At 40.7% G+C, this 65,169-nt stretch overlaps 2 protein-coding genes and 1 long non-coding RNA gene across 3 annotated transcripts in view; 2 read left to right on the top strand and 1 right to left on the bottom strand.

The window, feature by feature from the left end:
• The first annotated feature begins 20,192 nt into the window (after positions 1-20,192).
• On the top strand, positions 20,193-42,453 carry LOC132105376 (scavenger receptor cysteine-rich type 1 protein M130-like). Its single transcript, XM_059510461.1, has 12 exons — positions 20,193-20,502; positions 26,801-27,115; positions 27,220-27,534; positions 27,664-27,987; positions 28,063-28,380; positions 35,985-36,287; positions 36,402-36,473; positions 36,654-36,968; positions 37,074-37,256; positions 37,374-37,445; positions 40,611-40,780; positions 42,343-42,453. The coding sequence occupies exons 1-12, from the start codon at positions 20,193-20,195 to the stop codon at positions 42,451-42,453; spliced, it is 2,808 nt and encodes a 935-aa protein (XP_059366444.1).
• Positions 42,454-44,878: 2,425 nt separating this feature from the next.
• On the top strand, positions 44,879-45,357 carry LOC132106259 (uncharacterized). Its single transcript, XR_009424090.1, has 3 exons — positions 44,879-44,962; positions 45,063-45,113; positions 45,230-45,357. It is a non-coding gene; the product is annotated as an uncharacterized LOC132106259 (long non-coding RNA).
• Positions 45,358-60,832: 15,475 nt separating this feature from the next.
• LOC132105638 (synaptotagmin-10-like) overlaps positions 60,833-65,169 on the bottom strand; it is a 14,704-nt gene continuing 10,367 nt past the window's right edge. Inside the window, exons 4-7 of the mRNA XM_059510915.1 lie at positions 63,897-64,017; positions 62,918-63,089; positions 62,321-62,450; positions 60,833-61,809 (exon numbers count right to left, since the gene is read on the bottom strand). Coding sequence (XP_059366898.1) covers positions 61,738-61,809; positions 62,321-62,450; positions 62,918-63,089; positions 63,897-64,017 — 495 coding nt within the window. The 3' untranslated portion in view covers positions 60,833-61,737. The remainder of the gene's footprint in view (positions 61,810-62,320; positions 62,451-62,917; positions 63,090-63,896; positions 64,018-65,169) is intronic.

The following is a 65,169-nucleotide window of genomic DNA, read 5'->3' as shown; positions in this document are numbered from 1 at the left end:
TTCAGTGGGGGAGAGGGAGGCCCTGGCCTGCCTGTGGGCATGCGAACGCTGGCATGTTTACCTATATGGGAGGCCTTTTACCATCCGCACAGACCACCAAGCGCTGACGGCACTGCTGGCGACTCAAGGCTCGGGGCACAGGCCCATGAGACTGCTAAGGTGGGCTGACAGGCTGAACCAGTATAACTTCAGTCTGGAGTTTATGCCTGGGCGGGCCAACACGGTGGCCGACCTCCTGTCTAGAGCCGTGTCGGTGACGAAAGATGCAGGCGGGGTGACATCAGACACAGAGAGCGATGAAGACTGGGTCCACATCCTGCATGGGCCTCTCAGTTCAGTAGTCACTCTGGCGGAGCTGCAGCAGGCCTCAGCTGCTGACGAGGCCCTCACAACTCTCCGTACCTACGTCCAGGACGGCTGGCCTGCCAAAGTAGATGACAGACTGCTCCCCTATTACCGCTTCCGCAACGAGCTCTCCTGCTGGGGAGCGGTGTGCCTGGCCCGTGGCCACCGTGCGGTCGTTCCTGAAATTCTCAGGCCCAGAGTGCTACACATGGCGCATGAGGGGCACCTGGGGGTGGTTAAGGTGAAGCAGCGCTGCCGTGACACAGTGTGGTGGCCCCACATAGACTCGGATGTTGAGGAGCTGGTACGTAACTGCGCTTGCTGCCTCCTGAGTGGGAAAACTGGTCAGCCTGCCACAGCCCCTCTCACCCCGACCTCTTGGCCGTCCTCACCCTGGGAACATATTCAGATCGACCTCTGTGGAGAACTCCACGGGGCACCGGCTCACGCTCGCTACCTGCTGGTTGTGCACGACCTTCATTCGAAGTGGCCAGAGGTTTTTCAGCTGAGCTCCATCACTGCTCACTCCATCATCGACCGCCTGGACAAACTGTTTGGGCGCTGGGGCCTCCCCAGGGTCATCACAACGGATAACGGGCCCCAATTTGTGTCTGGAGAGTTTATGGAGTTCCTCACGGTACGGTCCATCAAGCACATCAGGACGGCAGTGTATCACCCGGAGAGTAATGGGGGGGTGGAAAGACTGAACAAAACTCTCAAAAATGGAATCAGAGCCTGTCTGGAGGAAGGGAAAACCTTCAGCGATGCACTCAACCAAACTCTCCTGACCATCCGGGCATCCAAGCATTCCACCACGGGAGTGTCACCTGCATTGCTCATGATTGGGCGTGAACTAAAGCAACCACTGGACTGCTTGAGAGCTGAGCCAGCTCCTGCTCGTGGGAGCCCAGGGCTCCAGGAAGCCAGAGCTCGGGTAAAAGGTTCACAGGCTCGGATGAAAGAGAGGTTTGATGCCACGCACAGAGTGCAGATCCCCTCACTTTCTCCAGGGGTTTGGGTCAGGATCAAACACCTCCACCGCCAAAATAAGCTACAGTCATACTGGTCAGAACCCCTGAGGGTGACTAAGAAGTTGGGGCCGGCCACTTATAGACTGGAGAATGGGACTCGTTGGCACTCGAACCGCCTGCACAGAGTCGCAGCTCCCTCAGCACCTGCATCACCTCTGTCCACAGCAGCGGCTCTGGGTTGGCAGCCTAGGCCAAGAGCTAACCGGTTGGGGGGTAATCCACCAGCATTGCCTGACGCCTTTTCACGGCCAGCACGCCCTCAGAGAATGAGGGTCCCGCCTGTCTGGCATGGGGACTATGTGACAGGGTGATAGTGAGTGACACTGGGGAATGTGGGTTAAAAGTTATGTTACAGTTTCCAGGGGGGTGGGGGGAAAATGTTATGTCTGAAAATGTTCAGTATTGGGTCCCGTTGGACTATGTTTGGTTATGCACTGCGAGTGACAGGTTACTGTGCCTTTAAAGGTTATGGCATTGATTTACGGCAAAGGTCGTAGAATGTAAGTTTCACGTCAGTTGATAAACGGCAACATAAACAAAGCTACACGGTGTGATTATTGAGTCCTTCGCAAACACAACAATACATTTTTATTTATTTACATTAATAAGATACAGGACGTCTTTCAAAACATGACCTGCGCGAAAGAGAAAAAAAAAATGCATCATTGTACCCACCACTTCTGAAAATGCACTTCTGAATGCGTCTCTGTCCCCACCACATTTCAAACCAAACTGACGCCCATGCTCCTGCTGTCAGAAACGTATGATTATTAGTAATTATCTTCATTAAATGTACATACGTATGCATAATAATATTCATTGTAACTTGAGAGTTTATTGTAATGTGTGTGTTTGACAGGCCAGTAAAAAAACAAAACAATGAGGCACTACTGTTAATTTACCTAAAGTCATCGTTGCTTATTAGTTTGGTTTAACTGGGTCATCAAAGATCAGCAACAAGACATTAGTTAATAAAATGGGATTAGATACATTTGTGTTATTTATAACCCAATTATTGCAGGTTTACATTTTTCTGAGCTTGCATTTCACTGTTTTAATTCATTTTGATGAATACTAAACCTTTTTATTTTTTTATTTTATTGTATTTATTTATTTTTCTGGTGAGTGGGATGAATTAATGCACATTCACATTTAGTCTAGGACTACATCATGAACACACAGAGCACATAACGCCTCTGTACTTCCGATTTCTCCCAATATGGGGACAGGAGACTTGTCAGTCAATTAATGGGAAAACAAAGTACTGGCATCACTTTTTAAAAAAAAAACTAAATTAAATTAAGTAATGCGTTACTTTAAAAGTTACCTGAAAAAAGTAATCTGATTACATAACTGGCATTACTTGTAATGTGTTACCCCCGACACTTGTTATGGGATGGCAGTTCACCCAAAACTGGAAATTCTGTCATTATTTACTCACCCTCATGCCGTTCCAAACTGTAAGACATTCACCGTATAAGAAATTCATTACAAATTAAGATGTTTTTGATGAAACCCAAGATGAATAAATAAAATAAAATAAAAAACTTATAAGAATGTATTTTTCAATTTAGTGTAATGCATATAATGTTCATACTTATCATATTCACAAGTTTTGTTCAAATGTCATAATTCCATAGGGCTACTGAGTTTTACACAATTCTTTTTGATAGCTCATTTATCTGGAATTCCAGTATTATAATAAGCCAGAACAACTGTTACGATACTGAGATGGCCAATATCACTTGCTCTGGTAAGAATTAATTTAAGGATTAATAATGATTTTCTTCATTTTTTGTATTTTTTTTTGTAAATCAAAATAATACATTCATTCGGGGTTTTTTTTTTTTTTTTTTCCATAAATGTTTATTTGCCAATTTGAAATTGAGTTAAAAGTTTTAATTTCACATGTTCTAAATGAAAGAAAATCACGAGTCTTCACAGAGTCATCTAATATACTCAGCATCTCCTTACCAAAGACGGTGTTCAAGTTTTAATAGTAAGATCAATATAAAATTATTAATTGGTTTTTCTTCACCATAATTTAAATTGTCGGTTACATGATAACTGATGAGTCTCTTGATGTATGCTGTGTATATTTTAGATAATGTTAGTCTCAGACTGAGTGGAGGCGAGGGCTGATGCTCAGGTGGTCTGCAGGCAGCTGGGTTGTGGAGCAGCACTGAGGGCTGATGGGAATTCAGTGTTTGGTGCTGGTGAAGGTGTTGTGTGGATGAACAAAGTGGAGTGCAGAGGGAATGAGATTCACCTGTGGGACTGTCCTCTCTCCCTGAAAAACCACTCTGTGCTCCCACAAAGCATGCTGGACTCATGTATGCAGGTCACAGGAAAACACAAACAAATTTAATTAATTTTAGGCAATTTTATAATATTCATAATTTTGAATGTGTTTGTGTGTTTGACAGATTTTCCCGATTTGTCTGTCTCCTCTACTCCTGCCACAACAACATCAGCTTCTCCTCCAGTTTCTCCTCCAGTGCGCTCAACATCAGTCTCTCCTCCACAAACTCTCTCCGTCCCCCCAGTGCTTGTGATTGTTCTGGGAGTTGTGCTCTTACTGCTCTTAGTGCCACTGCTTATACTAATTCAGCAGAACAGAGTGATGAGGAGAGGTAGGAGAGATCCAGAGAGTGTCATATTGTGTCTTATTCAGTGTGTGATCAGTCATGTGTTGTGAACTGACAGCAGGTTTGTCTGTCTACACTCATAGCTCTCTCTAAGAGGAGACACAGGATGATGACTGAGGCCGTTTATGAGGAGATTCAGCAAAGACCCACTAACAGACACAGTCTCTTCACTTAGAGGGGTGAGTCTATTGAAGTGATCACCTTTATTATTAATATAAAAACATTTTATACTGTTGTTGTGAATAGTAAAAATGATGAATTTATAGTTGTACGTATTTTTATTTTATTTTGTTTTACTGTGCTGACAAGTCTAATGATTCTACATGTCTTCTTTTGACTGTTAGAGTCAAAGATATGTTAATCCTGTTAGGCTTCCTGCTTTTAACTACAGAATTCAACAGTGAAAACCGCATTGCTGTGTTTGTGCAAGCGTCAGTCAGGGTAAGAGGAGAGCACACAGGTGTTAGTCTGTGGGGGAGGTTTCAACAAGTGTAGATATCCAAGTCAGTAGTAAAGTCTTAGTAAAGGAAACATTCACCCAAAACAAAAATACACATCCTCAGGCTATCCAACATGTAGATCAGTTTGTTTCTTCATTGGAAAAGATTTGATGAATTTAGTGTTACTTCACTTGCTCACCAATGGATCCTTTGCAGTTAATGTGTGCCTTCAAAATGAGAGTCTATCCCTCGTTGTCCTCTTACATCAAAATCCACCACTATGTTTGTTGCAATGGACATTTCTTAGAGTCAATGATTTATTGGTTTTCATTTACAGACAAAATGGACCAACAGGCTCCAGAAGATTGTAAACAATGATAGACTGAATTGTGAGAATTCATACTGGCGATTATTCCAAAATAAATATGAAGTAGGACAGCAAATGGAACTTAGTCCTAGTTTAGAGTGAGTGGTGTATGTTTTCACATATTGTATGAATGAGACCTATGATGAGGCCACAACCACGAGAGAAGGAGATTTTAACAGCATATTTTTTTTCTGTTTGTTTTGGCATGACACATATGCATCTGATTAATATGCATCTGCTGTACAATTTTAGAAGAAACATTTAAAAATTAATATGGTTTGTAACAACATTTTGGAGCTGAAAGAACTGAGTCTCATGGTGTTTCAATCAGACATATTTTATTTTCATTTTGTATTAATATGCTTTCACTATTGCTAAATGGTAGCAGTCTCTGTCCACAATGCTGGTTGAGTGTTGTCAAGGTTGGTAAACCGTGATCTCTGGGTTTTGCAATTTGTGGGTGAAGTCTGTGTGTTACGCGTCAGCACTGATTAGTTTATGGGCGTCTCCGTTAATTGTCATCAGCAACAGCTGTCACTCATTACTCATCCCTATATATTGGCTTGTCTAGCGTCTTGTGTTCGTGAGAGCGTTGTTTCATGTTTGTAACCTATGCCTTGCTTTCTTGTGTGTTTCTGCGTTGGATGTCTGTGTCTCCCCGGAACCCCGTCCACTCTACGCAACCCACCACCAAGCAATACCACTTACCTTCGGCTCGCTTCCCTGCAGTTCCTGTGTCACCCTCTCAGGCTGCCAACTCACCTCCGCCTTCCGGATTTGTCATTCCTCGCCACCATCTTGGACTGTGCATTCCTCCCAGCGTTATTTGTGTCTCAGTTTTGTATTTGTCTTCATTAAATCTAATTAATCTCGCACTTGCTTCCTGCTACTCCTTCACCCAGTCGTTACAGAACGCTCTCACTGACATGGAAGCAGCGAGAACCACTGCGCCGCCTGCCCCCCGGGAGACCTCCCAGGCCCACTTCTGGCCAGAGCCGCGACTTCCTGCGCCAGAGAGTTACTCCGGTGAGCCAAACTTTTGCAAGACTTTCCTTAACAAATGTTCCATACATTTTGCATTGCAGCCCCGCACCTTCGCGACAGAGGAGTCCAAGGTTGGGTTTGCTCTTACCCTACTCTCTGGCAGAGCCGCCTTATGGGGGATGGCGGTGTGGGAGAATCAACATCCATGTTGAGCCTCGTTCCACTCCCTCTCCGAAGAGATGAAACGAATCTTCGATCGAGCCGCGGCCGGCAGGGAGGCCGCTAACCAGCTCTCGGACCTTAAACAAGGAAAATCCTCAGTGGCAGACTATTCCATTCAGTTCCGCACCCTGGCGGCCTCGTGCCAGTGGAACGAGGCGGCACAGTGGGATCGATTCCTGCATGGGCTGGCCGACCGCGTTCAGAAGGAAATCTACCTCCTCGAGCTGCCCCCAACGCTCAACGGCCTAATCGACCTGGCACTCCGGGTGGACGCTCGGATTAACCGCCTGGGTAGACAAGTCAGTCCTACACGCCATTATGTCTCAGGAAAGGGGCCGCTCAAGTCGAGAGAACATGGTCGGTCCCGTCTATGATCATGAACCCAATGCAGGTGGGTAGAGCTCGGCTTTCCCGGAGGGAGAGAGAGCGGCGGGGGTCCCAAGGACTATGCTTATATTGCAGTGGCTCGGAGCATTCCATCCATTCCTGCCTGGTAAAAAGAGCAAGCACGGTAGTAAGTTTGAGGCTACTATCGGGTGGGATCTCTGCCGGGAAGTCCTCAACCACATCATCGACTCTCCTTCCGGTGAAACTGCGGTGGGAGAACCACACTCACGACTGTCACGGCCTTCTGGACTCTGGGGCCGAAGGTTATTTCATTGACTCTCTCCTTGCACGTCACCTGAACCTTCCAGTCCTTCCTGTGTCTCATCCCATCCATGTCACCGTACTCAATGGCCAGGAACTGCCACACGTCACCCACTTCACTGAACCAATAATTCTGCTCACCTCAGTCAACCACAGTGAAACCATATCCTTTTACCTCATAGACTCCCCTGTAGCTCCCATTGTTTTAGGTCACCCCTGGTTAATCAAACATAATCCACTAGTGGATTAGGGTTCCAGCACAGTCACCTTGTGGAGTGAAAGTTGTCATGAGTCTTGTCTGGTTTCTGCTTGTCCTGTTGTGCCTGTTTCTGTCTTTCAGAAAGAGACCATGGTGTTATCAAACGTGCCCGCAGAGTACTTGGACCTGAAGGAGGTGTTCAGTAAGTCCCGTGCTGCTTCTCTTCCTCTGCATCGTCCCTACGACTGTGCTATAGATTTAGTGCCAGGTAAGTCTCCGCCTAAAGGCAAGCTTTACTCTCTTTCTATTCCGGAGAGGGAGTCCATGGAGAAATACATTTCTGATTCCTTGGCATTGAGGTTCATCCGCCCTTCCTCTTCTCCATTGGGGGCGGGAATCTTTTTGTGGGTAAGAAGGATGGTTCTTTGCGACCTTGTATTGACTACCGAGAGCTGATCAACATCACGATAAAGAACACCTATCCGTTACCATGGATGTCTTCAGCTTTCGAGAGGTTACAGGGAGCATCCGTATTCACAAAACTGGATTTACATAACGCTTATCATTTGGTCCGCATCAGGAAGGGGGATGAATGGAAAACCGCTTTTAACACCCCTAGAGGGCACTTTGAATATTTGGTGATGCCGTTCGGGCTCTCCAACTCGCCAGGGGTTTTCCAAGCACTCGTTAATGACGTGTTGAGAGACATGGTAGATCATTTTATATATGTTTACCTGGATGACATAATGATTTTTTCTTCATCTCTCCAGGAACATGTTCAACACGTCATACGAGTGCTCCAGAGATTACTCGAGAATGGGCTTTTTGTCAAGGCGGAGAAATGCGAAATTCCATGCACTGTCTGTTCCCTTCCTAGGGTATATCATCTCGTCCGAGGGACTACGTATGGATCCTGACAAGATTAAGGCTGTGAAAGATTGGCCATCTCCAGATTCCCGTAAGGCCCTACAGCGGATTCTGGGGTTTGCCAATTTTTATCGACGTTTCAATCGTAATTTCAGCCAACTAGTCTCACCTCTGACGGCCTGGACCTCCCCCAGTACTCCTTTCAGGTGGTCGGATGCAGCCGAGACTGCACTTACCAGCCTCAAGAGCCGCTTCATTTCGGCTCCCATCCTTTTTGCCCCTGATCCCACACGGCAGTTCGTGGTGGAGGTCGACGCATCAGAGGTGGGGGTAGGAGCAGTTCTTTCCCATCGTGCTGCCTCGGACGATAAGATGCATCCCTGCACTGATTTCTCTCATCGTTTATCTCCTGCTGAACGCAATTATGGCATTGGTAACAGAGAATTGTTGGCCGTCAAATTAGCTTTAGAGGAGTGGTGTCACTGGTTGGAAGGGTCAGGGATACCTTTCATTGTTTGGACCGATCACAAGAATTTAGAGTACATTAGAACTGCCAAAAGACTCAATTCCAGGCAGGCTCGGTGGACACTTTTTTTCGGTCATTTTGATTTTACTCTGTCGTACCGCCCGGGTTCCAAGAATGTCAAACCCGATTCTTTGTCACGTCTTTTTGATCCCTCCGCCTGCCCGGTGACTCCCGAGTGTATTTTACCTGAGAAAATAGTCGTCTCAGCACTCGTATGGGAGGTCGAATCGAAGGTCAAGACGGCCATAGAAGGGGTAACGCCTCTGCCCGGTTGCCCACCGAATCATTTATTTGTGCCGGAAGAGTTACGGTCCGAAGTTATTCAGTGGGGTCACTGCTCTAACGTTGCTTGTCATCCAGGGATAAGCAGAACCAAGGGGTTAGTTAACAACGATTCTGGTGGCCACTTATGGCTCTTGATGTCCACGATTTTGTTTTGGCTTGCTCAGTCTGCGCCAGTGGTAAGTCGTCTAACCGGCCTCCTGATGGGCTTCTTCAACCGCTGTCTGTCCCTTCAAAACCCTGGTCCCATATCGCACTAGATTTTGTTACCGCCCTCTCATCCTCTAATGGCATGACGGTCGTTTTGACCGTAGTGGACCGGTTCTCGAAGGTGGCACATTTCATTCCCTTGCCCAAATTACCTACAGCCAAGGAGACAGCGGTCACTGTCCTAGATCACGTCTTTCGGTTACATGGCCTCCCGGTAGACGTGGTTTCTGACAGGGGATCCCAATTCATATCCAAATTTTGGAAGGAATTTTGTAAATTGCTAGGAGCGATGGTTAGTCTGTCTTCGGGTTATCATCCCCAGAGTAACGGGCAGTCTGAGCGAGCCAACCAAGATTTAGAGAGAATGTTGCAATGTTTGGTCTCCAAGAATCCTTCTTCCTAGAGCCAACAACTCTCTATGGTGGAGTAAGCTCACAGTTTGTTACCAGTGTCAGCCACAGGCCTCTCTCAGTTTCAGTGCAGCTTAGGTTACCAGCCACCAGCTTTTCCTAGTCTGGAATCGGAAGTCGCGGTCCCCTCCGCTCACGCATTTGTCCAGAGGTGCCACCGCACCTGGACCAGAGCCCGCGAGACTCTGCTCCGGATGCGGGAGCGCACTAAGGCCAAGGCCGATCGCCACCGGTCAAAGCCTCCCGTTTACATCGTGGGTCAAAAGGTGTGGCTTTCTACGAACAATATTCCTCTCCGTGCTGTTTCTAACAAATTAGCTCCCAAATTCATTGGCCCGTTTACTATCACCAAGATCATTAGTCCGGTGACAGTCTGCCTCAAACTACCTCCAGCGTACAGGAGGATACATCCTGCCTTCCATGTGTCCAAAATTAAACCCGTGTTTTATTCACGTATTAATCCGCCCACCCCGGTTCCCCCGCCGCCGCATCTCGTAGATGGGGAACTGACCTATTCGGTTAATCGTATTCTGGACTCGAGACGGAGGGGATGAAGATTCCAGTACTTGGTGGACTGGGAAGGTTACAGTCCGGAGGAGAGGAGTTGGGTACCTGCTAGGGACATACTGGATCACTCCCTTATTAATGATTACAATCAGCAGGTAGGCCCTTCTGGGAACTCCAGGAGGCGTTCTTAGAGGGGGGGGGGTACTCTCACGGTTGGAACCGTGATCTCTGGGTTTTGCACTTTGTGGGTGAAGTCTGTGTGTTACGCATCAGCACTGATTAGTTTGTGGGCGTCTCCGTTAATTGTCATCAGCAACAGCTGTCACTCATTACTCATCCCTATATATTGGCTTCTCTAGCGTCTTATGATCGTGAGAGTGTTGTTTCATGTTTGTAACCTATGCCTTGCTTTCTTATGTGTTTCTGTGCTGGATTCACCTCCGCCTTCCGGATTCGTCATTCCTCACCACCATCTTGGACTGTGCATTCCTCCCAGCGTTATTTGTGTCTCAGTTTTGTATTTGTCTTCATTAAATTACATTAATCTCACACTTGCTTCCTGCCACTCCTTCACCCAGTCGTTACAAGCGTCCACACTGTAGTTCAGCTCATTTCCCTAATAGTGTCATGGATATGTTACCAATTAGACCAATATATTTAGCTTGATGTAATAGTTTAAATAGATATGTCACACATAGTCTACCATTCAAATCGACTGCCATCACAAAGTTTAATTTAAAAGCAGTAATGGTTTGTTCTCCAAATGAAACTATTTTATATCAGTGAATCAAAATGAATGCCTCTCATTGGTCATGTTCTGTCATTTGTACAGTACATTATTCTACACTAAAGAACTATCCACATGTATGACCCCATGCTTGGGTGGTCATATATTGCTTTTACTTTACTCTCATCTTCTGGACATAAAACGGCATTGCAGGGGTTTTTTTGTTTATCATTCTTTCAGTTTTACTTTTAAATTTGATTTAAATCAAATTTCAAAATTCACAATTCACGATCATTGGAGCATCTGTAGTGACATTTGTAGGGGAAGAAAAACCCTGAGGCTGAATTAGGAAATAACATATAATATAATGATATAATGTAATCTAAATGGGGCAAACTTTCAATATTCTTCATCAACACAATGGTGAAATGTGACCCTGGACCACAAAACCTATGGAAGCATATGGGTAGCAATATTCAATTTGGAATGTAATATGCAAAATGACAATGCAATATGTAAAATGGCAATGCATTTCTGTATTTACATTTACATTTTCCAATACATTTGTGCAACGTTTGGTTCAAAATTAAATTACATAATTTTCATTTGCCATTTCATACACTAGTTTTAAAATGTAAAATTAATACTACTTTTAATGCTTTGTAAGTTGCAAAATTAAAATCTAGCTACAATTCCTTGCGCTCAGGAAGTTTGGCGTGACTTGCCTGGAATGGAACAAAGTCGTTAGTCGTGGTTTGAAATCATGACTTACGAGTTCAAAAACCTGCCTGGAACGCAGCAAAATAGCGAAAACAAACTTAATTTGAAGCATATCGTGGCCTAATGCAACGCTAATTGTCAAGACCAGCCTGGTATGAAGTTTACACTGTATGCACACTGACTCCCTCTGCTGTTCACAAGGTGAACAACATGCTCATCTTCACATCTTCACATCATAAAAGTTATGGTCATTCTGGGCCATCTTAAAAGAAACCAATAATGTGGAAATGAAATAAAATTTTGCAATATAGACAATACATTTTATGGAGCAACAGCCTTTTCTGCTTTTCGCTTGTGTATGGTGACTTGCTTGTACACTGTGCCCTTAATAAAGGTTATTTGTTGAAAAAAAAAAAAAAAATAAGGACTGATCGTTTTTTATGTGATTTTACAGTAGTATTACTTTTATGAAGTATAAATGTATGTATAAACTAACAGTGTTTTTTTTATTATTATTATTATTATGATTATTATCATATTAAGCAGTTTGTTATTAGGGATTCTGATTTTTGATCTCGTCTCTGCAGGTGTTTGACTTTGATGCTGTAAATAAACTGGAGAGTTTCCTGTCTCCTGTATGTCTTATATTTATATCTGTGTGTGTGTGTGTGTGTGTGTGTGCATCTCCTCAGTCAGGCGTCTTGATATATGGGGAGGAGGAGTTCATCAGCACTGACAGTTTTGATATATATGGAGAATGTCAGAAAAGCGTCCTCTGATTTGTCACTGAAGTTGTTTGATGATTTCCTCTGTTGTGTCTAATAAGGTAATAGCGAGTGTGATTGGAGGGTGTTGGGCCTCTTTCTCTCTCATTAAGGGGGCTGAGAGGATGCCTGTACTTCTGCATCATCAGAGTGGAGAAGCTTGTACACTGGGTGTTGAGTTAATCATGCTGAGGATGAGGATGAGGTTGAGATGTCTGACACTCATTTTACTGTCTTCAGTTGTAATTCTTGTCACAGCTGGTAAGTAGCTACACATAAAATTTAAGATTTCTGGAATTTTTTTTTTTTTAGAAATTACTGCAAAATTATCGGGTTTTTTTTTTCTACTGTTTATAGGTATTTGTTTGAGTAATATATATATATATATATATATATATATATATATATATATATATATATATATATATATATTAGAAATTTAGGTTAAGCTTTATTTTAAGGTGTCCTTGTTATGGTGTAATTATATATTCCTGTACTGAAAAATATTAATAAACTGCATGTACTTACTAGATGGTTAGGATTAGGGTTACTTGCATGTAATGCAAGTAATAGTTGTAATGTTTAACAAGTACACCTTAAAATATACTGTTACAGAAATTTATTTAATAACTGTTAAGTGTATATATATATATATATATATATATATATATATATATATATATATATATATAGGGTAATGTGTTTTTAGATGACCATGTAATCACAATGTAATTGTGTTCTTGTCTTGTGTTCACAGTTTAATTTTCATGTGATATCAACATAGTAAATGACGTCTCCACTTTTTTCTCCACTACTCATCAAAAATCTAAAATAATTTAGACAAACCGAGCCTTCTCATAACATTTACATATTGTTGCTCTTTTGTTGGTTTGATTGGTTCTGATGTCCTCATTTGTAAATGTCCTTTGGATAAAAGCATCTGCTAAATGACTAAATGTATATATATATATATATATATATATATATATATATATATATATATATATATATATATATATATATATATATATATATATAAAATGACTACTAGTCAAAATAATAAAAGAGATTAAGTGTTTTTACACAAGGTCACAAGTAAATTTTTAAACAACACAATACTTATGTTTTAACTTAGGTGGAGTTCAGAAATTAATATTTGGTGGAAAAACCCTGATTTTCAGTCACAGCTTTCATGCATCTTAAGAGAAGATTTAAATGTGAATAAAGTAGGGCTGGTAGGGAATTCTGAGATTTTGGAACATTTAATAACATCTGGGTGTAAGATCTAATTGTTCTCTCATGAGAGTAGGAATGGAGAAGAAGATCTGAAATATAAGTGGAGCAAGACCTTGATGTGATTTAAATACAAATACTAAAACCTTAAAATTATCTCTGAATTTAACAGGTAACCAATGAAGTGACGCTAACACAGATGTAATGTGTTCTCTCTTTTTTGTCCCTGTTAAAAAATGAGCTACTGCATTCTGTAGTTGCAAGTGTGAGCGAGGACTGATTTATTTCAGCATCTAGAGCATTACATTAGTCCAACCAGGTTGAGATGAATGATTGAATAACAGTCTTCAATTAATAATATATAATGTGTTTGGAAATTGTAGACAAATGCTTAATAAATGGACTGTAATTAATCCCATTAGATTTTAGCAGACTAAAGTCTTATGATATTTAATCAACTAAAACTAAAAACAATTCAGATTACTAAAATATGACTAAAACTAAGTGGCATTTTAGTCAGAAGACTATGACTAAAAGTTAATAATGTAGGCTACTACAAGGCAAGCAGATGGCCATGAACACAGTGTACAAACATTCACTTGACCTCCCATATAGCAAAACGCATAATGTGCATAATAACGTGTCATATATATATAAGATAAGATAATTAGGTGATTTTAAAGGCATCAACTCCGTACAGCCAAGCAGATGAGCTTAGAATGCAATGCGTTAACTTTAAATATTTTCCTACCATAGAAAATCATTTTAAATAAAACACGTAATGTAGCTTAATGCACAAAGACAATGATAATAAATATCTCTTAAAAAAATCTATCAATATAATCACTGTAGTTGTATAAACTTTGATTGAAGCGGAGCAGGACAACCTCACACTGCTCCACCTCACAGCTGCTGAGTGAAAGGTGAGTTTTAAAATGACAGGGCAAGTTTTTATACAACACTTGTGTCATTGGAATGTGTCGTCACAGCGGCAATGCATTCTGGGAATTTAGGTCACAGTAGCTACAGCAAAGACTGGATAATATAGTTAATGAAGACGTTTGATATTATTTATATATATCTAGAGAGTGCTTGAATCATGATAGACCAAAGTTAATGATAATGTCACTTTCTATATATAAATTTATTCAATGTTTGAATAACCGTGGAAAGGAAATGTTATATAATTAGGCTATCAATTTATAAAGCTTTTGTTTAATTCTAATAATGTTCAATACAAACTCAGTCACATTAAGCATATTTTATTAGCTTACATGACACGCATGTCTGGTTCATGCCTAATAAGACGGGTTTATGTTTAATTCATTCTGCTGCTTTTAGCCTTAACATGGAGTTGGTTCATCCTCGCCTATGCACAAAAACAACATTTCAAATAACTTAACAGCTGAAATAACATGCATTTTAAGATAAATATATTAAGTGCTTTCATAATATTCTAGCCTTTAAGGAATCACTATGAATTTAACAAAAATTATGTTGATTGACCTTAGTTTTTATTGAGCTCTGAATATTCCTTCAAATAGATGCACCCACAGTCTCTCTATATATTCTTCTATCACTTAGATGAAAAAAATGTGAGGTTGGTTGGTGGTCACAGTCCCTGTGCTGGTAGAGTGGAGGTTCTTCATAGAGGTCAGTGGGGAACAGTGTGTGATGATTATTGGGATATGGCTGATGCTGCAGTGGTGTGTAGAGAACTGGACTGTGGAGAACCTGTAGATGCTCTGGGTGAAGCTCATTTTGGACCAGGATCAGGACCAGTTTGGATGAATTTTGTTGCGTGTATTGGATCAGAGTCTATACTGAAGAAGTGTGGGTCATCAGGATGGAGTAAAAATAACTGTGGTCATAGTAAAGATGCTGGAGTCATTTGCTCAGGTAACATATTTTATATATTCTTAGTCATATTGTTACTGGCTTCTGTTTATAAATCATTATTTCGAAGCACGTTTTTTACCTCTAAGCCATAATTTTATTAATCATGTTGTTTTCTTTTTAGAAGTCAGGCTGGTTGGAGGTTCTCGTTGCTCTGGGAGGTTAGAGATACTTCATAATCAGACGTGGATGTCAGTGTGTGACGCTGTCTTTGACCAGCAGGATGCAGAGGTTGTGTGTAGAGAGATGGACTGTGGGGCTCCTGTACAGGTGCTGGGAGCAGCTGCGTTCGACAAAGGAGAGGCTCAGATGTGGACACAAGAGATTCAGTGCAGAGGAAATGAATCGCAGATTCACCTCTGCCCAACATCATCCACACACATACACAATTGTTCTCATCTACACAACATTGGTTTGATGTGTACTGGTAATAATTATATAGTAAAATATATGTTGTTTCATTTTATTGCAACCGGTCAAATTTACCATCACATTTTCTATTGCTCTCTTATCTTCACAGACATTATAAATGTGAGGTTGGTTGGTGGTCACAGTCGCTGTGCTGGTAGAGTGGAGGTTCTTCATAGAGGTCAGTGGGGAACAGTGTGTGATGATGGTTGGGATTTGGCTGATGCTGCAGTGGTGTGTAGAGAGCTGGACTGTGGAGAACCTGTAGATGCTCTGAGTGGTGCTCATTTTGGACTGGGATCAGAACCATTTTGGATGAAGCAAGCAAAATGTACTGGATCAGAATCCGCACTTAAGAAATGTGGATCCATGTATTCAATTTATCATGACAAGTGTCTCGAAAGAAATGCTCAAGTCGTTTGTTCAGGTAAGCTAAAGCTAAAAATCCTGTCTTATTAAACAAAACAATTGCACCAAAGGCAGTCATGATTTCTTTTTCCGACCTCTATTCTAGCTTTATTTTGACCATGCAGACTGTTAAAATAGGCCTTGTTAAAATAAATTTTAGCACCTTGTTTCTAACTCGATGGTACGTCCTAATGTAATGTAAATTATTCATTCATAGATGTTGTTTTAGAAGAAAATGTGTCATGTATTTTATTTTTATTTTATATTTATTTTTTATTGGGGAAATATGTAGAATACAGATAAGCTTAACAGAGTTAATCGGGGTGAAATGTTTGTAATAAGGGGAGACCTGAAAACAGGTTTAACCCTGGATACATGGAAAACAGGGTGGTTCCGACCAAGAGAGGAAGGCAAATTGAGCCGTGTCTCAACCGGATTAATGACCTTGGTGATCTGGCATGGACCAATGAACCTATGCGCCAACTTGCGAGAGATAGCCTTGAGAGGCAGGTCCTTGGTAGACAGCCATACCTTCTGACCACAAACATAGTGGGGTGCCTGGATCTGATGGCGATCAGCCGCTGCTTTGGTCCATCTGGAAGCTTGGACCAGGGCCTTCCTCCAGACACTATGTCATCTCCGGACAAAGGCTAGAGCAGATGGTACCACAGCATCAGGTTCCTGAGAGGGAAATAAAGGAGGTAGCTAACCAACAGAACATTCAAATTGTTACATACCTGTGAATACTACTGGAAGAGTATTATGGTCACACTCAATTCGAGTGAGATGTTGGCTCCAAGAGGCAGGATTGCGTGATGCCAGGCAGTGGAGAACTCGCTCGAGATTATCTCGCTCACATTGTCCTTTGGTCTGGGGATGAAAACCTGATGACAGACTTGTAGATGCCCTGATCTGTTGACAAAATTCCTGCCAAAAGCGGGAGACAAACTGGGGAGCCCTATCAGAAACCATGGCAACCGGAAGACCATGGATTCAGAAGATGTGGTCAATTACAATTTGGGCTGTCTCATTGGCAGAGCGGAGTTTGGGTAGGGGGACAAAATGAACCGCCTTAGAGAAGTGATCCATCACAGTGAGAATAACAGTGTAACCTCTTGAAAGGCTTAAGCTAGAGACAAAATCTAGGACAATGAGTGACCAGGGACGAGAGGGGATGGGCAGGGGTTGTTAGTAGACCAATCTAGGGATGGTTAGAGACCTTGTTTTGGGCACAAATGGAGCAAGCCAATACAAACTGCCTGATGTCCTGGCCAGTAGAGGGCCACCAAAATCACTGGCGGATGGCAGCCATGACCCCACTGAAGGACCTCAGGGCGCAGTGCTGCTGGCATGAATAACTGACCCGCAGGACACTCGACTTGCACTTCCTCCTTTTGTTCGGCCTCCTCAACCCCTAATACCACTCCCTCTGAGAATATGGTCTCAGCAGTGGTCTCCTCTCCCCATCGCTCATACTGGTGGGATACAGAATTGGGCTTAACGTTCTTGGACCTGGGCCGGTACGAAAGGGTGAAGTCGACGCAGTCAAAGAAGAGTGGCCAGCGAGCCTGGCGCGAACTCAGAGTCTTGGCCAAATGGATATATTCTAAGTTCTTATGATTCGTCCAGACCAAGAAGTGCCACGCTGACTCCTCCAACCAGTGATGCCACTCACCCAAGGCCAACCTAACCGCCAGCAGCTCATGGTTGCCAATGTCATAATTACGTTCAGCTGGGTTTAGGCGATGGGAGAAATATGTACAGGGGTGCACCTTTTTATCCTTCGAGGAATGCTGGGACAAGACTGTGCGTACCCCAACCTCAGACACGTCCACCTCAACAATTAACTGCCATTCGGGATCTGGAATGGAGAGAACAGGAGCAGAGATAAATCTGGGCTTTAAATTATCTAAGGCCTCCTGAGCACTGAGCACAAAATAGATGACCCCGGGGCAGAGAAGTGCCTGGGAGGAGATCAATTGCACAATCGAACGGCCGATGAGGAGGCAGTGACGTGGCCCGGAATTTGCTGAAAACCAGCTGCAGAACATGGTACTCGCCCGTCAGCAGCCATCAACCTGCAACACAGGATACACAGACACAGGAGGAGAGGCAGCATCAAGGCAACATGCATGACAAGACTGACTCCACGACACAATCTGACTGCGGGAACAATCCACATGAGAGCTGTGCTGAGCCAACCAAGGGTGCTCCAGAACGAGACTAGCATTAGGGGACTACAGGAGGAACAGCACAACTGACTCATGGTGATTGCACTAACACAACAAGACTTACACGGGGGGTGGTGTGGGTGATAGTGGCTACAGACTGACCAGAGAGGCCCCAAACAATAATAGGAGAAGAGACGGGAATGGCAGGGATGCCCCAGCTCTTAGCTGTGCTGCAGTCCAGGAAGCTGGCTTTGGCGCAAGAATCAATAAGGGCCTTGCAGGAGTGGGCGAAGCCTTGGTACATGATGGTGTCAGAGAGCTGTGTGCATGACTGAGGAGAGATAAGAGGAGAAGTGCCCACCAGGATTCCCAGGTTTACTAGTGGGCCTTGGCTTTTTAAAGGACACACCTGAGCAAAGTGGCCTGGCTTTCCACAATAGAGGCAGAGGCCCTGCATGAAACATAGCCTGCAGTGGCCCCACTTTCCAGTCGCCAGAGGCTGCTAGAGTCTTAAACTGGATGGCATATTTAGTCACGTAACTGAATAATCTGGATGCTAATTTGGAGCTTTATCCATCTTAACAGAGCGATCAAAAATCCTAGTCATTTCAAAGCAAAATTTCTCAAAATCCGTGCAGAAATAGGCTTTTGCATCCCAAACAGCTGCCCCCCACTCACGAGCCTTTCCAGTCAGCAGAGTGATGACGTAAGCAACCTTTAAGCGCTCTGTAACGTATAGCCATGATTGCAGCGCAAACACCAGTGCACATTGTGATAAAAATGCCCGACATGAATTCGGATCTCCATCATACAAGGGATGGTTGTTGGGGTGCATCTCGAGCTCATGCTGAGAAAGAGACAGGGGAACCGCCAAAGTGGAGGACGACAGAATGTCTTGAAGTTTGAGGAAGCGGAGCCATTTGGGCAGTGAGGGTCTCCACTTCCTGAGCGGTGGACGAGAGCTGGCTGGCTTGGTGGCCGAGGGAGAACCTTGATGAGCGATAGCCGACCAAACAAACTCCTCACCCGCTGGATCCATCAGTTGGTCAATCCATACTGTCAGATCCGAGACAGGAACCCAACTGCAGGTGAATAAATTTTAAAGTTTATTGACAAAACTCCGTAGTATAATCAGCCTGATAGCGAAACCCGCCAGACTCAGTCAGCAAGATCAGCGCGAAGATCAGATCGGAATCTGCGGGACCAGCAGTGAAGGGAGGCAGCGAACCAGCAGTGGATAGCTGCCACTGAATTCCAGAGGCAGCGCAGAGTGAGAGCAGAGTGGAATCGGCTGCCTAGAAAACCCAGGCTTACGAACAGTGAGAGACAAGGCGGAGAGCACCCCTGAGTCCTAGAGGAGCAAGTGAGTAAAAAGAGAAGACAAAAAATAGAAACACCAGACCGACTAGACTAGAAAAAATAAACAAACAAGGCTTGGGTCAGAAACATAGCGATGACAGCGGAGCACATGGCAAGCCGTCAAGACAAAAGGCCATGTGATACAGGACAACAAAACCTCGGACCCCACCGAGATCGTGACAAATACACTGTTTTCTATAAGTGATGTTTTTGTAGCTTAGTTTCACATTTTTGGATTGGGAAAATGTTTTGTTGAAATGTGTAATATGTTTTCATAATAAGTATCCTTTATTTCAGAAACTAAAGGACAATATGATTTCTCATGATATGATTTATGACTCTTTTTTTTAAGTTCTCTAACTTAAATTTTTTTATTTTCTTTGTTGTTGTTTTAATAGAAACCAGGCTGGTTGGTGGCTCTCGCTGCTCTGGGAGATTAGATATACTTCATGATCAGACATGGATGTCAGTGTGTGATGCTGCCTTCGACCAGCAGGATGCAGAGGTTGTGTGTAGAGAGCTGGACTGCGGGGCTCCTGTACAGGTGATTGGAGCAGCTGCTTTTGACAAAGGAGACACTCAGATGTGGACACAAGAGATTCAGTGCAGAGGAAATGAAACTCAGATTCAACTCTGTCCAATATCACAATCACACCAAAACACCTCTTCTCATGCAAATTATGTTGAACTGATTTGTGCAGGTCTGAGCCTTATCTTAGTGTTTTTATTTTCTATTTTTTATTTATTTATGTGTGATACGGTTTTCTCTTTGTTCTTTTTTTTTTTTTTTTGATCTCTCTCTGTTCATTATATAGGCAATATGAGAGTGAGATTGGTTGGTGGCAACAGTCGCTGTGCTGGTAGAGTGGAGGTTCTTCATAAAGGCCAGTGGGGAACAGTTTGTGATTATGCATGGGATATGGCTGATGCTGCAGTGGTGTGTAGAGAGCTGGACTGCGGAGAACCTCTGGATGCTCTGCGTGATGCTCATTTTGGACCAGGATCAGGACCAATCTGGACAAATCTCAAGTTATGTACAGGATCAGAATCTACGCTAAAGAACTGTGGTTCAATAGAATGGGGTTTATATTACTGTGATCATAATAAGGATGCTGGTGTCATCTGCTCAGGTAAGATGCTCAAATCCAACCCTTTTTTACATCACTGATGATCCACCTGCCTCATAGACCATAGAGTTCACTCAAATATTTAAAGTTAGTCATATTGTACTTACTCTCATGTATATTCTTTAAAAATCCCCTTTTGTGTTCCATGAAAGAAAGAAAGTCAGACTAGTTTGGGGTGACATGAGACTGGATAAACTGATATTTATCATTTATAATAAGTGGTATGCATAAAATGCCAAGAATTACACATTTAGCTAACAAACTAATTGGATGAAAAGTCTGACCCTTTTTTTTTTCTTTCTTGCTACTTCAGGTGTCAGGCTTATTGGAAATTCCAGCTGTTCTGGGAGGTTAGAGATACTTCATGATCAGACGTGGATGTCAGTGTGTGACGCTGTCTTTGACCAGCAGGATGCAGAGGTTGTGTGTAGAGAGCTGGACTGTGGGGCTCCTGTACAGGTGCTGGGAGCAGCTGCTTTTGACAAAGGAGACACTCAGATGTGGACACAAGAGATTCAGTGTAGAGGAAATGAGTCTCAGATTCACATCTGTCCAACATCCTTACACAAAGACAGTTGTTCATGTGATGATTATCAGGGGCTGTTCTGTGCTGGTAAGAGTTAAAATAATATGAGAGTAGTATCTTATACTTTTTCCCCATAGGGTGCATCTCAGTCAGCCCCCTAGTTCTGTAGTCAGAACACTAACCAGGAAGCCAGCCATTTTTAAGGGCTGTCACAATTAAATCACATAATCACATAAACCAACACAAACACATAGTGATGTCACTGAAAATTGGATAATCAGTGTTCCGATCTGTAAAAAAATATTTAAATTAAAATTCTTATTACATGGCCTTAAGCATGTTATTTTTTATTATTCTTTTTTATATACAAAAAAACTCTACTGTACAGTTGATCTGTCAGTCCATTACTTTTCAATAATAAACATTTCTTTAACTTTATTATAAGTTTTGGAATAATTTCATAACCTTAAGGGTCCACAAATAGGCACATTTACTTTCACCGAAGCTGGCGAACTATCTCAGCTTCAGCGCGGAAAGTGAAAATTATTCAATAACGTCTGCAAGATTCGGTGGGTGATTCAGATTTCTCTTGGCACAGCGATTAGAAGACTTACAATTGTCAGAAAAGTGTCCGAGTTACGTCCACCTCGCTCTGATGTCATTATGACGTGTGCCAAAAAACTCTTGCGACGGCAAGGCGGCTGTCGGATTGAGCAGTCGAGCAAAGTTGCACTTATAGGCAGTAAAAGAAGAGGCTTGTTTTAGATGCGCCTTGCCTCGGCTGAAATGTGCGAGAGTAGGCGGCTGCAGTATGGGGAGGTGGCCAAAAAAGACCTTTGAAGTCGGACACTTCCTGAATTTCGCTGTTTTGTCATCTACATATGTCAGCAATGGAGGAGATCGTGTTCGCGTTTTTTATCGCAGACGAAGTGGATGTAATCGAAATACCACTGTTTTGTCATCATATGCATCATTGTTCTGCTGAACACAAAGGAGGAAATTTAGAAGAATGTTTGCAAACAAGAAGGTTTCTGCCACCATTTCCATACTATGCAAGTCAAAGCTGTTTTGTAGCAAACATTCTTCCGAATTTCTTCCCTTGTTTTAAGCCAGACCCTGACACATCTCAGATGAAACCACACAAAGATAAGTTATAATAGCTAAACAGTCCATTTAGATATGTGTGCTCTGCATGTATATGTTTAATGGATTGATTTATTAATTCACACAAACATACAATAGAATAAAGTGAAAATTACAACAAGGAAGAGTTCTAATTAAGATAAAATAAAGACATTATAAATAAAAATAAACATGTCCTAATTCTTAACTTCACTAGGTGTTTTTTTTTTTGTTTAGTTCGCATGTAAATAAAAATAAATGGGTAATCTAATTCTAAGAATAAAGAGAAAATGTATCAGTAGACATTCTCAGCCAATGAGCATGAAGCTGTGTCATCAGTCAGTTGTTTCCCATCATGCTTTTGATCAGCGCAGTCGGTGGAGAGCAACTGCGCTCGACTGCTCAATCCAACAAAGCCGCCTCGACGTCGCAATAATTTTTTTGGCAAACGTCAGCATGACAACAGAGCAAGGCGGACGTAACTCGGACACTTTTCAAACCAGCATGCATCTCGCTGTGATCACCGGTAACCGGTTCTGCACAGATTTTGCTCATCTCAAACAAGCCTTTCGTTGCATTTCACCGACTGCACTATTCAAAAGCATGATGGGAAACGACTGACTGATGACACAACTTCATGCTCATTGGCTGAGAATGTCAACTGATACATTTTCTTTTTATTCTAAGAATTAGATTACCCATTTATTTATATTTACATGCGAACTAAACAAAAACAAAACATGCTTACTGAAGTTAAGAATTAGGAAATGCAATTATTTTATTTGCATTTTCTCCTAATTAGAATTCTTCCTTGTTGTAATTTTCACTTTATTCTATTTTATGTTTGTTTGAATTAATAAAGCAATCCATTAAAAATATACATGCACACAAACATATCTAAATGGACTGTTTAGCCATTATACCTAATCTTTGTGTGGTTTCATCTGAGAAGTGTCAGGGTCTGGCTTAAAACAAGGGAAGAAATTCTGAAGAATGTTTGCTACAAAACAGCTTTGACTTGCATAGTATGGAAAAATACTATGGACGTGAAATGGTGGCAGAATCCTCAATAAAACCTAAAAAAAAAAAAAAAAAAAAAAACAATTCAATACAATTTCTGCATTGACATTTGGCAAATAAGCCATAAAAACGTAACCATACATGGTAGACTTTAAACCAGCTACGGCTGTACTAAGCGATAGTATATGCTCATATAAACGCCAAAAGTTCATGGGGCACTAACCTTGTTTTGAGATAAATGCCTTTTATTCGCGATGTCTTGGATAAGTACTTCATTACCCACAATCCTGAACAATCCCACAATCCCACAATGATGCATCTGATTGGTGGAACTCGTGGAACTGTCCGGTTAAACCCTGCGAAGGTCTGTGAAGACTGAAGTTCATTAATAAAAAAATAAAATAAAAACCTGTGTTCCCATAAACCACCGCGCCTCACTGAATTCGACTGAAGCCACAACCGCGAAAGAGCCTTTTGAGTGGCTTCCAAATCTGACGACGGCCACGCAAACTTTTTTCTCCAGTGAATATTATTTTATATAGTGAATGTGCAGTAATAGCAGTTCTTTCAGTATTAATCGTGTAAATAAATAGTGTTTTATATAGGTATTGTGTATTGATTTTTATATTTATCATTGTGTATTTTATATATTGTGTGCGTGTGTGAAAGCGGTTAACGATAACGTCACCAATGGTGCAGCGCTTTGTACCTGATTGCAATCACCGCTCAGTCGTCAACACATGTCGTTGCCATTACACAAATGTTCAGTAAATGCACAAAAAGGTATGCCTAGGCTAAATATTGTTTTGACAGTGGCATCATAAAATGCTTGATATGACTCATACCATATAAAGGCTACAGTAGCCTAGCTAAAGTGGACGATAATGCTAACTAACGTTACCAACCTCCCTGCAAAACTCACCAAAACTTTGTAGGTCTTGTCCCTCATGCTGGCCCTTACAAAACCCACAAGCTGACCCTCGGACACGCTACACTCACCTAACGTTACATGACCCTATCTGTGGTTTTCACCCCTTTGAACACTTGTTTTCCTCCTTGAAAAAAGTCATCATGGCAGCCAAAGAGTTCATGATTGCACTGATAAGACTACCGTACAAAAACGCAATTTTTTATTAATGATCTTCAGTCTTCACGGACCTTCGCAGGGTTTAACCAGACGGTTACACGAGTTCCACCAATCACATGCATCACTGTGGGATTGTTCAGGATTGTGGGTAATGAAGTACTTATCCAAGACATTGCGAATAAAAGGCATTTATCTCAAAACAAGGTTAGTGCCCGATGAACCTTTGGCGTTTATATGAGCATATACTACCGCTTAGTACAGCTGTAGCTGGTTTTAAGTCTACCATGTATGGTTACGTTTTTATGGCTTATACCCCAACTGTCAATGCAGAAATTGTATTGAATTTTTACTTCCGGCACCGGCTGGGGACGGGACTGTGATGCTCTATTGGTAGGTTAAGGAGAAGGTGTGGGGGAGGGGTTAGGATTAGGGGTGGGGTTAGGATTAGGCAATCAGGTAGCGACTTGAACAAGGGGGGTAATAATTCGGCTGGGGGCCGAAATTGGGCACAACACCGGAATCAATCTTGGGGCGTGTTTTCTTTTACAAAGAAGGTGACCCGGCAATGTTCCGGCAATTTTCCGGGTCCAACGTGCAGTGTGAGAGGGGCTTTAAAGTCTGTATAATAAACAGTGATGGCCACTTATATTGGATCTCTTGGTAAATATAGGCAAGGGTGGCTGTGAAAATAAATCAGCATCATTTATCCTTTTGATTTTTCATTTAAAACATTTAAACATTCTTACCTTTCATTGAAATAAAACAATTGAAGTAAAACAATCTCTGATCTCTAGTCAGATGATCTCCAAACTCTTAAGGCATTATAGGAGAAAACTCGGAACTGTTATCTTGGGAAAAGGATGTTGCAATAATTGAGTGACAATAATTGTGGCCAACATGCATTGGAGAAAAAACGTTTCTTTCATAATGTGAGTTTTCCCCACTCTCAACTGTTTTACGTCAATGAAAGGTAAGAATTTTGTACATTTTTTGAAAGATCAAAAGGATAAACAATGCAGATTTATTTTCACAGGCACCTTTTGCCAATATTAGTTGTATTCGCTGTAAATCTAGCCGTATGCTACATATGCTACAGCGAGTAAAATAAGCATTGAACATGTCACAATTTTTTTCAGAAAATATATTTCTAAAGGTGCTGTTGACATGAAATTTTCACCAGATGGCAGTAACAACCAAAGTAATCCATACATACAAAGAAGCAAAACGAACAGAAATTAAGAAATTAAGTAATGTGTAATAAAATGGAATGACACAAAGAAAAAGTATTGAACTACTGATTAATTTATTTAATACTTCATACAAAAGCTTTTGTTGGCAATGACAGCTTTTAGATGCCTCCTGTATGGAGAAACTAGTCGCATGCATTTCTGAGGTCTGATTTTGGCACATTCTTCCACAGTCTTTAAATGTTAAAGGTTCTTTAGGACTCTTCTAGAAAACTCTGATCTTTAGTTCTTATTTTCTATTGGATTCAAGTCAGGTTATTAGCAGGGCCATTCTAGCAGCTTTATTTTCTTTCTCTGAAACCAATTTAGAATCTTCTTGGCTTTTTGAACCTCCTCTTCTTTGTGTGTTCAATACTTTTTCCCTGTGTCTTTCCATTTTATTACAATTTACTTAATTTCTGAAATTATTATTTTTTCTTTTTTATGTGAGGATTTCATCATGAAATTTCAAGTCAACAGTACCTTTAGAAATTTAGAAATCATATTAACCATGCGGTCTTGAATGACTTGGATAATTATTCACAACAACATTATGGTTTCATCCTTACTTACTTGATTACTTGTTTGACTCTATTAGACTGACTGAAGTTTGTTAACTGCTGATGTCACTTGAAAACTGAAAATTCCCAAACCCATGGCAACAGCAGGCACAGAGGTGGTGCAGTACAGCTGTGGAAAGATTGCTCTCTCAACTCTTCCTTTTGATAGATTTATTCCCTATCAAAATGATCTAAACCGTATTGTAGAGATTAAAGGTTAAAGTTACAGGGCTAAGCCAGTGTCCAGATTTGGGTCCACAATATGCTGATTTAAGGAGCTTATAGAGACACACCCACAGTTATATCTCTATTCTTCTTTCACTTAGATAAAAAGAATGTGAGGGTTGTTGGTGGCAACAGTCGCTGTGCTGGTAGAGTGGAGGTTCTTCACAGAGGTCAGTGGGGAACAGTGTGTGGTGCTGGTTGGGATATGGCTGATGCTGCAGTGGTGTGTAGAGAGCTGGACTGTGGAGAACCTGTAGATGCTCTGGGTGATGCTCATTTTGGACCAGGATCAGGACAAATCTGGATAAGTCTTGTGTTATGTACTGGAACAGAGTCTACACTGAAGAACTGTGGCTCGACAGGATGGAGCAATCATGCATGTACTCACAAATTTGATGCTGGTGTCATCTGTTCAGGTAAATCTTTCTTTTTTTTTTGTATGCTGTGTTTTTGCATTGTTATGTATAGTATTTAACTTTCAAGCATTTATTTTTTATTTACTGTGCACTGTGATTCCTGTACTTAATACAAACAGGTCATAAACCTTCCAGACTCATTAATGGATCTAATCTGTGCTCTGGGAGGCTAGAGATACTTCATGATCAGACGTGGATGTCAGTGTGTGACGCTGTCTTTGACCAGCAGGATGCAGAGGTTGTGTGTAGAGAGCTGGACTGTGGGGCTCCTGTACAGGTGCTGGGAGCAGCTGCTTTTGGTAAAGGAGAAGCTCAGATGTGGACACAAGAGATTCAGTGTGGAGGAAATGAATCTCAGATTTCATTTTGTTCAATATCATCATCATACAAATACAGCTGCACCAGTGACAAAACTGTGGGACTGATCTGTTCTGGTGAAATATTAATACTCACTGTCACTTCATATATTTTAAATAAAATATAACTTCTCTGTCAGCTGCACTGTACTTTGTTTCTAACCTCTCTTTTCTTTATTCAGGTTACACTGATTTCAGACTGGTAAACAGTTCAGACTGCTGTTCTGGAAGAGTGGAACTTCAGTATCTCAGTAAATGGGGCACAGTGTGTGATGCATGCTGGGATATAAGAGCTGCCAGTGTCCTCTGTAGACAGCTGAATTGTGGGATTGCTGTGACTGTTGTGGGATCAGACTGGTTTGGAGAGGGAAGTAGTGAAATCTGGGCTGATGTGTTTGATTGTGATGGGAATGAAACAAAACTCTCAGAATGTTCCATCTCTTCATGGAGTCGAGCTGAATGTTCTCACAGACGAGATGTTGGAGTCGTCTGCTCTAGTAAACTTATTTGCCACTATTATGACTATTATGCTACCAATAAATTCTCTATATTATGTATAATAAAGACAATTTTACCATGTTCTAAAACAATTCTTATTTTAATAAAACATGAGATCGTCTTTCTAGGTTCCTCTCTGGCTCTTCATGATGGTCTGGTGCGGTTGTCTGGAGACAGACAGTGTGAGGGGAAGGTGGAAGTTTTCATCCATCAGGTCTGGAGGAGAGTTCTGCTGGACTCCTGGAGTCTCATTGAATCGTCTGTGGTCTGCAGACAGCTGGGCTGTGGCTCTGTGCTGAACTTCTACGGCTCCTCTTCATCCAGTCCTGAACACAGTCATGAGTGTGTGACAGGCTTCCAGTGCTCTGGGAGTGAAGCTCATCTGGGGAACTGCAGCTCTCCACAAACTCTCAACTGCAGCTCCACACAACAGCTGTACATCACCTGCCTTGGTGAGAACAACAACATCTAAGCAAATTCTTCAGTTGTTTGTGAACAATAATGTGTTTTTCTTTTCTGTATGTCAGGACGGGGGTCCATCAGGCTGGTGGGTTCTGGGGGAGACTGTGCAGGGAGGCTGGAGGTTTTTCACAGCGGCTCATGGGGGACAGTGTGTGATGACTCCTGGGATATTAAAGATGCCCATGTGGTGTGCAGACAGCTGCAGTGTGGAGTGGCCCTCAGTAACCAGCAGGTACCAGCCTGGTTTGGTCCTGGTTCTGGACACATATGGCTGGATGAGGTGGAGTGTGAGGGGATTGAGATGTCCCTGTGGAGCTGCTCTTCTTCAGGTTGGGGAAAACATGACTGTAATCACAAGGAAGATGTAGGAGTCGTGTGCTCAGGTTAGCATGCGATTTTATATATATTTTCACAGAGTTGTCCTCTGTTGGAAATGCACACACATATTCAGGGACTTTTATTTTGAAAGTGCTTTTTTTTAGGAGGATGCTGGAAAAAGGGATGTGAGTGATATGAGCATGTGCGAGAGAAAGAAACTAAAGCCCCTTTCACACTGCACATCGGACCCCGCAAATTGCCGGATGATTGGCGGGTCGCATTCTGTGTGAAAGCAAACATGTCCCGGGATTGATTCCGGCTTTGAACCCGGGTCGGGGACCTAGTAACATTGCCGGGTTCAATCCCGGGACGAGCGCGGTGTGAACATAAGCCAGATCTAATGTCGTGTCGTAGTGATTACGCACGTTATCGCGCGACTCTTTTACCGGCTGTTTTGATGGAAGACCAACGTTCACGACAAAAAAAAATATGTGCAAACTGTAATGAAGCAGAGATAAGTTAGTTCCTCACTTTCTGCACTGACGCTGAGATCGTGCTTCAGTGAAAGTATAACTTGCCTAATGTTTTCGACTCGTACATTACACGTCACACCCTGATGTCACGTGTCATTACGGGACCTTTACGGGTTGTGTGTGAAAGCACGCACATATCCCAGGTAATCACTGGCAGTGTGAAAGTGCAAAATCTAGCGACCCAGGAAAAATTGCCGGAACACTTTACCCGTGTATTTGCCGGAATCGCAGTGTGAAAGGGGCTTAAGAGAAAACGAAGAGGAAAAGTTAGAAGAAGTGTGACAGTTGACAGGGAACTCTTCAAATCTTCATGTGAAGTATTTAACTGTTCACAGCAGATGCTATTCCCACAATCTTTGTACATCGTCCTATGGTCAAAAAGAGGAGGGCCCTGCTCCACGATGCACCCCTAGACCTGTAAACATACAGCAAATGGCTGCTGATTACAGCTATATTATTTCAGGTGATACATATATTATAAGTACAAACTCGTACTAGTTTGAAGTAATATTTCTAATTTTGAGGTGATGTGATATTTTCAATATTTAAAATTAGCAATGCAATGTATTCTGCCTCTATCCGTTACAAAGGTTGAGGAAAAAAAGAATGAGGACACTCAGGCAAGGGAATGTGACAGTGAAGAAATAGAGGACATGGCTAGAGAGGAGATGGACAGATGACACTACCCACTCAGCCAGCAGCAAGTCAGTCAGCATTCCAGTGAACCATCAGCCAATTACCTGGGTCCATTAAAAAAATTAAAGAGACAAAAGAAATATAAAAAATAAAGAATGAAAATGCAGCTCTCAAAAAAAGGTCCCCTCAGCACCCCTGACCTGCATCATCACTGATGCTCTATCACAGAACAGTCCAGTGGCACCACTAATCCTCCACCTACCGGCACCCACAGAATGTTACAGTATGTTATTTTTATACACTAACAAGTTTAAGTATATAATACAGTAGGATTATATAATATAGACAGGTTATATAATATAGACAGGTCAGGGCCAGATTAACACTTTGTTGTACCCTGGGCAACAATATTCCAGGGCCCCATCATCACGACCCCGGGATCACCATAATATGGTCATATACAGAATATATTACTGAAATATACAGTAAATATACTCAATACTTCAAATTCTAACTGTCATCAGGTGTATTTTGATTTACAAATATTTAAATGCTCATAGAACTACAAATGCACTACTATGTCCCCTATCAAAGACATTCACTCACATATAATGCTATGAAAACAAAACACATCAGCATCTGTATAATCTGGTAAAATTGACCCACTACATTGAGAGGGAGGGAAATATCCTCCATTTTCACAAAAATGAATAAATAAGCAACTACTTTCAAACCATTGTTTATTTAACAACATTTATTCCCAATATAAATGTATTGAATTGATAGAGCTATAACAGAAGACCACAGACAACACATCAAGAAACATTTTGGTCCTCAGCTCATTTTAAGCAGAAATCAGCCTGACAGGGTGACCCTGTCTCCTCAGAATTCAACAAGGCAATCAAGTTATTAGTCCAACACAAACAATTTGAAATCTGCCAGTTATCCCTCCACAACAATATACAGCATTTTAATAAAGCTGACACCTCAAGGAAAAAATAAATAAATAAAATGCAGTATCACTATTATCTGCTCATAAACATTTTTATCCTAAGCTCATTTTAACTTGTTTTAAAATAGAACAACAAAATATCACAGCACAATTAACCAGTTAAACATTTTAGTGCTGCATAAACATTTAGAAATCTGTCAATTTCTCTGAAGAAGACAAGACAGAAATAAATGCTACATAATCTGGCAAAACACACAGTTTTAGTCCTAAATAATGAGGAAGTGCATGTTTGAATTTGAAATGCCTTCATTTGGCAAACACATCTTACAATGGCTTTTTTCTGGACTTTGACTGTGCAAACTGGTGTATAACATTTTCCAAATCAAGGCCACTAACAAGTTCATGGCCAATAGCTAAAATAGAAAGATAAAAATAAATACTTCAAAACCTGGCAAAACACACAATTTTAATCCTAAATAATTAGGGAGTGCATGTTTGCTTTCATTTGGCATCTTGAAGAAAAGTCCTGGCTAGCTGAGTTGTCCTCGTCGTTGACGGAAGCTGACTTAACAGAACTGTTGGCAACATTAACAGGAGTAAAGAAATGACCTATTTTAGGTATATACTTAAAACTTTCTGCGTTTCTGATGTCCTTTTCCTTTTTCAATTTCCGCTTCGCGCTCCCACTTAGCTTCTCCATGTCAGATTTTTATCTGTTGTAGCAATGCCTGACGTAACCCGCTCGTCGTAACATTTGACACACCTCATGCGGACTGACCAATGAGGAGAGGGTCTTAACTTGAGGCCCTCTCTTCATTGGTCATTCCGCATGAGACTGACTCTCAACCGCTCTCAACTCACGTTCAAAGTCATAGGCAGCGCAGCGTCTCTCTGTGCAGCGCAAAAGCCCGTGTTGACAGTTTGTTTAATATAAAGCGGGAGATTACCAGATACAGTATTTTGCTCGTGCCCTTGCTGCCCTGGGCCCTTTAGAGGTCTTGGGCCCCTGGGCAATTGCCCAGTTGCCCTTATGGTTAATCCGGCCCTGAGACAGGTAATAGTCAATGAATCACAATGACTAAAAACACTCCACCCATGTTTTTAGCATGTAACTCAATTCACTCTAAATTTATATCAATATGGTGCATTTTATTATTAAGGAATTTAATTATTTAATACGTGTAATAAAGGAACAACTTTATAACCTCATTTTTACCACTTCCCCTCACCGCTGTCACACGTGATCAAATGTTATATTGAACTAACATAATAGGCTTTGTAAAGTAAGCTAACTTTCCCCACTCTGCAAAAAAAAAAAAAAAATGTTAAGACTTCTTTTTTCTAATTCTAAACACGATGGATGAAACTGAATTAAGAGAACAGATTTTACAATTAATAGGGTGTTCGTTACTAGCTTTATTCAGCTCCAATCCTAGCCTAATCTGTTAGTTATCTGATTAAATCCCTTAAATCTATTCATTTAATGAGTAATAATCTACTAGAAGGTTTTAATTGACAATTTATTGTTATTAAGATGCACTGAAAATATAAAATCGTATTATTTAAACGTCTTACCTTTTAAAAGTGCATTGCAAACGGTTTGTTCTGCTGCATCTCTACGGCGCGGCATCGGTTTGCTGCTACTTCCGGGAACTATTGAGAGGCTCCACGAGCCGCCATTGCTGTAAAAAAAAGCGTTCCATTGGAGTCAATGGAGTTGTCGCAACTCTCTCTCTATATGGCTCTGGAACAATCAAAGCTGACTTTCAAACTAATTTTTTGCACCATTACACAAGTCACACAATCCATCAGAAATCTTTTTAGCAATCTTATTTTCTACAAAAAAAAATAAATAATTATTGTTATTATTATTACCATTATTATTATTATTAATGTTGAAAAGAGCTGAGAATATTTTTCAGTTTTTTTAGGGGGATAAATTAAAAGAACCATGTTACAGTTACATTTATTTGTTACATTTATATTATTTACATCAAGCTTTTGAATGGTATAGTATTGTATATTGTTATTGAAACTTCATAATGTTTCACTTGATTATACATTTAGTCAGGAATTATAGTTTGGAAAAAGTCTAACTAGTAAAATGTTTACACGTTATGTGAAAACTAGTACAAGTATATAAATAAATAAAAAGAGACTTACTCATGTTTATGATCTCTGCTGAATAAAGTGCTTCATTCTTTTTTTTCTGAGGAAATCCATTTCTCAAATCCTCAACCACATCGCATCTTTTTACGGTGATTTATGTCCTATTCCTCATCGCGAAGCAAACAGTAAAATAAAAGAACTTGAAGAACAGTCTCGCTGCTTTTCCTTCTGTGTGGGCGTATTCAAGCCGCGCGCTTCAGTTTGAATCTGAATAGAGCGTGCAGCGCGGGGGCATGGTCACATTAGATATAATGAAGGGAGACATGAAAAACGGACATCGCGTTGTTTTCATATGGATTACTTTATCACAGAATATCTGTTTTCGGCGGCACTTGTTTAGTTTAAAAGTAGACATGTCAAGCTTTCTATAGATCTCTCATGTCTCTTCGTTGAGTATTCACGAAGTTACAGTTCATTTTAATGACGTGTTTGTAAATGAAGATCAGCGCAGACAGGCTGCAGACAGCACACCTTGTTTGTTATCTTTATTTGTGCACAAAGTTTTGTTGTTATTATATCTGTATCCAAAAAAAAGTAGACCCTTTACAGATTCGATTGATGTATTGCTCTTATCTGTACGATTTAAAACTGAAAGTGTAATTTAAGTTCTTTTCGGGGTTATCAGGAGAAAATGACTCATAACGCGTATATGCGTTAATCGACTTCAGAGGGTTCAGAGGCTGGCCATGGTCTTGCCGATCGCATGTGCTGTGGCCTTTGTAACGCGCAGAGCGAGTACTGTTGCTGTGGGCAGCTCTTTAAAGGCCTGTGGACACTGACAGAGATCAGGGACGCAGAAAAATGGCCTTCCCCGACTCACCAGTCTCGCTGAAAGAGCTATTCGGCTCCGCTGTACATGGGTACACTGAATGGTTTATGGAGGCTCAGAAGACGTCGCAGGCACAGCGTCAATTCCTCCCTAAATGCCCTGGCACCGTGGCTGCGGGCCGCCAGAAGAGCCCCGCTGCTCAATCTGTGAAGCCGGCACAGCATCAACCTCAGCGGAAGATGGAGCCTGGATTGAAATAGCACTCCAGGCCTGCAAAGTGCTTCCCCTTCCCAAGCATCAAGGTCTCCGCCCAGGATGTTTGCTGGACTACGAGCCGCCGAAGCCATCCTGAGGCACTAGAGAGGAAAAGGAGGGGCCCTGTTCTCACCTTGGCCAGGACGCCCCCAAAATCAGCTCGCCTTCTCTCCTCATCGTTTCGAACATCTCTGAGAGACAGAGTTTCCTTTTCAGCAGGTCACATCCTGCAGGTGCAACTCGTGCCTGAATATTTTATTGCAGTGATAGTGGACCCAAATACTTTAAAGAGCAAAATTCCTCATCCTCTCGCAATCACTTACATGAACGTAGACTCCCTGCTTTTTCAAGGCGAGCTCACGTTCATAAAAATAAAACCTCTTGCCTCCCGTTATTCGGCCTGGACAGCCATTCCAGGAATCTCGAGATGGGTTTTGGAAACGATTCGATGAGGCTACTCGCTGCAGTTCGCTGCATATTTGCCCCAAGGGTTGGTTTTTGACCGTGGATTTGAAAGATGCTTACTTTCACATCAACAAAGTCCCCCGTCACAGACCGTTCTTGAGATTTGCGCTCAAGGAAGTGGCCTATCAGTATGCAGTCCTTCCGTTTGGACTGTCCCTGGCCCCACACAGTTTTACAAAGTGCATAGACCCGGCTCTGTCCCCTCTCAGGCAGATGGGAATTCATGTATTAAACTACCTCGACGATTGGCTGGTTTTAGCCAGATCAGAACGGGTACTGGATGCTCACAAAGAGCTGCTGCTCAGTCACTTAGAGCACCTCGGGTTGGTCATCAACCCACGCAAGAGCCAGTTGTTGTCCAGACATCGAACTGTCTTTCTGGGAATGGTTCTAGACTCCGAATGCGGGCATGGATCTCGCCAGATCAATCCCTGACAATTCAGCGATTGACGGCTTCCCTCACACCGGGGATGACAAGCCCCCTGAGGCCTTTTCAGAGGCTGCTCTGCCTTATGGCTACTGCCCCCTGTAACTCTCTAGCTGCCGCTGGGCCTGGTCCACATGCGGCCCCTCCAATTTTGGCTAAAAACCTGAGTCCCACGCTTGCCTGTTGAAGAGGTTTCCGGTCAGGGTGGACCACCACTATATTAAAGCTGTGGCCCACTGGAGGACCTCTTGACTGTTTCAGACAGGAGTGAGAATGGGCGTGGCCTCCTGAAGCAAAGTGATCACGACAGACGTGTCCAACTCCTGGTGGCGCATGCTTTTGGAGGACAATCTGACATTCGGCTCCTGGACAGCTCAGCAGCGATGCCTACATATCAACTGCCTGGAAATGTTGGCAGTCTCCTTAGCCCTGTATTCCTTCCTTCCGGACATCAAAGGCCACCACATCCTGGTCCATTCAGATAGCATGACAGTGGTGTCTAATATCAATCCCCAAGGTGGCCTCAGGTCTCACACCTTATACAGATTGATTCATCGCCTCCTTCTTTGGGCACAGAAATAACTCCTCTCGCTAAGGGCGGTTCATGTGCCGGGCTAGATGAACCTGGGAGGGGACATGCTGTCCAGAGGCAAGCATGGTACAGCGAATTTGGGAAGGCAGAGGTCGACCTCTTCACATTGGAAGACAACTCTCATTGCCCAACATATTTCTTGATACAGAGAGACGCCTTGGCCCACTATTGGCACAGGGCTCACCTGTATGCATTTCCTCCTATCGCCCTGATTCCCCAGATCATCAGATGAGTAAAGGAAACAAAATTCTCCCTCCTCTTAGTTGCTCCGCTCTGGAAGAACCAGGCTTGGTTTCCAGAGCTGATACAGCTGGTGACGATGGCCCCGTGGCCCATACGTTGAGGAGGGACCTTCTCTTGCAGGCGAAAGGCATGATTTGGCATCCCCGCTCAGAGTTGTGGAGCCTTCATATCTGGTGCCTCAAAGGAAGTCTGATAGGCTCTCAGCGAGAGTAAGCAACACCATTCTTGAGGCAAGGGCACCTTCAACAAGACGGCACCTCAACTGTTGCTCTACATGGCAAGTGGACCCGTTTTCATGTAACGTGTCCTGCGTGCTGACTTTTCTGCAAGAGCTGCTGGATAAGGGGTGTGCCCCATCCACACTCAAAGTATATGTGGTGGCCATCACAGCGAATCATTCTCTCGAGGCTGACCATTCAATAGGCAGAAACGACTTGGTTGTTAAATTTCTGAAGGCCGTGAAGAGACTGAATCCCTCTCACCCTCAGAATGTGCCGTGTTGGGACTTATCTATGGTCCTTTTGAGCCACTCACACAAAGCGACTTGTGGCCCTTATCACTTAAAACAGCCCTTCTTTTTCTAATATTCTGAAATTTTATAATGAAAATTTACTTTTTTTCTGTCTAGAGTTTAAAGAGGTCAGGTTAACTGAGGGCTGTGAAGGGAATGTGGAAGTTTTCTACAATGGATCCTGGGGTAATGTTTGCTGGAACCAGATGGACAGAGACACAGCGAGTCTGATCTGTCAAGAGCTAAACTGTGGAAGATCTGGTGATTTTTCTGATTCAAAATCAAGAGTGAAATCAGCTCCGATCTGGTTGGATGAAGTGAAATGTCGACCACATGATTCAAATCTGTGGCAGTGTCCATCTTTACCCTGGGGACAGAATCATTGTGATCATGATGAAGTGGCCAAAATCACCTGCTTAAGTGAGACATTTTCCTTCACTCAAATACCGTGGTAAACCTTTAATTTTGATGCTCTGAGAAAATGCATGAAATGTGCTATTATACATATAATATTGAATTAACTTCTGATTACAGAACTTGAGAGTCATGAGATTCCTAGAAGCCATTTGTCATGCACCACATTTTTCCACCAGAGACAGTGTTCAGGTAAATTTATTTTATAGAAAAGGACATCATAACACCCATACGTTATTTATGAATGTCTTCTGGGCGCACTAACATGATTTATTTTCACACCACATAATTACCCCACTTCTGGCACCAGCATTTTAAGAGTAATCTTTTAGCCAGTAATTTGTGTATGAGTCTATGATTTGTGTGTTTTAGATCATGTTCCTCTTAGACTGAGTGGAGGGGAAGGCCGGTGCTCTGGAAGGCTGGAAGTGTATCATAATGCTGTGTGGGGCTCAGTCTGTGATGATCAGTGGGACATCAGCGATGCTCAGGTGGTCTGTAGGCAGCTGGGTTGTGGAGCAGCACTGAGGGCTGATGGGAATTTAGTCTTTGGTGCTGGTGAAGGTGTTGTGTGGCTGAACAGAGTCGAGTGCAGAGGGAATGAGATTCACCTGTGGGACTGTCCTCTCTCCCTGAAAAACCACACTGACTGCTCCCACAAAGAGCACGCTGGACTCACCTGTGCAGGTCACAATACACACTGAGAAATATTATTCATATTTTTAGATCATTTTAGAGTGTATAATATTTGAGTGTTTAAGATAATCATAATTTTTTAATGTGTTTTGATAGATTTTCAAGAATTGTCTGTGTCCTCTACACCTGGCACAACAACATCAGTCTCTCCTCCACAAACTCCTCCAGCAGCGTCTCTCTCCATCCCCCCAGTGCTTGTGATTGTTCTGGGAGTTGTGCTCTTACTGCTTTTAGTGCCACTGCTTATACTGATTCAGCAGAACAGAGTGATGAGGAGAGGTAGGAGAGATCCAGAGACTCATCTTGTGTCTTATTCAGTGTGTGATCAGTCATGTGTTGTGAACTGACAGCAGGTTTGTCTGTCTACACTCACTGCCCTCTCCAACTGGTTCACAGGACTACACAAGACACCAAATGAGCCAGTTTATGAGGAAATTTATCACAGACACAATCTCTTCTCTTATAGAGGTGAGTCATCATAGGAGAATGTTAAAAGACTTCACTTCTCTTTCATTGTAACTTTTGCATCTTGTGCACTTTATACCCACAAACAGTCATGCACAAACCACACCTGATACTACTTAAATTCAGTGAAAAGATTCACCTCCTTTCCCAGGCATTTATTTTAGTCAAACTTGTGTATGTGTTGATGTTCCCTTATTCACTATTCCATTTGTAGACTGAACATATACATTCAGACTGAACATATACATTCAGACTAAACATATACACTTCATTTGAATTAGTCTCATTAATTAGTCTTAAGATAGTAGAATATCCTGCAAAGTCCACTTCAGTCTCACTTTCAGTTAATTGGAACTCAACTTGTTATGGAGGTATGTGTTTAGATAATTCTGCAAACCTTGTTGAGAAAATGAATGCTATCAAGAAAAACACATTAGTTAAAAGTTTTATTTCTCTAGTTAATTGAGACAATTACTCTTTTGCTCTTCATTATTTATCAGTGTTACTCCCCTCAAGTTGAATTTAAGGCTCAGGTCGTTCTTTGTTTTAAAAGACAGTTATTTGGACACGAGTCTTCAACATGTCTTGTACATGCTAGTCTTGCAGCCCTTTTTATGCCCCAGCAATGCCATCAGAACTACGAAAGAAAATACCTAAAACTTAAATTAACCCTCTAAAAGTGGTGTTTTACACATAATAATAACAAAACAAATAAATAAAGTGCACATTCAACACGTAAGAAAATACACTTAATTGGCTAATTATACATTAACACACGGTCACGTAACTTACACTTTCACATACGATAAAACACATACCTCATTGGCCTCTCTAACTCAAGAGGAATAAACTTGGAGGGTTACAATTTTTTCTTAAAAAAAAAAAAGACAATATATCTTCTTAGCACTTCTTATGGATTAACTCTTACAGAAGTGTTACTAGTGCAGCACCTCATGTGGCTCTTCTACTTGTAGTGCACCGGAAACTATCCCGATAACAACAATTAAATAAGTCCCAAGCAGAACAAAAAATAAAAAAATAGATTCCCCCTTTTTTCTATGGTTTTAGCTGAATAATATGAAATGAATGGACATGTAGTGACACAATATTTTTATTCTGAACATTTTAACTATTAATTGACCTTTTAACTGTAAAGTGCATATTATGAATTAAATATTTGAGAGTTGCCTCTGACAGCAGCTACAATCAGTATTACTTCATCTTCATTAATTGATGGGAGACATCAGTGATACAGATAGATCCACTGTAGAATTAAAGCTTGATTTATTATTCACATCTGCCTAATCAGTTTTACTCATGTATGACTACAGAATTCATCACAAAAGAAACACACAGCTGTTTTTCTGAAAACACAGCTCAGTGTTGCAATTTTCATAATAAAATAAAAAGAAACTCATAATGGGCCGTAAATGCATAATTTACATGTTATGCAGAAAAAACCCCTCAATAGAGAATTAAAAACTAGAGGGATGTCACAAAGATTGAATGTAAAAGGGAAAATTTGCAGTTTGCTGTAATAACGAAGAGCTAGGATCCAAGTGCAATGAAAGAGTTTATTGAGAGAGCGACGTCACAAGTCTCTGTAAACGGGAACACAGGTTGCTGCAGGTTATGCTGGGAAAAGGTCACTCATAACAGAAACGGCAAATAGCTAAGAACAAAGGATAGATCACGGGATGGTCTCCGTAGAGGGTCCTCGATGAATGGGTCAGTGGCTCTCTCTTGATTTAGTGAACGGCTGGAATGCAGCAGGTTAACGGGGAGACCGGCTAGCGGAGCCTTGACCTCTCGTCCCCACGTATTGGGCGGCCGCTATGCTCTGAGCGCTGCTCAGGTAGATCCTCGACCGCGGGAGGACTGGACACAGTAGAAGAGAGGTTAATAGGCAGTGATAAGGTGTAGCTGACCTGAACCTGACTGTAGACAGGACTGTGACAAGACAAGACGGATACAGCAGGGTTTGTAGAAAGCCACCAGCATCATACTCCGATGAAATAATCCGACAACTGGCAAGAAAACAGAGGACATTAAATAGCAAGCGAGTTACGGAGGGAACAGGTGGAACGGATCAGCGAAAAGGCTACAAATGAGAAACAGCTGAAGAGGGAAAGGGAAAGAGTGAGGTAATGACCAGCAGAGGGAGGAAGAGGAAAGGAGAGACAGAGGGGAGAACCAGACTCATAACAGTGCCCCCCCCCTCAACGAGCGCCCCCTGGCGCTCCCGAGGGAGGGGTCTGGCGGTTCCGGAGGAAATCATCAATGAGAGAGTGATCCAGGACGTCCCGGGAGGGTACCCAGCTTCTCTCCCCAGGACCGTAACCCTCCCAATCTACTAAGAATTGATGGCCACGACCGCGACGACGCATATCAAGAATCTTGTGTACAGTGTAGACAGACGTGCCAACGGCCTGAATAGGAGGAAGGGAAACACGAGAAGGAACGCGAACGACTGATTTAATGCAGGAAACGTGAAAAACCGGGTGAATGCGCCGGAGCTTAGGAGGAAGCCTCAACTTTACCGTGACAGGATTAATGACCTTGGAAATCTGAAAAGGTCCGATAAAACGGGGAGCTAATTTACGAGACGGTGCCTGGAGAGGCAAATTGGTAGTGGAAAGCCACACCCGTTGACCACACACGTACCTAGGACTCTTGACGCGACGTTTGTTAGCATTGCTAAGAGTGCGAGCCCTAGACCGACACAGGGATGCTCTCACCCGTCTCCATGTACCCTTACAGCGTTTAATAAAAGCCTGAACGAAGGGAACGTTGGACTTGGTCTGTTGCGAGGAGAACAGGGGGGGTTGGTATCCCAGACAACAGTGAAACGGCGATAGACCAGTAGCAGAGGACGGGAGCGAATTGTGAGCATTTTCTGCCCAAGGTAATTGTTCGACCCACGAGGAGGGGTTCCGAAACGCCAGGCTGCGCAGCAACCGGCCGACTATCTGGTTTGTGCGCTCTGCTTGCCCGTTGGTTTGGGGGTGAAAACCTGACAAGAGGCTGACGGACGCACCAATCAGACGACAGAATTCCTTCCAGAATTGAGACACGAACTGGGGTCCCCTATCGGAAACTACGTCAGAGGGAAGCCCGTGATTCTTGAAAACGTGAGATACCAGTACTTGAGCGGTCTCCTTGGCAGAGGGGAGCTTAGGGAGCGGTATAAAGTGAGCGGACTTGGAAAACCGGTCTACCACCGTGAGAATAACAGTATTACCAGCCGAGGGAGGAAGGCCGGTAATAAAGTCAAGGCCAATGTGGGACCAAGGACGCGAAGGAATGGGAAGTGGTCTAAGGATGCCGGCAGGCGGAGAGTGACCAGACTTAGTCTGAGCGCAAACAGCGCAAGAGGCCACGACGCGATGTACATCGGGTTCTAAAGTGGGCCACCAAAATCGTTGACGGACCGTAGCTAACGTGCCCCTAACGCCGGGGTGGGCAGTCAATTTGGAAGAGTGGGCCCACTGAATTACAGCCGAGCGAGCGGAAACCGGGACAAAAAGGAGGTCTTTAGGAACGTTACGCGGAGAAATAGAATGGGACAGTGCGCGCTTAACGAGCCTCTCTATACCCCAGACAGCGGCACCAATCACTCGCCCCGGAGGGATTATCTCCCGGGGCGTGGGGATGTCGCCAGAGGGGTCAAATAGACGAGACAAGGAGTCTGGTTTGACGTTCTTAGAGCCAGGTCGATAGGAGATAGTAAAATCGAAACGAGCAAAAAATAACGACCAGACAACGACCTGGCGCGCATTGAGTCTCTTGGCAGAACGAATGTACTCTAGATTTCTATGATCAGTACAGACTATGAACGGAACGGTAGAGCCCTCTAACCATTGTCTCCACTGGTCTAACGCTAAACGAATGGCCAGGAGTTCACGATCCCCCACATCATAATTCCGTTCCGCAGGCGAGAGGCGATGAGAAAAAAACGCGCACGGATGAATCTTATTATCAGAGTCTGAACGTTGAGAGAGAACGCCCCCAACGCCCGTCTCAGACGCATCAATCTCGACTATGAACTGTTTGGATACATCAGGAGTCATGAGAATGGGCGCGGAGGTAAATAGATGCTTTAAACGATCAAAAGCCCGCTGAGCAGACTCAGTCCACCTAAAGCTGGTCTTATTCGATGTGAGAGCGGTAAGGGGCGCGGCTATCTGGCTGAAATTGCGTATAAAGCGCCGATAGAAATTAGCGAATCCAAGAAAACGCTGCAACGCGACTCGCGACTCAGGAATGGGCCACTCGGTAATGGCTTGTACCTTACCGGGGTCCATGCTTATCCCCCCCGCTGAGATTACGGAACCAAGAAAGGTGATGGTGTGGGCATGAAACGTGCATTTCTCGGCCTTAACGAACAAACGGTTCTCCAGGAGGTGCTGGAGAACACGGCGAACATGCTGGACATGAACCTGGAGAGACGGCGAGAAAATCAGAATATCGTCTAAATAAACGAAGACGAAAACGTTAAGCATATCTCTCAGAACGTCGTTGATAAATGCTTGAAAGACTGCAGGTGCGTTGACGAGGCCGAACGGAAGCACCCGATATTCAAAGTGCCCAAGAGGGGTATTGAAAGTGGTCTTCCATTCGTCCCCCTCCCTTATGCGGATCAGATGATATGCGCTACGCAAGTCTAACTTAGTGAAGACCCTAGCCCCCTGTAAAAGCTCGAACGCGGATGCCATAAGCGGCAGGGGATAACGATTCTTAACAGTAATCTTGTTTAGCCCCCGGTAATGGATACAGGGCCAAAGAGAGCCGTCTTTTTTCTTTACAAAGAAAAACCCCGCACATGCAGGCGAAGACGATGCGGCAATTGTTCCCGCGGCTAACGAGTCAGACAGATAACTCTCAAGAGCTTTGCGTTCAGGGCCCGTTAGAGAATACAAACTACCACGAGGGGGCGAAGTACCGGGTAACAGATCAATACTACAATCATAGGGACGGTGTGGAGGAAGAGAAGTGGCCCTGGACCGACTAAAGACCGCCCTCAGATCTTGATACTCCTCCGGAACCCCAGTCAAATCGGCCGGCTCCTCCTGAAAGACAGAGATGGGAGAGACAGAAGGGTTAGCGGATAACAGACAATTGACATGACAAGACAGGTTCCATGACAGAATACTATTACTAGACCAATCGAGGTGAGGATTGTGTCTGGCTAACCAGGGGTGACCTAGAACTAGCGGGGCGTAAGGGGAATGAAAAATTAGGAAGGAAAGGGTCTCATGATGGTTACCAGAAACGGTTAGAGCTAACGGGATAGACTGAAGGTCGATACTGGGCAGAGGACTACCATCTAAAGCAAAAAGGGGTGTGGTCTGCTTACGGCTCCTCAACGGAATACCTTGTCTACGTGCCCAAGCTTCGTCGAGGAAATTCTCCTCAGCTCCAGAGTCTATTAAAGCCTTGCATGAAACGGTGGTACCAGCCCAGCTCAAGGTTATAGGAATGGATGTGCAGGACGTGGACGAGGAGATCAAGGAAGTTGCGCTCGCCAGTACCCCCTCTTCTACTGGCAAGCGTTGGCTTTTACGGGGCAGTTCAAAACAAAGTGACTGGCCGATCCGCAGTACAGGCAAAGTCGATGGATAAGGCGCCGTTCGACCGCCCAGCTGCATCAGCTCTGGAACCGGAGTAGAGCGGGGAGGAGAACTCGCTGCAGCCGTAGAACGGGAGGTGGAGTCAGCGCCTCTGACGCGGCGACGTTGATCAAACCTCTTCTCCACCCGGATAGCGAGATCAATGAGTTGGTCGAGACTCGTAGGTAGCTCGCGGGCAATGACCTCATCCTTGACCTGAGCGCTCAGTCCCTCCAGAAAGCGAGCCGTGAGGGCTGTTTCGTTCCACCCGCAGGTGGTCGCAAGAGTACAGAACTCTATTGAGTAATCCACCACGGATCGTCCTCCCTGACGGAGTGAGGAAAGCTGGCGGGAGGCCTCTTCACCATGGGCCGAACGGTCGAATACCCGCAACATCTCTCCCTTGAAAGTATCGAAGCGCATGATATATTCCGCCCTCGCCTCCCACGCCGCTGCTCCCCAATTGCGTGCACGCCCAGTCAGAAGGGAGATGACATAGGCAACCCGGGCTCGCTCATGGGCATAGGTGGCTGGTTGGAGAGAGAAAACCACCTCACACTGCGTGAGAAACGGACGACACTGAGTGGGCTCTCCACTATAGCACGGGGGGTTATTCACACGCGGCTCCGGTGTATCAGGCGTCCCAGGAGAGGGCGGAGAAGCTCTCCGGAGCAACTGAACCTGGGTGGATAAATCAGATAGCTGAGCGGCCAGCGTCTCGACCACACGACGAGTAGCGGTAAGTTCCTCATCATGTCTTCCTAACATCGCTCCTTGCAGTTCGACAGCCGTGTGAATGGTTCTTTCCTTAGCTGGATCCATGTTGGTCAGATTATTCTGTAATAACGAAGAGATAGGATCCAAGTGCAATGAAAGAGTTTATTGAGAGAGCGACGACACAAGTCTCTGTAAACGGGAACACAGGTTGCTGCAGGTTATGCAGGGAAAAGGTCACTAATAACAGAAACGGCAAATAGCTAAGAACAAAGGATAGATCACGGGACGGTCTCCGTAGAGGGTCCTCGATGAATGGGTCAGTGGCTCTCTCTTGATTTAGTGAACGGCTGGAATGCAGCAGGTTAACGGGGAGACCGGCTAGCAGAGCCTTGACCTCTCGTCCCCACGTATTGGGCGGCCGCTATGCTCTGAGCGCTGCTCAGGTAGATCCTCGACCGCGGGAGGACTGGACACAGTAGAAGAGAGGTTAATAGGCAGTGATAAGGTGTAGCTGACCTGAACCTGACTGTAGACAGGACTGTGACAAGACAAGACGGATACAGCAGGGTTTGTAGAAAGCCACCAGCATCATACTCCGATGAAATAATCCGACAACTGGCAAGAAAACAGAGGACATTAAATAGCAAGCGAGTTAGGGAGGGAACAGGTGGAACGGATCAACGAAAAGGCTACAAATGAGAAACAGCTGAAGAGGGAAAGGGAAAGAGTGAGGTAATGACCAGCAGAGGGAGGAAAAGGAAAGGAGAGACAGAGGGGAGAACCAGACTCATAACAGTTTGCTGTGCTTTTTGTTGAGGTTTATCACACTCATAAAAAGTACAGTTCGACTGCTAGCACATTACTAATTACCCTTGCAGTGCAGTTTATTAAAAGTCAGCTTTTTCATGTATTTAGAGATAAGGTGATCTTAACACAGTAATTGCTTACAATTGGATTTCTGCAAAGATGACAAATTACCAAAAGAGGAAGAAAAGCTATGAGATCCTTTTTCAGGTCATATTTTTGACTTGCTTTCCCTATCATAGTGCTTTTTGACTCAAAGGAAAGGAGTATTCAGTCTGTAATGATAAACATGTTTGTGACTGCTCTGCTCTTCTTTAACAGGGAGTCTCATCTCTGAAGAACTGCATTTTGGGCATGAAGATGTTGATGAGCTTCTCTCAGGTTACAGAGGTGTTTTATCAACTTGGTAGACCAATTTAAATGGTTTATTCAATGTAATTTACAGTACATGTGTGTTCATTTATTTATTGTGTGAATAAAATGAAACCAGGATTCTATGAAGAAGTCATCGTTAATGGACTAAATTCAGATCATGATGCAGGTGCTGATTTTCTTCTATACTTGTAATTCCTTCTCTGTAATTCTACAGTCTATGTATTATTATAAACTGAAGTTTGTTCTGGGCATGGTGACATTGGTTTTATGGTAAATTTCTAGATGACACACCAGAGGGCCTTTATGATGATGCCATTACTAGTGGACAGAACCTTGGTATTAAAAAAGGTATGTTCATTTGTACATAAATTTGCTTATGCATTTTTACACACTATTTCTTTAAGGTGAAGGCCAGTTTGAATAAAAATAAAATGTTATTTTATCAGCGTGATTTTATAGTTAAGAGCTTATAATCTTTTTTTGTATGTGTAGTGGACATATCAGAGTATTACGATGATGTCATCTGTATTAGAGAGTTCTAATACAGAGAGTCACACATAACTTAATTTTTTAATCATGTATTGTTTTCTATGATATATTGAACAGACATTTCTACTATTAATGAATCATGGCTTTATCAGTTTTACGCAATGGTCTCAGACAGTCATGAGTAGAAAGAGATCAATGACAAGCTGTGTTATACATTACAATGAGATTTTCTTAATACAGGTGTATCAGAGGGAGATCAGGAGGAGTATGATGATGATTTGATAAACAGCAATGAAAATGAGCAAAACATGTTAGGTAAATTGTTTTTTTTTTTTTTTTTTTTTTTTTGTGATTCCTACACTACCCATTAAATATAATGCTTTGGATTTAGTTGTCCACACCACTGCATATGTATGTATGCAGGGGTGCCACTATGGTTTGTGTGCCCCTCTGAACAGCATATTTATTTGAGGCCCCCTTAAAAATCACATTGTGTGGATGGGGGTTGTCCACTTTTGGCTACAATAATTTGAAGTAATAATTTTCTGTATGACTTTTCAGTCACTCACATTGCTCTGGAGGAATTTTGGCTCACTCTTTACAACTTTGCTACACTTCATTGAAGTGTGTGGGCATTTGTTTATGCACAGCTTTCACCACAGCATTTCAGTCATGAGGACTTCTGTACTTTGACTGGACTATTGCAGTACCTTGATTAGCCATTATGTTGTAGATCTGCTGGTGTATTTGGGATCAGTGTCCTGTTGTATGACCCAATTTTGGCCCAACTTCTGCTGTTGGATGGTTTCACGTTTGACTCTAGAATACTTTTGTATACAGAGGAATTCATAGTAAACTCAGTGACTGTGATGTGCCAATGTCCTGTGGCTACAAAACAAGCCCCAAATCATCAGCCCTCCATCAGCATTTGTGACTTTTGGTATAAGGTGTTTGTGCTAATATGCTCTTTGGGTTTTCACCAAATGTGGAGCTGTGCATTATGGCCAGACTTTTCCACTTTGATCATGTCTGATCATGTCTGATCATGTCTTCAAAGGACATCGTTCTAGAAGTCTTACTGTTTGTTTAGATGTAAATTTGCAAACCTAAAAACATGTGTATCCATGTTTTTTTTTTTTTTTTTTTTTTTTTTTTTTTTTTTTTTTTTTTTTAGATATAAGAGGCTTTCTTTTTGCAAGCCTTCCAAACAAGCCATACTTGTCCCATATTTTTCTAATTGTACTGACACAAACTTTATCTTTTAAAATGTTAACCGAGGCCTGTTTAGAGTCTTTGGTTAAGTTTTTGGGTTGTCTGCCATTACTCTGATCTTGGGGGGAATTTTCTAGGAGGATTGGTGTCTGTTTTGTATATCTTCCACTAGTGAATAATCTTCCTCAGTATAGAATGGTGGACTTCAAATTGTTTAGAAATGGCTATTTTACTCTTCCCAGATTGATGGCCACAACAATTTCTTCTTCTCTTTGGCATTGTGTTAAAACACGCCTGAAGACTCCAGTCCTGCAAACTGCCAAAACTTCTGCTTTTATAGAAGTGACCACACTTACTGATGATCAGTTAGTGAAAGGCATTTGATTAGCAGTGCTTGACTGCTACTTAACCTTATAATTCATAAGTTTAACCGTAAGGGTGTCCTAACTTTGTCACAAATGACTTTTCAATTTTGACTTTATTTTTGTTAAATAAATAATGACAAGGTGCAATATGTCATGTTGTTATTCATATGAGGTTTTATTTTCCAAATGTTAAGACCTGCCAAGGAAAAGATAATGCATGGTTACTGACATAACCTCGGATTCCTCGGTTTGACTGAAGCGACAGTCATCTATTAGTGTGCAGCTTTTAGCACGGCAAGTGACACAATGCAGGGAATCTCAGGGAACCAAGGTTATGTCAGTAAACAGAGCATTCCCTTTCAAACATTCACTTTGTGTTGTGCATAGGGAACGCATCCAGTCACGCCGTGCTAAGAGCAGATACAGGAGATCCTGCTCTATGAGCCCAATCTCTGAGCACTTATAAGGACCACTAAGAACCTGAGCACATTGCGGTCCAAGCTAGTAGCTGAGAAGCACTAATATAACCAACTTCGCCCAAGGGGGAAGAGTGGAATATTAAACTGACAAAACTCGCACCTGTAAAACAAGGATGTCTAAGTTATAAAATCTAGCAAATGTGGATGGCAATGACCAGCCAGCAGTCACACAGATCTCACCAATAGAAATTCTACTGGATCATGCCCAGGAGGAGGCCATCCCTCTTATGGAATGGGCCCTCACACCTATAGGGCATTGCAAGCCTTCTGAGGCATAAGCCAAGGCTGTCGCATCGACGATCCAGCGAGAAAGTCACTGCTTTGTGGCCAGCAGTCCTTTATGGCATCCTCCAAAGCAAACTGGTCAGAGCATGTTCGGACCCTGTTCACCATCTATAATGGGGAGCACCAATAGTGAGATCACCTGAGCTCTAAACGAAGTTGAGAGCACTTTAGAAACATAACCATGTCATGGTTTTAGTATGACTTTACAGTCATAAAAACTCAATACATGAGGCACAGATTGACAGCATTTGCAAGTCACCCACTTGCTTAATTGACACCAAGGCAAGGATGAGGTCCATTTTAAATTATAAGGACCGCAAATCAGCTCGAAGGGGGGCCCAAGTCCCAAGAGGGCATGGCCCTGATACAGAAAACCATGAAATTCAATAGGGTGTCCTAACTTTTCAACATGACTTTATGTACCCTATGTATGTGTACGGTAGATTTTTTTTTTTAATAAAATTAACTCTGTTTGAAATACTAATGCAATCACATTAATGAATTTTATATAATATCTTTTATTCTTTTGCAGACTATGATGATGTAGGGGAGGAGTAGAATGATGAGGCAGGTGCTATATTACTCAGTGACCACCCCCGACCCCGTCACTTTTCTTTTTTATTTTCTTTTTTACTATTATTATTCCTGACAAATAAATGAGATGTAAGAGATTAGCTTTACAATTTAATTAATCTCTGTTGTGATTTCTAAAGTTTTTTTATTAACTCAAAATTAAGCAGAAAAAACTTCAAACTTTAATAAACGTCATAAATAATCAAAAGTTTTTTGATTCATTTCTAAAATGATTTGCTTAAAATAATGGTAGGAAACATTCTTACTTTTGTTTAGCCATTTAATTTAGTTAAAATTTAGTTTTTTTTTTATTATCAAGTGAGTATAAAGGACTGTGGAACATGAGAATCGCTCATCCATCAACATTACTGTCACAGACACAGTCTCAAAATAAATAGAGGAGAGAAAGATTCAGGGGTGCAGAACAGAAAAAGACAATGGGATTTGGCTGATGCTGAAGTGGTGTGTAAAGAGCTGGACTGAGAACATTTAGATCCTCTTTCTAAGGGCACACTTTGGACAAGTTCAAGACCAATCTGGAGGAGTCATGTCAGGTGTGTTGGTTCAGAATCCACCCTGAAGGACTGTGCATCAGCAGGATGATATAAGTCTTATTGTGATCATACTAGAGATGCTGGAGTTAGATGCTCAGGTAAACTGTCCAAAACCCTACCATCAATAAAAATATGTTTTTCCTTACTAAAAAACAACTTGCTTCATTTAGCTCTCATCTAAATTTTATAATTAAACTTCCAATAAATGCAGAAGTTGGTGGTAACAAGTTTCATTTATTTACATTTACATTTAGTCATTTAGCAGATGCTTTTATCCAAAGCGACTTACAAATGAGGACAATGGAAGCAACCAAAACAACAAAAGACTAATGAAATATAGCTATAACAAAATATAAGTGCTATAACAAGTCTCAGTTAGCTTAAATGCAATACACGTAGCAAGGGCTTTTAAATAGTATAATAAAAAGAAAACATATAGAATAGAAAAAGAATAGAGCAATCTAGTGTTAGAGATCTTTTTTTTATATATAATTGTATAATAAATGAAAGGAAAATGGAATACAAAAAGATTAGAAAGGATTTTTAGGAACAGAATTAGAATAGTGAGTGCTAAAGTTAGAGGGTCAAGTAAAGATGGAAGAGATGGGTTTTAAGCCGATTCTTGAAGATGGCTAAGGACTCAGCTGATCAGATTGAGTGCAGGTCATTCCAGGAGGGAACATTTAATTTAAAAGTCTATTACATTTAATTGTAAAAGTGCTTTGTGCTTCTTTGGGATGGCACAATCAAGCGACGTTCACTTGCAGAATGCTAGCTTCTAGAGGGCACATAAGTCTGAAGTAATAAATTTAGGTAAATGGGTGCAGAGCCAGTGGTAGTTTTGTAGGCAAACATCAATACCTTGAATTTTATGCGAGCAGCTATTGGTAGCCAGTTACTGTCATAGGTTTGATTATATGCTGTGATGCCGATTTCAAGCTGTTCAAACAGCCTAAACCATCTAGCTGCCCGTCTCTCAAAAATATAATTTATCACACTTTGAATGTTGTATTATTGTTTTGTGTTATTTAAATAATATTGTGGTAATGGATACGGTTAAACCCCAAAACCTAAATCTTGTACCAAATTTGTCTTAATGAATATAACATTTTTTAGGGAACAGCAGGGACAAACTGAGATTAGATGAGGCTGCATATTGCACACTTTCAACTGCAGTTCACATTTTGATCACAAGGTGGAAACATGTGACTGAGGAGATCTAGACTACTTAAATATGTGTGATGTCTCTATCTCTGTCTGTCTCTATATCCATCATTTTTCTTAAAATATAAGTAAAAACAACAACAGCAAAATTATCCAGTTCTTAATTTACATTTTGGCTTTCATCAGTACGTATTCATTCAGTTGCTATGGATCATCAAATTAGGGCCTTGCTAGGTCATACTGCTCTGTCCAATAGACCAGAGATGAGGAAAAATTCACCACTTTACTCCACAGTACAGATATTGTGCTCATATTAATCACTGGTCTATTCACTGCAGTTCAGCTGGATGGTGTTGTAATGCGAAGTGTTACTCACAAGCAATTAAATCACAAATGTTCTCCGGCAATAAAAGATGCATTCTCAAAGAACAGCTGTGACTGACACCAGCTTTATCTGCTGTCTGGTCACCGTGGGAACGCAGGTATACCGATTAAATTCTTACAGAGACTGCAGAAGCAGACGGGGGTTTCCATAGAGACTGCAGGAGGCCAAGTCCACAATAAGCAACCCCCCCAAACTATCTTTACTGCAGCTCAAACATTCTCTGAAACTTCCCAGCCAGTTTTGAGAGAGAAAGAAAGAAAGAAAGAAAGAAAGAAAGAAAAAGAAAGAAAGAAAGAAAGAAAGATGTTCCAATGAAGAAACAAACTTTTTGGATCGCCTGAGGGTATATACATTTTCAGCAAATTATCATTTTTGAGTGAACTATTCTATATAGAGGCAGCTGTAATTCTTATGCCGTCTTATATTGGAGGAGGGTTTGTTGCACCTTGCTACCATACCAAATTTTACTATTTAGGCAAGATATGCCTGTAACCCTCCAGCTTGCACTCTCACGCTGGGCTTCTAATCGCTCTATTGACACCAGGATGGATAGATCGGTTTAGCACACAGCACTGGCAGGCTTATCTCCACTGCTCACCAAATTGAGATGGGACCTGTGCCTAGCCGACGGTATCAAGCAGCTTTAGCCCGACCATGCGGGCATCAGTCTACCTCCCCCTCGATGATCCTTATTCTCATATTTCAAGCCTTTCAATGCTCAAGCCAACAGCAGAGCCTTGGCTTCCCGTAATGGACATCAGACTCTGACCACAGATGTTTTGCCTGCTGTTAAATAGCCAATAATTATGAGCCAGATGGTGAGCAGTCTCACTTTAGTGCATATTGCAGATATTTGCTAAATACAGTTTCAAGCCCCAGAATAACCTGCTTTTTTTTAGTTTAGATGAGACTAAAGATAAATTTAAGAATTTGAAGAGAATGGAAAGTTCTGATCTGTAATGTAAATCAATGCACCAATGGCTGAGAAGTAAAGATATACAACACTGATGTAATTTACTGTTTTATTTTAATAATAAAAAAAAACTCTTGTGTCATTGTTTATTTTTCAAAGAAGGAGGATAAAACTGCAAAGTCGTAAGATTAATCATGAACAAATGATATTTAAATTTACCTCTTCACCTGCAGCATTGATATTAGCGTGTGTTTTGGTGTACATGTCTGTAAGAGTCGACTCGGGTTATGTCTCACAGTTCAGTGATCTAACAGTGCACAGTTGGCGGCACCCACTGACTCTGAGAACACCAAGTTTCAGTCAATGACTCATGATGTGTGGAGTGCATGGGCGTCTGGACACTCATTCATAGAAATAACATTTCCTATGGACAGAACTCAGTTACTGAGTGCCACTGGACAATTTACACAAAACATTCTATTTGTGTCTGTCTATCCATCAATTTGTCTGTCATTTTTTCTGTCTCTATTAATTTTTTCTCAATCAACCTGTCTTTCTTTCTGTCTTTTGTTCTTTCTGTCCATCTGTCTGTCTGTCTATATATTTATATTAGATCATTATTAATTTATCCACCCATCTATCCTTAGTTAGTCATTATTTCTGTCCCTCCCTCCATCCATTCATCATTTGTTTGTTCCATCCATCTGTCCATCCGTGTGTGTCATTGTCTGTTCTATTATTCTGTATATCTAGAATTCCTGCCCACCATTAATCAGTATAGTAAAGGTTACTTTAAAAATGGATGAGTTCAAAATTAATAAGGAAATATGGCCATTTAGTGTTTTATGTGTATAGCTTATAGGTCATTTATGAGCTTATGAGAGCTGTACAGTGTGTGCAGACAGCAGGAGAAAGACACGAGTCTGTATAATAATAGATAGATAGTAACCATAATGGATTGCTCCCCATTGATCATTGTAATGAATGTCAACATAAAAATTCACTGACACGTTTCTCTGTTCTCGCTGGCGATTTACGATATAACATCCTTAAATTAGACTCTGTAACAGGAATAGACAATTATGTTTAAATCCTACACCACGTTGAATGAACGAATGCGAAATATGGAGCTTGGATTAAAACACAGGTTTAGTGCCACGAGTATGAAGAGATTATGAGTCAAACCCAAAGGTATAATTCCAGGGAGTTAGAGCTGGAGCTCTTTAAGTAATAGGAATGCTGTCATAACACAAGAAGTGGATGCCGTCACTAATCCTAGAGAGTTTCAAGCATCACTGGATAGGACACCATAGGCGCCGATACCGTGGGTGCTCCGGGGCTCGAGCACCCACGGAAAATACCGAGTACCCACGGAAAATGAGCACCCACGTGTGCCAGTGCCAGACTGCCAGTAGGCTACATTTATTTAAAATTAAACATTGCAGTTGGCGCTATGAAGCGTCTGCCACACTGTGATTGGTTATGTTGTTGTCAGTGACAGTGACATAACCAGTCGCATGCATGTTCCATATCCTATCCACCAATCACAGCGTTTCTGAAAACGTCCCATCCCCCACTATACAGTGCCGTGCGAGTATGTAATCATTTACTGCTTTCCGTAATTACTAATCATTAATCAGACTAAAATGGACAGATTTGTTATAAAAAAAACTGCACTGAAGATTTCGGTTTATTTTCTACATTTTGCTTTGGTTAGATTAGGTTTAGATTAAGGATTGTTTTCTTATATTTTGTTCTTTCCTTTGGCGCCGCTTTCGTTCTTTTCCCATTTTATTGTTTGTTTGTTTACATTTTCACCTTGTACATAGCGCACATTATTATTGTTATTTTACTGGATCTAGTGGCTTTGGCTTTTTGTGAATAAACGTCCAGTATTTTTTCTCTTTCAAAGTTTTGTCTGTCATGTTCTTCCACCTCATTTCATACCCAGCAGTACGTTAATATGTAAATGTTACGGTACATTCCCTAGACTCCTTAAAGTTCGTAACAGGGTTTAAATGGGAACATTTTTCTGCTCAAGTATAGGCCTATATACGGGTTAAAAGAGGAAAAACTAATGGACACAAAAGTAGCCTACTTCTGGACAGAATACGAGTTCTTTGTTAAATACATAAAATAAAAAAAATATTTTTTAGCCTATATGAGTAATGGATTCGAAACCTCAAAGAAAAGCCATGCCACTATCAAAAGAAACCTTGAAACATAAATGAGGTAGACATTCCCAGAAACTCATTATTTTAGTCGCAACAATCGGTTAATGGAAACGCTGTCCTTTCGCAATAGTTTTTTAATCAATATTTACAAAACATTAATTTCCCAAGAAGCTGAACGCATTAGCGGTTACGTGTCAGTTAAACTTTTCATCTCCAATCCTGTTTGTATTTTTGACGCTGTTGTGTTTGTTTGTATCGGCCGCTGTCCATTAGCCTAAGGTTCTGAAATGCAATATTTTTTGAATAGCCTAGTCTATTTTTTTTATTTTTTAAATGGCGTGCGCCCTTGAGCACCCACGGAGAAAAACATAAATCGGCGCCTATGTAGGACACATGCTAAATAAATAGGAAGTGTGTCTTGAAAAAATGTACCTGCTTTTTTAGAACATAATTTAAGATGAAGGATTCATCAATTCCAAATCTATCACCTTTTCAGCTCATTGGGATGCTTAGACACAGCAGCAAAATCAGCCTGCAAATGGATACAGTTGTCTTTACATATTTTAAGACAACGTATTGAATAATTAAAAGTCATTCCTCCATTCAGCACAAACTAGTTAAGATCTGAAGGTGTTTATTCAAATTGTACCTGAGTTCAAACAGGTTATTACAGTGTTACATTAAAACAGATTATAAAAAGCACATGTCAGACATTTTTATAAAACTATATGACGATCCATTATATATTGCTCCTCTATATATTTGATAATGCCCTTAGTTTGCACTCCATCCCAATGCAAACTGTCTTCCCCCTCCTTTCACACACTCAAACAAGTTTGTTTTTGTGAAAAGTGGGGACATCCCATAGGTGTAATGGTTTTTATACTGTGCAACCTGTATATTCTATCGCCCTTCACCAACCCTACACCTATCCCTAACCCTCACAAGAAACTTTTTAGATTTTTACTTTCTCAAAAGCGTTTTGAAAAATGGGGACATGGGTTATGTCCTCATAAGTCACCCTCTCCTTGTAATACCTGTGTCATACCCATGTCATTATACAGAGTTGTGTCCTGATACAGTATATCACAAAAGTATATATAAGTATATCACAAAAACAAGAGCACACACACGCGCGCATGCGCACACACATACACACACACACACACACACACACACACAAACTTAAGAATAAACAAGACTGGTGTGTGTGTGTGTGTGTGTGTGTGTGTGTGTGTGTCAAAGGATATCAGGCAACAGAGCTCTAATGAAAGATGATTTCTGTTCTCTGATCCAAGGGGCAAGATGTCTATTTCTGGTTCCTCATATCAATACACATCCACCGCCGGCACCTCTGTCAGTAGCTTGGAAAGTCGGCGCTGTGCTTTGTATGTGAGAGGGCTCTTACCAGCCTTTTAAGAAATAAAAACAGTAATGGATTAAGTGATTTACAACAAACTGCATAATGATCATTAAGATGAGTGATAGAGATTCTCTTAAGCTGTCAAATGTATATTTTGTAAAACGTATATTGAAAAATTATACTAAGCTTAGTTTAAATTTAAAAAAGTGCTTTAATATGCTTTTAGAAGAGTGTGTGTGTAATGAAAACACATGCATATTGAAAAATGATACTAAGAGTTATTATTTTTTATTAATTAGTAATAATGTGATGTGATGTGAAAATCACATATACTTTTACTCTACTCATTATGTAGATATTTAAACACCGATTTTAATTTTCTAATATATATACAATATATATATATATATATATATATATATATATATATATATATATATATATATATATATATATATATAAGGTTTAAAGGATATATTGTTATTATATATTATGTTGTGAACATGCTTTTTGTCATAATGCAAAGAGACATTTCGTGCTGTTTAGCCATTTTATGCTTATTGGATCATATTTTTGCACATTTAGATTGAAGTTTATGGATAGTAACTGAAGTATAGAAATTCAATGCATTTTCTTTTCACGTAATGTCAGTGCAGGAAAGCAGTCAGATAGGGCACATTGACTGTGGGTACTCATCCAGAATGTGTGAAATATAAGCAGTAGAAGTGTGATGCCCTCTAATAATTAAACCTTCAAATGACATGACAGCTTCTAGCTGATGATTACAGAAGGAGACGTGCAGTGTTTATGAGTCAGATCCATATGGAAGCATTGTGTTCACATGTTAACCAGAGCTGTTAGAAGTAAATCATTGCTACCTATCCTCCTGCTTATTATTCAATCCACAATTTTTAGTTGGTGTTCAGCATTAAAATCATCTGTGCTTGACAGCTGCTTGATCGAGCCATGAACCACAATGTCTGTGAAGCATTGCAGGGTGACTGTGATGACCCTCATAATGGAGAGATGAGCTCCCTGTCCACTACATCCCCACAACATGACAACACTCATATATCACAGAATAACCTCACACTGATCAGGATAGTGCTAATGCAAAATCATATCAAATCATATTAAAATAATCAATTATAACTAAACCAAACCAGTGTAGTTGACATACAACCACCTAATGTGATAGTAGAAACTATTGAATCCTAAAATAATAATAAAATAATACTAAAATACCACTAGTCTATTTTCATCAAATGGACAAAAACAGTAAAAACACTCTAAAATATATCTTCTTTTAAATTCTGACAGTTTTCATTTTTGGGTGAGGAATGGCTTTAAAACAGAATAATAAGAAAACATTTCAATGTTTTGTATTTATGATGAAAATTCCCATTATAACGTTCACTCTATGCCAGTTTCTCAGACATCAGAAAAGCACAAGTTGTTCACAACCATCAGACTTTCGTTACGTCTTGCATTAGTCTCCAGAAATGGCTAGAATGGAGAACATGTCAGACGTCAGCCCGATGGGAAATACATGGACCCTTGTGAGTGACAGTTCAACAATTAAACTGACAAGGTGAACACATTCACACATGCTGGCCCTGCAGCCTCTATCTAAGGAGACTAAATGCACTGTAGATTTCATAACATGCAAACAGCATGCAGGCTTTGACCACTCAGATGTCCAATCATTCCTGTATAATGGAAGCCAGTGGGGCGTTGAAAGGACGGTAGCTTGAAATGCTTTCTCTAATGCTTTATTCCTGATTGCTGTTATAATAATTGATGGAGACTTGCTTGTATTTCATACATTGTTGGTTTTATTGAGCAGTGATGTGCTATTTTCAGTCTGGAGAGGTCTATCAGACATATTGTGTCTACCTTTCCAAACCTGCATTGTGTTATAGAAGAAGAATGAAAACCAAGATTTGTAGTGTAGATTAGGATGTCACTTGATATTCTTGGAGCTAAGAGCTTACATTATTTTATATTTTTACAGTACAGAGGTCAAAGTGATAGTAAAGCATCTGGGAACCAACAATGCTGTACATTACAGCAAAACATTGTATTATCATATGTTATTACATTGTAATAATTCATAGAAAAATTAAAAAGTTTATTCTTTTTATTAATAAACTTAAATATTCTGCCAGGTCATTATTTGCTGTGTTCACAAATATATCCTTTAAACCTTAAAAAAAAAATCACATGTTAAACAACTGTGAAACAATCAATATGAAAAATTACTTCACATTTTATTTTTCTTGAAAATTCTTCCACTTTTCCACTTTTCTTGAAGTACAAAATGTTCTCTTCTCAATCATGGCATTATGTATTTAAGTATTTTTGTATAATAATGCTAAACCACATATTTGACTGACAGTAAATGGCATGCAATTTTTTTCTTGTATAATAAACTAATAATGAAAAAGGTTATTGGAGTATTTTCTACAAGAAAATTGAATTTCAGCCTTCCTACTTCAAAAGTATTTCTTGCCAGTTCTTTGTAATAATTTGTAACATTTCTGAGTGAAAATTGTTTAAAAACATTGAAGTGTTTTTCACATAACAAACCCATTGGAGATTATACAAATCCTCTCTTGCTCACTGTATCAGGGTTTATTTTGCAACGATTACTGGCTGACTCAGTCCTGTTCCACTTATCGGGCTGAAAAACGGCTTAAATGTGTTAAACGAACTTGCCTCTGGAATCTAGGCCTTTGGCAGTTCATAGCTCATGATAGCAAGATGTAAGCTCAACATTAGTACCAACTGTTTTTTTGCCATATCCTTCCCCAGCAGACTGAGGAGATTGCAAGCCTTTGAGGCAGACGACTCTTTGATATCCACAGAGATGAAGGAAATAGCAGTTGCCTGTCAGCACGATCAAGATTTTCTTAGGTGTGCCAGGCTTTTGATAAGGCACCTTTTAGCAGTCCGAGGTTTAGAGGTAAGATAGAAAGCTCTGCCTCATTCAACAGCATCTCCTTTTGTGTTAAGCTTGGTTTTTATTCTTCAATACTTGCATCATCTCGATGGTACCTCTATTTTCTCTTTTAGCCGTTTGGCTCTGGTCTCTTGTTAAATGCAGTATTGATGTGGGTCAAACACGTTATCTGAACATGAATAGTTCACAGCTGCTTCTTTTCAGCGATTACATTTTGAGTTTTTTTGTAATATCTAATTTTATAGTGATTTCATCAAAATAAGAGACCAAATAGGGCCTTTTCAGCATATTGTAAAAGCATTTTTCACTTAAATATTATAAAATATGAGGCACTTTGACAAACCGGTAAATTTCTTGCTCTTCTTAATATGCATGAGGTATTTCTTTCTGATGCTCTTGCTTTCTTTCCCTCTTTGTCTGTGTCATAAATTATTAAATATCAGAGAAAGCTTAATTACATCTGAACAGTGTGATGCCATTAAGTAAATTGTCTGAAAAAATGCTACAGTGCAGCATACAGAGCTTTCTAACTCAGTTCCTGCTCTCTGAAGACGTCCATCATCTCTCAGAAGATGAGGTATCATTTTTACCATTCCGTATACCCATAGTTGCTTTTTTCTGAAATTGGCAAATGAAAAATGTTTCAAAAGTGGAATGTGTCTGTGTACATTTTGAGTTTACATTTCTTCTATAATAAGGGATATAATAGGATATGCTGTAATAGAATATTTGAGTAATTAGAATATTATGCAATTTAAGTCTAAAAATTATATATATAACTATTAAAACGAAAACAAAAAATATAAAAAACAAAAACTTATAAAAGTCAACTTATAAAAATATTCATAATACTATAATAGTATGTGTACAAATGATAATTTTATGTGAAATCTGTAATGATTTTTTAAGTTTAAACTTTAAGCTACGAAAAACTATGAGTAATTGTAAAATACACTTTGACAATTCAGAATTTATTTAGTTAAAATACATTTGAAACATCCAGTAAAATCGTATTTCAAATATTTAGTGCATTTGTTTTTGTTCTGTTTTCTTACAAAAGTTATCACAAACTGTACACATCATAACAACATGTATAGCGATCATTTTAGTCCTGTGCAAGAATGACAAAGAATCACTGAGAAGCAGTTCATTAATAGCAAGAACAAGAAGTTATCTTAGCAAGTTGAGTGCTAATCAAAACAGTTTTACAATTTTTAGAGGCCATAACACAATATATGCAAACTGTGTATAAAGTTATTCAAGATCACAAGCGCATAGTACAAACCAGTCACCAAACGATCCATAGAAATGCACTTTAACAACATAACATTTCGAAGAAATCTGGCAAAGTTGAATAAAATAAAATATAATTCCTTTCAGAAATAATAGGTGTCTACATTTCTAAACAATATCTAATATACTGGTATCAGCATGCTACAAGAATACTACATCTTTGTTTCTATCACGCCGACCGAGCTCTGGGGCAGAAACTGTCTTGTGCAAATGAAAGATAACAGTACACAGCCATTTGTGTAATTGCCATGATTGCATTATTACTTAATGGACACACCAGAATATACTCAGAAAACACAATTGTCAGGGTCCAGCTTTAAACATTAGGGGCTTCATTTATAAAGTGTCTGTATGCATGGATTTGATCTTAGAGTATACATATGCTTAAATCCACGCCAAAGCTCATATTTGTAAAAACTTCCTTTGATGTGGAAAAGTGCTTAGTGTAACGTCAGGGTCTGAGCAGATGTACACTCTTGCCGGTTTTTGTAAATGTAAGATGTTCTTCTGGCTCACTGTTCTAAATGAAAGGATTAGGATGATGAATGGTGATCTTTTATATGTTAATGACATTGACTAGGAGTCGTTTACAAGGCAGAGAGCTGAAAGCAATCAGTTGCGTGCAAGTTTTCACGATTTCACATCTGAAAGAGAGGCGTACGTGCGTTTTCTGTGCGTACATTCATTCTATGAATCACATGCAGGGGCGCTGCACAAGATCCCGGGCACATAATAGTGGAAAATATATATTCCAGACTTTTCAAGGGCCCTCTCTTCCTTTGGGGCCCTGGTAATCAGTACTGGTTTTACCCCCAGTCCGACGCCCCTGATCACATGTATGCATATTTGAGAAATGATTGTAAGGTCACATTTAGGATGGTTTCTGCGCAACATTTTATAAATGAGGCCCTAGGTGTGAAATGACCATGATGTACCATATTATTTGCATACCGACTGATTAGATGCTGGATGATTTTATACAATGAATACTAATTATCTGACATAACAAAACTCAACTACATGGATACTAATCAACAGACAAAATTCACTCAAATGAAAATTAAATCAAGCCTTCTCTATTGTCCATCCATTTTAAATTACCACTGAGCAATTTTTCCATTGTACCTAACGTTTGTGTGGTTGGCAGTGCTTCACCTCTCTTTATGCAGAAGACAATGTTTCAATCACTTTAATTGCTTTAGATGTTATATATTCATCTGAAGATGGATCTGCATATGGTAGATTTTGCTAATATTCACTTGATGGAATAATTTATAACATAATTACACACAACTTTGTGTAACTTTGTGAGGGTGCCAGACACCATTAAAAGTCAATTTACTTCTCCAGTTATTCAAACACTGAGGAGTGGGATGATTGTTTTTAGATTTGAGAATTTAATGTTAGGCAAGTGTTTCAAACATTTAAAGATAATATGAGTTTAAATGAATGTATGTATTTTTTTCTTCAAAAACAACTATAATAAAACATGCTACATCATTTGGCTACTCTAGAAGTTCCATTTGACCATAATTTCAGCACATGCTAGCTAAAAACAAAAAAATGGCTAATTATAATTACATTTTGGTATGTTATGACAGCTCTTAAGTTAACCTTTAGTTACCTTCAGCTTGCTATATTTTTGTGCTTTTTTTTTACATCAATACTGAATCATTGAAATATGTTCAGTTTATTTAACAACTTTAAGTTCAAGTATGATGAGCACATCATTAAATGTTAAAATGATCAAATTACATTTTAATACCTTTAAATCAGTATGCTACAACAGTTTTATTAAAATAAAGAGTCTTTAGAAACATCCATTAATGAGCAAATGTATCTGTTAATAGATTCAGTTTGTACGTACAGTAAACATGCTTTGAATATGCTTTCTCCTTCATAATTGCCTCTCTGAGTCTTGGTGATAAATGAAATATCCATCCTGTCTCAAATTAGATAAAACACAAAGATGTATACTTTTGACATCCCATTGTCTTGATATAAATAATTGTTGTTTTATATCAATTGTAAAGTCTTCTTAATATAAAGAGAGACAGATTCTTTATAAATAATTGTAACAATGTTGACATCTCCATTGTTCTCCATTTGATCACATGATTGCATGAAGTTTTTGCATACCAAATCAGTCTTGATTTCATATTCAGACACCTCTTTTTTCACTCCCCTAACCCTGCATCATATTTGTCAAATGTTTTCACCAGACAGGGGAATATGTATCTGAAATGTTCAAGAATATGACAGGATAAGCACTATCATTTCATGTGTCTGTAAACTGACATGTCATCATTATACTGTCAAACAGCAAGAGGCTTCACATTGTTTCACTGTCAGCTTCAAAGTGACCTGAAAACTATTGTTTTAGGAGCTCATAAACTCAGCACCAGCAAAATGTCAAAGAAACTGTGAGATGTGGAAACTTGATTGTGTCTGTAGCAGGCATACCAGTCTTGTTTAATTCTTTTCCAAAGAAAATGCAACAAGCTAAAACTAGAGAAAAATATACCCTATTAATTATACAAACCAAATATGTTTTGCCATTAGATTTGTGTTCCAGGGTGTTATGGGGTCTGTGGAGGTTTTGGGGATGGACATGATCCTTGACTCTCAAAACTGGATGCTCTTCCAGGCCACTGCAGGGACGGATGATACCAAAACATCACAACAGAGTAGTATAGGAAATATCAGACTTAAATACACTTGGCAAATGGATCAGAATTAGCCAAAAGCACTATATCAAGGCTCAATCTACATAAAACTGTTGCATAAAGTTGTCATTGTTATTTTTCTTCACTAGTTCACATTTTTACCACCCCATCAACATTTGTACTGGTCCCACCGTACATTTTTAATGTAATTTTTAGCAACACATATGTGTAAAAACATAATAATGTGTAAAAAGATATTTAAAAGATTGCATTGGGTCCAGTGAAAATATATAAATCTGTAATTAATTTGACATTAAAAAAAATCATTTTGACAAAATTGGATAATGATAAATCTGCAGAACAACATTAATCAATAAATCCCGCAAATCCAAATGTTTACATTTTGCAAGGCATAAAAACTACATAATGCAACATCTTTCCTATTGGGCAAGTGCAAGCTGGGTCTGGCTTTCTGCTCCAGTTTCTAGTTTCTTACCTCACAAAGTGCATGCCAGTGCGTGATGGGCTTGCGTGGATAAGCCAGCATCTCATTCCAGTGGTCCCTTCCAAGACCCTCTGCATCCGGCCCTGTCCTGCATACTCCTATCACTTCATTGTGTCCAACTCTGAAAGAGAAACAAAACATAAGACTTTATTTTAGAAACCGCATGCAGCGGTCCGTGGTTTACTATCTTCTCAACACATTTTATGACAGGAAGGATGTGCATTTTTGATCCAGTTAAAAAGACTAAGGAAACCAGTTGAAATAAAAGCAATCATACTTGATCAACAGGACCTTTGCATAAATGGTCCCACATCCACCCACATATATATTTTACTTCTGATGGTTAAAAAATGTTTTGATAGCATAATCTGCCCTTAATTACACAGCGGAGCAGAGTTTTATAAGACCAGACTGAAAGATCTACATTACTGTTACAAATATTTCAGTAAGAGTTGCCAAGCATGAGTGGTTTGCTTCCATGCTATCTGAATTAATATTATAACCATCATCATAATTATCATCATGTCAGAATAAGTTATTTTCAGCATGCTTATTGTTTTAAAATGATCTGAAGGAGCAGAGACTGACCTGTCGTAATCCATCACCATTATGGACAGGCTGACCTGCTCCACATTCTCAGGAGGGATGTCAAAAATGATGGCCTCATTATAGACAGGGTTGAGTGTGTTCTTTTTGGTTGTTGTCTTCCGCTTCTTCAGTCTCCGACCATCACATATGAGGGAGACTTTAACGTATGGATCTGTGGAAAGAAGCAAGGTTAATGTGTTTAGAGCTTTTCGGATCTGAAATATGACTATAGAAGTTTTTCCACATAGCGTTATAATTATTATTTTTTCTGTTTAGCTGTCTTAACACGTTCTGCTTGCGATATGCCAAGAGCCCACAGGCATTTTAATATCTCACAAAACATGCTTAGCATTGATGTGTCTGGTTGATGACTTTTCCCGCTCTCATGAGAACTCATAAATAAGCAAATTTTTAACTTAATAACATGCATCAAATGAAAAATTGTATATCATTTTGGGTTTGCAGAGACTCAGGCATAAACAAAATGCAATTAATTTCTTCTGATTGACTGGGGAAGGAAGCGTCTGCCAATAGTTTAATTGGATTCATTTTACTGTATTTTTCTACAATATATTTTTGTATTTACAAGCCGTATATCATTTATTTGATACCAGTGACATTTTTTGTGCAAGTTTAAATACAAATACAAATGCTACTTAAGGTTTCAACAGTTTCTGTCTACATAAAATATAGGAAAATAATAAAAATAATAACACTGCCAAGACACATTTCAGTTCAAAGTACATGTAAAAGTGAATTTTCCATTCGATGACCCCAACTAAGACCCTAATGAATCATTTTAATTTGTGGAAAATGGGCATCTGATTTCCCCTTTAGCTCAAATCCTAATTAATCTAAACAAACAAAACTTTTGGATTACTGGAAACATCCAAGCAAATGTTTTGGGGTATGCTGGAGCTAAAGATGAGCATAAAGATGGTAAAATTGTGAGAGACAGGAAATGAGGGTTAACACTGACCAGAGTAGCCGGTAATGTCCATGGCTTTCAGATTGCGACACTTGATGACGGTGAGGGTCATGCGACCAGCCGTGGGAAGATAGCAAAGGGAATACATAATTTCACCCAGATCAACACTCTCCTGATAGAAAAAAAGAAAGAGAGAGAGAAAGAGAGAGAGAGAGAGAGAGAGAGAGAGAGAGAGAGAGAGAGAGATGGATATTGAGAAGAAAAATATTGAGATATTGTGTATCTGATAGAAAACTTTGGATAGTTGGATGCTGAGAGAAGTAATGTCTGCACATCAGTGTCCCAAAATAGCATTAAAAATGATTTATAAAATGGTCTGCAGGATCTTCAGCATATATTGTAAGATTATTTTTCGCTTGAGAGTATCTCTAGAGAGCATTTGATGCGACTGCAGACAAAATCCTTATTGACTGACTCTCCAAATAGACTTTTATTTGCCTCGCCAACAACAACATAGCTTTGTGAGATATTGGACTAATGTTTGCTCATCAGGTTTAAACACATCCCTTTTCTATATCTAATTCTAAATCTAGAGAGAGGATATGTCTATAAAAAAAACTTCAGGGGAAAAAACTCAGTGACAAAGAAATATGATTTCTAAGAAAGCAAGCTTTTTCAGAAAGACTTTAAGACTTTCATAACGGCTGTGTTTGTGTGTGTGTGTGTGTGTGTGTGTGTGTGTGTGAGGAAGTGTTACTGAGGGAAGTATAGTTTGGGTGGCTGGTTTTGGTGCGATTAAATAACTCAGTTTTGAATGAGACAAATCTAGCTTCCCTGACCTTTCTTAGCTTTGCAGAGGCGGTAAAGATTATTCTAAAAGGCCAGTATGTATTTTGGTATTTACAGCCTCTCACTCCTGGAATAAGACCACCATTATTCTCTCAGCTAAAGATAGTGATTAATCTGTCCAAGTAAAGATTAAAAACTGATTGCGTAATGGGGAGAAACATACATATTTAACCACTGTTGTACTGTGTTTAAATTTCAGGTGTATCACATGCCTGTTTTCTAGCCTTCCAAAGCAATGCATTTTCCCAATACCATTGATCATTGAGTTTTTGTCTGGTGGTTTTTTATTATTTAAATAATATTTCTTCATATTTATTTACTTTAATTCAGTTTTACTCTGCAATGGCAATCTACCGTTCAGAAGATTAGGGTATTTTGAATGTTTTTGAAAGATGTCTCTTATGCTCACTAAGTCTGAATTCATTTAATACCGTAAAAACAGTAATATTGTAAAATATTATTACAATTGATTTCT

Source organism: Carassius carassius, chromosome 26, assembly GCF_963082965.1.
Source record: "Carassius carassius chromosome 26, fCarCar2.1, whole genome shotgun sequence".
NCBI classification, from domain to species: domain Eukaryota; kingdom Metazoa; phylum Chordata; class Actinopteri; order Cypriniformes; family Cyprinidae; genus Carassius; species Carassius carassius.
Note: the sequence above shows the minus strand (reverse complement) of the source record. Positions and strands in the feature narration are given on the sequence as shown.

What these genes read in the sequence shown, in the direction of transcription:
- LOC132105376 (XM_059510461.1), top strand. Translation starts at nt 20,193, where the DNA reads ATGAGAGTGAGATTGGTTGGTGGCAACAGTCGCTGTGCTGGTAGAGTG. An exon ending in CAATCTCTTCTCTTATAGAG is followed by an intron (nt 37,446 to 40,610) that starts GTGAGTCATCAT and finishes TCCTTGGCAGAG; the next exon opens with GGGAGCTTAGGGAGCGGTAT. An exon ending in AGGATGCCGGCAGGCGGAGA is followed by an intron (nt 40,781 to 42,342) that starts GTGACCAGACTT and finishes CTTTGCGTTCAG; the next exon opens with GGCCCGTTAGAGAATACAAA.